We start from the raw sequence: 59,493 nt of genomic DNA, 5'->3' as shown, positions 1-59,493 counted from the left end.
TCAATTCTTATAACCTATAGTATACTTAAGCTTCAAACATCTTTGCCCATTTTTCCGAAATCCAACACCGATATCCATAAAATGCAAAAATGAACATCTAAAGCTTGATCACAAAGACCACATCTTTGGATATCCACATTACACCAACACTTTTCTTCAACCACTTTCAAGATTCAATATGAAGCTAAAACACTAACAAGAAAAATGACTTGAAACATCAAGGTCTAAGGAAAATTCTTCATCATTCGAATTAACAATGTCACTTTCACTAATACAAATGTTAGTGATGTCAATGCCTCAACTACAACCTTCTCCATCCAATAATTTACTCCAAGTGTTAACAGATAAACCAACAAGCCATAACAAATGATTGCTATAACCCTTATCAGCACCTTATGGACAAATTCAAAGAACTAAAAAACCAACTTAAGCTTAATATAATGGATCACCATCGAGAATTCAGTCAAAGCTACTACAATGCTACTACGTGCAAGTAGACTAGCTTCACTATCAACCACTTTGGGGTTGATTATCGTTTGACTAAACAACTTCATAAACACATTGCTCATTATCACATGGATATGATATAAATATCACAATGACTTGATTATTAATTGAGCAACACCATGATGTCACTACTACAAAAGTTTATGTGAATATTAAGTGCCAACTCAATTCAACAAAATACAGCATAAATACCACACTCCACTGATAGAGATTTACAACACCCAACACCACCAACTTTTGTTCACAACACAGATAAACTCATGCCACTCTCTTTCCAACCAAACTCAAAACTAATCCAACACCAAGCTACTCAAGGAGCAATAATAAGATCCCAAAAAAGAATTGAGCATTGCAACCTAAGTTTTCCAATAACAAGCTTAGACAAAATAGTTTAGCGCTTCACTACTATCCATCCCACAACTCACATTTGTAAGACTATCATCTTTAACATGCATCAAGGTAGGGACTCTTGATTGCATAATGTGTACATGAACAATGAGTTAACACCTCATTGCAAATCATCTCTCCAAGAAGAGAAAAATGATTTACATGTTTGATCCTCCATCCCTAATGACTCTCTTTTCGGTTTCTACTTTAACTAAACCTCAAGCTTACTTTTACACTACCTTCAGTTTAATTCAAGAAAAGTTTATAAGAGAGTACGGCAGTGATTATTTGAATCAATAGACTCATCTCTATAGTCTTGATTGATCCACTTGTAATCATGCCTAAGAAGAATCCACTAGTGCCATGTTTAATAGCTACGGACTAACCTATTTGCCATTCATAGCAAACCCAGGAAAGTTTGCCTTTACCTATGATACATGGAATAACTTATGGAACCACTGGAACAACTCATGGAACCACTAATAGGCTAACATTAATCCTGCCAACTCAAAGTGTAACTTTGAGTTGCTAATGTGCTTCACTCATGAGCCCAAGCTCAAACTCGTGCGAACGGAACAATTCAATCCTTCTTGTGAGCCCAAGCTCAAGCTTGCAGAATATGGTACAACAAGGTAACTAAATCCATATCCAAGGAACGAACGCAAAGTCTTAACACCCAAATGTGTACCCACTCGGATCATTGTTTTCATCTCTGCATATACAATGAGATTAGTTGCCCAATCTCATTGGATAATACTCGCTAAGACATATTTCTCTAATACCAAATGTAGCACATGTGGTTTTTACCCTTTATCCTATAAGGATTCCTTTTAAAAGTCTAAATGAGCCATTTTATTAAACCATCTGTATGTGATGATAAACACTCATAAAAATGAAGATACACTCATGAAAACATAGCATATCCTTAATCAAAACATTAAGACATGAAATACTATCTGAAACAATCTAATGCTTGATAGAGAAGAGGAAGGACTTTTAAGTTTACAATCCAGCTTAAAACCATCCAACCTTGAAAATAATAGCAAATACTGGAAAATAAAACAACCTTTGTTGTTGAATAATAAAATGCAACCTTATTTCACAAGTTGATCATAAAAAAGTAAGGTGTGGTAAGTAATAGCAATGTTTTCAAAAGCTATTTGTGTTCTAATAGTTTAAATCATCTTATCATGATGATTTCTCAAAGAAAATAAAGTTGACAATAGCTGTGATGTAACATAGTGTAACATAGTTAAGCCAAAGAATTGACTTCCCTTGGTAGTTACCAATCTCCATCATAAATGCAATCTCTTTACTTTTTTGTTTAGCTTTTACTTTGAGAGTAGCCTTCTTTTTGTGACAATCTTTTGCAAAATATCCAAGCTTCTGACAATAATTGCATTTGAATTTCTTATTGTTATTGGGTCCTTTAGTACATTGCTTGGACTATTACTCTTGATGTGCATCATTAAATTGATGATCACAATCAATTTCTTTAAACACACACTTTCCAAGATGAGACCACACAAAACCTTTTGTAACTAGAGTGGATATTTTCTCCCAAGAAAGTGATAAACTATCTCTTTAGAAGTCTTATCAAATCCCATTTGAACAACAACTACTTTAAAGTGATTAGCAATACTATTGTTGTCATCAATCTTGGTACCTTTAATTGCAATAATTTGATTGACAGCATCTTCCTTAGAGTGCTCGTCTAATAATTCCTGATGCTTTGTAATCTTGTTGCTTCCATTCATTAATGAGAGATGGATCAAAAGTTAGCTTGAGTAATGTTTCTTTTACATAATTTATAACTAAATTCTATCATTCGGGGTAGGAGAATGAGACATGATTAAAACTGAAACCTTAATCATGCCCCTAGCTAACTAGAATCCAAAGCCTAGAAGGGGATGGAGATTCATGCTGCGAAGTCTTGAGCACAGATATGTCTGGGGAGCAGCTTGGTGGACATGTATGCCAAGTATGGAGATGTGGTGAACGCTCGAGCAGTTTTCAAATGTGGGAACATTGGGTCCAGTGAAGCTGGAAGGATCCAGGCTGAGCTTTACAAGCATGGGCTGGAAGACGACCAAGTTGTTGGGACGTGCCTAGTAAACTTCTAAGGGAAGAGCGGAGTTATGAGTGATATCATGCACTCTATAACGCGTGTTCGAAGCCTTTCGCTAGATGTGGGAAGATGGCGTGTGAGCAAACGCGATCACGTTTGTCTCGGTCATCACTGCTTGCAGCCACGGCTGTCTGGTTGAACGAGGCAGGGAGTTTTTCCAGGCAATAGACCCGGACTCTGGCATTGTTCGAGGGAGTCTTCACTACAGCATCTCTTCGGCCGTGCAGACCGACTGGAAGAGGCCGTAAAAGTCCTCGAGAGCATGCCTTTGAGAGCGGCCAGGAGAGCGAACGCTGTGGTTTGTAGGAGCGTCTGTCGCAAGTGGAAGAACGTGGAAGTGGGGAGGATTGCGTTCGATGTATGGACGAAGTTCAACGAGAAAGACTTGGCTGAGATGTTGTGAGAAAGACGAGTAGAAACAAACCCAACAAGAGAGACATGGCCGCTACTTCTTATTCAAACCAACTTATTCTTTCATGTTCCAGTGATACATCCATCTATAGTGCAGCCGTCCATGAAAGATCAGGAAGCTATCATCAAAGATGAACGCTCCAATTTAGAATGACTCCTACCATGACTTCACGATGCTCAAAGAAAACGAAGTCAACGGCTGCACTTTCAAGCGCGTTGAAACATCAAAGCTGGAAGAAAACTTATCCTTGGTCGCGTATGCCGCAGCGGAGCTCGTCTTCCACACCATGCCGGACAGGAAGTGGAATGCGATGCAGGCGCCCGCTCGCGGCGGCGCTGGAGATCGCCCAACGGATGGATGTCGGGCAAGATCAATTAATTCATCCTCCACGCTTGCAGCTGGTGGAGGAGAGCTTGTGCGTCGATCGTGATGCCAGCCAGAGCCACGCCACACGGCTCCCATTGTCATCTCTGCAAGAAGTAAATGCACTGGCGACCACCTTTACTACCAGGACCTACTTTTGAAATTGCACTCCCGCCGCTGGGGCAATGGCAATGGCTGCTTCCGTCGTCTCCCCCAGCATAGGGAGCTCCAAAGTGAGCGTTCGTGAGATCTTTGTGGTTCGCCCAAGCCAACCCCTGAATCGCAGTACCATCTTCCTCAGCAACATCGACCGGACGCATGGTTACTTCAGCAGGAACCTCTTCTTCTTTCGTGACAATCCAGGTACTCAAGCAGTCGTGGAGCACCTCCACAAAGCTCTGAGCAAGCTGCTGGTCGCCTATCCCGGCCACGCTGGCCGCCTCGTCGTCAACCCCGTGACCAACAGACTGGAGATTGACTGCAACTCAGCCGGGAGTCTCCTTGCATTCGCTACCTCCCACCTCTCCATCCACGACGCCTCGGTAGATGACTTCGACGACCTTTTCCTCTCGCCTGCTGAAGCTCGCTCCTTGGAAGATCTCCCGCTACTCACCGTACAGGTGACTCACCTCGGCGGGGACAACGGTTTCGCGATTGCCATCCTCAACCATCATTTGCTCGACGATGCAACCTCTGGGATTTTCTTCCTGCTCAACCTCGCGTCCATCAGCCGGGGAGATTGTCTCTACCTAGCACCCAACTTTGACCGGACCCAACTCCGGGCCAGGGATCCTCCCAAGGTAGACTTCGAGCACCGGGAGTTCACCAACGTTGGGGGCAGTCGTTTCGCCATCACCCCTGACTCCATCCTCGCAGCGGAGAAGTCCCAGCGTGAGGCCCCCAGGAAGACGCGCAAGACGTATCACTTCAGCTTCCATCGCCTCAACGAGCTCAAGAAGGTCGTCACCCACGACGGCCTCGTCTCTCGCTGCTCCTCGTTCGAGGCCCTAGCAGCGCTTGTGTGGCGAGCTCATGCCAGGGCCCTCGAGAGCTCTTCATCAGCCGAGACGCTGCTCAAACTCCACTTTGTCATGGACACCAGGAACATCTTGCAGCCACCCCTGGGGAGCAACTTCAGTGGAAATGGACAATTCGGTGTAGTCGCAGAGATGACATGGGAAGATATGTGCAAGCTCCCACTTTCCCACATCGTGCTCTGTATTCAGGAGGCCCGAAAGATGCTGACGGACGAGTACATGAGGTCGGCCATCGACTACCTGGAGCTTCATCCTGATCACTGGCATGTAGCGGGCAATTCCCAGACTAAGATTAATACCTGGCCCCGTCTCATGTCCAAAGCAGTGGAACTGGACCTGGGATGGGGTAAGCCAGCCAGGGTGGAGTTCCCGCTCGACAACAGGAACAGTGCCATCACCTTCTTTCCCTTCGATGCCAATGGTAACGTTGATGGCTTCTACGTTTCAGTCAAACTGGATCCTGCTCCAGTAGCTGCCTTCGAGGAACACATTGCTGCTCTGGAGAAAGAATGCGAGAATGTGATTTCTCCGCTTTCCACTCACCCGCACAACCAATAAGTGCCCATTTTCTTGTTCCAGCAAAAACTTCAATGAAATCCTTGCTAGTACGTAGCGCTGTCAACTCTGAACAAGATACTGGAAGCGTTTAGGGAACGTTCTCACAAGGTTGAGAGGAACAATGCTTACTGACCACCTTGTATTTCCAAGATCAGCATTTGTTCCTAGTTCTGACTGACATAGTGGTGTGGAATCATTTAAAAACTGTATTGATGAATGGTCTTTTATGGTTGGGAGGACTGTGAGAGGCTCAAAATTATGAAGGATTTATGAGCAGATTGATCTTCATCAGGCGGTTACACTCCAATACTGTTGAAAGCCCACCCTTAACTTATAGTCATGAGAAAGAGCTTTTTCTTCTTTTGGAAGCATTTTCGTGGTGGAGGGAGGCATGGAAAGGGAGAGTATGGTAGCTCAGCTATTTAGTTGAGAAAATAGCCACATGCCCCAATCGCGATAGAGAGGACGAATGAAGGCGACGTACACGACTTTTATTTCTTGGTTTACAGGCAGGCAGGCAGGCATTCCTAGAATTAGTGCGCGGCCGCTCGGCCATTGCCAGCGCCGCCAGGACAGGGCCCGAATGGTGGAGTTGGTCTGGAATATTGAGAATATTTGGGAAACCATGGTTTTCTTCATAGGCAAATATTCTCTTGTAATCCAACATGAAGGGTGGCATGTTTGCTAATGCATAATAGGTGGCTCTAGCTTCACAGAGGAGTCACCCAAAAAGTAGAAGGACCGTTACAACAATGCCTCATCTTTTTCCACTTTTGGACCATTTCTTTGATGATCTAGCATCTAACCATCTGAGCATGTGAGAGTGTATGTATTTAAGCATGCATGGAATAGAATATAAAAATGAGAAGTAAATGGCACAAGTTTGAATTTAAAATCTAATATACCCTTGAGTAAGGTATATTTTTACTCTTAAAATTGAAATTGAACAAACCAAACACAGTTATGCTCTTTTGCATTAACACCCTCAAAATTGAAAAAAAAAACATTCACATACAAAATGAAAAGTAAAATATAATTAGGATATATTAAATGAGTTATTAACAACTCTTTGATGCACACACTTTAGAAGAGGAACTTCAAAATAACCATAAGTTTATTAAAATTAACTATTAAACCTTTATGAGAAATGCAATACCTAAGATAAGTTATGTTTTTTATGCACTTCAATTGTTTTAAGTTTAAACCAACTTCCTTCAGCCGATCCAACACTTTGTTCGTGAAATATAGTACCAAAGATAAGTTATATCCTTGGATCTAAACACGCATGATAAAGTCAATAGTCACCTCAAGCATATCACAAAAAAAATCATCTATCAACCACTAAAAAATTATTGAAGTATTGTTCAAACTAAATAGCATTAACAAAAATTTATATAAATCACATAATCAATATTGGGAATATCTTTCTCGGCCATCAATATTTATTAGTATCTAGAAGCAAGATTTAACTTAGTGATTCAATAATTTCTTTTCAAATGATTCAAAAGATTAGTTATGTAGGGAAGAAGATACATATGTAGAATAGTCACTTTGTTTAATAAATGATAGTTAAAGCAAAATCAAATACTCCCATGCTTTGTCATATCATGAGGTTAATATGTTTAAGGACTCTGAGAATTTTTGATAACACTTTTCTTTAGCATCTCTTTGATGTAACTATATGAAATTTTAATCTCCTTTGGTGACTAATGTTAAATAAAAACTTTGATTGGATACATTTGAAATAGGATGATGCAATGTAATTTTGGCCCCAAATGACAAGTCACAATTGAAGAGATTAGCATACACCTTCTTGAGTTAGTCAATTACTCCAATATAAAAACTGTTAGAAGAATTTTAAAAGGGAATAGAGGAGTAAAATAAGAATATAATAGAAATTAATGGGTAGACAAAAGTGATAGAAGTAGAGAGACAAAGTAAAATAGAAGTAAGAAGAATGGAAAAAAAATGAAAAAATATAAGATAAAGGGGAAAAACTTTAAAGTAATACTTAGCATGATTAATTTATACTAAAGATAAAGTTTATATGGTTTCAACAATTGCTAGCTATGCCAAATTTGACTTATCATTACCCACAATAATTGAAACTTAAGCTCAACATCACCAATACTCATAAATAAGTCTGTTTCATCTTGTATATATGCATATGTATAACCATTGCTATAAAGAACCGTAGAATATAACTATAAAAATTAATAAGTATAAAATAAACTCTAATTTAACATGAAGAAAATAATAAGAGACTTTTTATTATAAAAACAAGTATGAAAAGTAAATACTAAATGAACTGATGCCAAATAAACCCTTTGAGAGTACTCCCAAAAAAAGATAAAAAGGTCACTAATATATTTATATAAGGACCCTTCACTACTTGTGTAACTTTTTGTTTCCCAAAAATATCTCAGTGTTAAAACCTTCCATTACATCAACACTAACAAGATGTTGTTGATGCCAAAGTTTCCACCAAAACAATTAAGGATATCAATTTGGAAAATGCCAATAATGTTGATATATATAAATAACTACTTAACATCATCATTACCATGATTATGTTTTCACTATTATTCTTGAACATGGGCAATAATAATAATATCAATCTCCATTAGAATAGAATTATTTCCCATAAGAAGTAGAAGTAAAGTATGAATATTGATAATTGGGAGAAGTGATGTCTCATAGCATTGTGCCAATTAAAAAGTGTTATTAAGGGTGGTTATAGCAAGTGTATATAGAAATCTTACAAGATATTAATGGAGTATTAGCTATAAAATTTTATCTACTTTGATATATTTAGCTCTATACAAGCTTCAAAAGTGAATGCTAAATTGCATAATAAACTCAAATGCCCTTGATGAAGATTATGCAATTTTTGGAAGATATTATCACGATATGTGGCAATTACCATAAAAGTGATTGAACCAATAGTATCTAAGATTCCTAAGGAAGAACTCTAGCTGGATATGAAAGTTGATAGCAAAAGCAAAAAAAGTTGCACCATATGCTGTGAATAATATTATTAATTAAGGTTAACTATTTAGTTGCAATAGTATTGAGAAATTGCACCAATTGTTGCTCCAAGTCAAAAAAAGAGGCTATTGTTTTACTATGAAGATGAACGAAAAAAAGAAAATCAAAAGAGAAGAAATTAAAAATGCTATAAGAATAAGAAAGACTTACATGATGCAAAAGCTAGATCTAAACTAAAAAAATAAATCCAAGCACTCCTCAAAGACAATTAAACTTGAACCATGGAATATAAAAATAAAATACAAAAGTATATATATTTGACTAGCCTAAAAACTATAATTTATATAAAAGAGTGAATGGTTTGGATTAAAATTAATCTAATGGCTATCAAAATCCTTTTACATTAATATTATAATATAGTATCATACCATATATTTAGGCCTCATATACTATTATAAATATTAGTCTCTTCATTAATATAAATAATTGTAAATTTTTTTAAAAAGAAATTTATTTAATTTATATTTTTAATTTAATATTTATTTTTTAAGTATGCTAGACATTTAGAATTTTAAATCTACAATGAAATAAATATTTCAAAAAATCATTTAAAGGAGATATTCAAATAAGTTTATTATAAAATATGTTTAAAAAAATAAGTATACAAAATTAATTATATATAAATTACTAAGAGCATAGTGGGAAGAATAAATTAAAAGCTTGACTAAAATTGTTACTACCTAAAATGGGTAAGCTCAATGTAAACGCAATGAATGCATTCTAAAGATAATAGTTATGTAAATTGTTTTGAATAGCCTTTATGGGGTAATCCAAGACCTTGAAAAGAGTGATATATAGTATATTTAGTTAAATAATTTAATAAGTGTTTAACACATTCATATTTTTCAAAATATATATTGTTTTGATGAATAGTACCGTTATGTAGGAAACCTTTAAATTTTATCGATATGATATTTTTTAATTATATGACCCTTAATAGTTTGATTTAGTTAACAGATAATTATCAATCTTTAAAGGTTAATATAAATGAAAGTTGAAAAGGTTTGAAGAATACTACAATAATGTTTAAATAATATAAATATAGCTGTGAGGGCCAAGTGTACGGCTACGATGCCGTATACTAATATTAGCGTAGTGGATTTTGGTAGCCGTTGGATTGGTTTCAATCCGGACCACTCGCTCCTGTATATAAGCTAGGGTTTTTGGGCTAATTGATATGCACATTTCTGTATTCCCTTTCCATATTCCATGCACTCACATTGGTGGAGGTGAGGGGCACCTTTGATTGTCCCTAGGGAGTGCTTGGATTTGGGATTTCGGTTTAGATCTAGCTTTTGCATTGTCTAGATCTAGCTTTTTCCATTTCCTTTCTTTTGTTCTTTCCTTTCAGAATTTTGGTTTAGATTTAGCTTTTTGCATTGTCTAGATCTACCATTTCTTTCCAGCTTTTTGTCATTTCTCTTCTTTTGCTCTTTCTTTTTCATTCATTTTCATGGCCGATCCGCAATCTCCTCCTTTGACTCTAGAGCAGCAGTTGGTTCAATTGCTTGATGCTATGCGCTTGCAATTGAACAACCAAACTCAGTTGATGGCGGCGTTCACGGCACATGGTACAACTCCTTCTGCTTTTGGTGCCAATCCTCGCATTCGGCCAGAGTTCTTTCGTGGGAATCCTGGGGATGATGTGTACCATTGGTTCGATCACTTCACGGTGATTGCCACATATAATTCTTGGGATGATGCTCGACGTTTGCGTGAGTTCCCCACATGTCTCCAAGGGACGGCATTGCAGTGGTACAATGGATTGAGCGCAGCTACTCGTGGCGATTGGAGTGTTCTTCCGGACGTCTTCAAGCGCGCCTTCGGACATGCCGACGATTGTGATGATGCCTTCCAACAATTGCATCGTCTTCGCCAAGGGCCATCTGAGTCGGTGATGCAATTTGGCATTCGTTTCCGAAGTCTTTTGCTTCGTGCGGAGCCAAATATGTCGGAGCGGATCAAGCTAGGAATGCTGTGGCCAGCACTTCGTCAAGATCTTGTCGGACTTGTGCATGCACTTGCTCCTGCCACTCTTGACGATGCTCTTCGCTTGGCACAACGTTATGAGACGTCGCCTCTTCCACTTCTTGCTACACGTCCTTCAGCTCCACTTCCTATGAGTGATGGTCTTGTTCCCATGGAGGTTGATGCTGCTGCTACTCGAGTCCAAGGACAAGGGCGAGGACGTGGTCGTGGCTGTGACGTTCGTTGCTGGGCGTGTGATGAAGTTGGTCATACTTATCGGCGTTGTCGGCGCTTTCCGGATTGGCGACCTCCATTTCCTGGGTGGAGACCTTGGCGTCAGCAACATCCCGTTGGTGCTGCTGCGGTGGAAGGTTTGGATACCGAGGTGCATTCGGGAAACGAGGAGTCGCACGAGTAATGGAGGGACCTTGCGCGAATAAGTTAGTGACCCCTCCATCTTTCTTTCGGGAGTATCATCAAGGGGTTCACTCGGCACCGGTTCATCCAGTGTTTACTTTCCAAGCTCGTTTTTATAACAAGAGGTCTCCTATTCTTCTCTCCGTGTTGGTTGATACAGGTTCGAGTTTATCTTCTATTGCTCGACCTGTTGCCACACGTTGTCGTTTACACTTGCGTCGTGTGGCGGATCCAGTTTTCATTCTTTATGGCAACGGCCGTACACATGCATGTGCACGAGATGAGGCGGACCTGGTTGTGCGTGTGGGCGATCTCGAGCTTGAGTTGCAGTCGTTGCGGGTGGTGCCGAGTCAAGCTTTTGACCTCATTCTTGGTATGGATTGGTTGCAGCACAATCATGCCAAGTGTGACTTTGAAGCTTCTCCCCCTTGTCTCATACTTCCTTATGTTTCATCCATTCCTCTCACTTCCGTACCTCTTCGTCCCTTTACTTCTACCTCTGCTTCCATTACTTTTGTTCCCCCACTATTTCCTCTTGTGTTTCCATCTTGTTCTGCTCTTCCCTTTTCCGATCCCTCCGATGATCTTTGTGTTGCAGCTATTGACCAGCTCATGAAGGAGTATTCTGATCTCTTTGAATTTGACCTATCGTTTGGGGCCAAGATTGCCACACGTCATCCCATTCCAACCGGGGATGCTCGTCCAATCAAGGTTCTTGTTCGTCGTCGGTCACCCAAGGAGATCAAGATTTTACGTGCAAACGTCAAGGAGATGTGGAGAAGGGTGTTATTCGGAAGTCGCGGAGTCCTTGGGCATGTGAACCTCATCTTGTGACGAAGCCTGATGGGAGTATTCGTTTCTGCATCGACTATCGTCCGTTAAATGAAGTGACAATCCCGGACGTGTACCCTCTTCCTCACACTGCTGATCTCTTGGATCATCTGGGGCGAAGTCGTTGGTTCACCAAGCTAGATCTTGCTTTTGGGTATTGGCAAGTACCGATGGCTGAAGAAGATATTCCTAAGACTGCTTTTCGTACACCATTTGGTTTGTACGAGTTTTTGGTGATGCCGTTTGGTTTGAACAATGCTCCAGCAACTTTACAACGGATGATGGACGAGGTTCTTTGCGATATGCCGGAGGTGACGGCTGACTTCATTGATGATGTTTTGATCCACTCGGAGGGGACGTGGGAGGAGCATGTTCGTGATGTTTGTAAAGTGTTGGATCGGCTACGCGACGTTGGTTTAAAGCTAAAGCGGTCGAAGTGCGTGTTTGGGTCCAAGGACACAACTTATCTTAAGTACCGTATTTCTTGTGAGGGTTTGCAAGTTGATCCTGACAAACTTGTGGCTGTTCTAAAGTTCCCTACTCCAAAGTGTGTGAATGATGTGCAGCGCTTTTTGGGTAAGGTGCAGTATCTCGGTCGTTTTGTGGATCATCTTTTCGATCGCACTACACCATTGCGAGCGTTGCTGAAGTCATCAACGTCATCTTTCATCTGGTCTCCCAATTGTGAGCGGGCGTTCGTGAATCTCAAAGAGCTATTGACGACTCCTCCGGTTTTGGCATATCCTGACTACACTCGACCTTTTATTTTGCGCGTGGATGCTTCTGACATTGGTCTTGGAGGTGTGTTGATGCAAGAGAGCTCGAGTGTGCCTGGTCAGCGCCATCCCATTGCATACATCAGCCGTACATTACAACCAGTGGAGATGAACTACTCCACGACGGAGAAGGAGTGTTTAGCAGCAGTCTGGGGTTTCGAGAAACTTCATGCATATCTACATGGTTCTCGGACGTTACTTGAAGGTGACCATGCTGCTGTTACTTCATTATTGAAGCGGAAGAACCTGGTTGGTCGTACGGCTCGATGGGCTTTGAAGCTTCAGATATATGATTTCGATGTTGTTTATCGCCCAGGGAGTTCTATGGCTGATGCTGATGCCCTTTCTCGAGCTCCTCTTCCTTCTCCACTCACTTCTCATGTTTCTGACGAACCTGTTGTTCCAGCATCTGTGGATTTTCTAGATGAGGATTCTGTGCCGTCGGCGGTTGCTGTCCTTGACGTTCAGTGTCCACAGGGCGTAGAGCAAGATCTACCTTCTCTTGATGAGGTTCGCGAGGCTCAAAAGATTGAGCCGTGGATTCGAAGGCTTCGAGATGGGTTTGAGAATCCTGCATCATTTGCTGATGACTTGCCTTTTCGGCATTTACATTCTCAATATCGCCTTGAAGATGGCCTTCTTTATTTTGTGGGGACGGATCCTGCTGATCATTTACGGCTGGTGGTGCCTTCGGTGTTTATTCCGCAGTTTCTCCATGCCTACCATGATTCTCCTATTCTAGGTGGGCATATGGGACACCGTCGTGTCACCGAGAAGCTGCGCAGATATTTCTATTGGCCAGAGATGCGACGTGATATTATCTGGTATGTGCGTAGCTGCGTTTGGTGCCAAGCTCGTAATACTCCCCCTTGTGCTGCGGAAGGACGGTTGGAGTCAATTGCAGTTTCTCGTCCGTTTGAGTTGGTGGCGTTTGATCTTATGGGACCTTTTCCGCGATCGACTGCTGGCAATGAGTATGTTATTATTGCTTCTGACTATTTGACTCGTTAGGTGGAAGTTGGTGCTCTTGCTAGTGCCTTTGCAACTGCTGTTGGATACTTCCTTCTCAATCGAGTGATGTTCCAACATTCTTGTCCAGAGCAGATTCTTTCGGATAATGGTCCTGCATTTATGGCTGAGGTATTTCATGTTTTGACATCTCGGTTGGGGATACGCCACACTTTTACGAGTGCTTATCATCCACAATCAGACGGTCTGGTGGAACGGCTCATTCGGACATTCAAAGGGATGATTGCGAAGTATGTGAACTTTCAACATTCGGATTGGGATGGTTATTTGCCGTCTCTTCGGTATGCCTATGTCACAGGGGTGCAGAGTTCTGTTGGTGCTTCACCATATAAACTTCTATATGGTCATGATCCAATATTACCAACAGAGCTGGGTTTACCTTCGCGATTGCCACGAACTCCTGATGCTAGGTCATGGGATCAATATTTGACAAGCATTCTTCCACTTGTCCGAGCAGAGTCTGCTGAACACTTAGGCCGTGTACAAGTGGGACAACAACGGCGCTACAATTCCCATCATCGTCCCCCTGCAGAGTACAAAGTGGATGATTTGGTGTTAGTCCGTTTTCCCCATCTTACGGTATGTGGTTTATCTAAGGGGCTCCTTGCGCAGTGGAAAGGACCGTATCGGGTGTTGCGGCAAGTTGGACCACAAGTTTATGAGGTTCGGCATGACGTTCAGCAGGCCAATCCTCCGGAGATTGTGCATGTGCAGCGGTTAAAACGCTTCATACAAAGGGATCAGGAGCAGTTAATACTGTCTACAGATTCACCAATGCCTCCTCCTGACGTTCCTCCAGATCCCGGCCCATCTACAAGAGAACCTTGACGGCCTTCCATTATTCCGAGGGGAGGGGATGATGTGAGGGCCAAGTGTATGGCTACGATGCCGTATACTAATATTAGCGTAATGGATTTTGGTAGCCGTCGGATTGGTTTTAATCCGGACCACTCGCTCCTGTATATAAGCTAGGGTTTTTGGGCTAATTGATATGCACATTTCTGTATTCCCTTTCCATATTCCATGCACTCACATAGCTATTATTATCATTAAATTTATTAATGAATTCTAGATTTAGGTGGTATAATTATATAATTTTCATTTGAAATTTGGTCAAAATTATCATCAAACTTAAGTCATCTTTTGAAAGATAATTTTATTTAAAATTATATCTATTGATTATTTTTAAATAGGTATTGATGAATAATTGATTAGCTTTTGAATATTCTAGCTATTTTTTCTTTAAGTTATTAAAGAATATTTTGTAACTATTTAATTAAATGTAAAAGATAATATTATAATCTTTTTATTTTTTAAAAAAGGTTAAGATTAAATAGAGAGATTAACTTATAATGTAATTTCTTTTGAAAATATATAATAATATAAAATAAAAATTATAAAACTATATATTTATTAAATAATAAAAAATGTTATCGCACTACTACATTACTCTGCCAAATTTATGTGTTAAAAAGTAATTTTAAATCTAATCTTTATGTTTGTTATTTGGAAAATTAAGTTTAAAGTTGGAGTAATTTGTAAGAATATAATATTACATTATTCAAAATAATTTTTTTACATATGAAATAAATACCTATATATTCAATAACAATCAATAATCTAGTTTTTATGCCATCCTTCTTTGAGGAATTTCTAATAAATTTATAAAAATATTTTTTAAAAATTTAAGTAGAAAATATTTAAAGTATTCAAAAGAAAATTGATATTTATTCATCTTAAGACTACAAAAAAAATTTATGTCATAAAAAAAATTAATAGTGCATTAGGTTTTCTCAAACATGCTTTCTCAAACATACAATAAAAATACTAGAGAAATTGAAAAACTTAGTCCACCTTTATATATAATTATTACAAACTAAATTAGTACCTAAGAAAGTTAATGTAGGCCACGTGGCTTACGGTGATTGAGTGCATGGAACAGGAAAGGTGTCGGCCAAGTAGCATCTTATATATGCTTACAAGAACAAAAGCTTTCTCAAGGAAATTTGGGTTTTGGAGTTTGTTTTGTTGGCTTGATAATCGCGAGAGAGCAGCATAAGCTAGAGACAAGATGCCAGGCATTTCGATTGGAGATGAGATTCCGGACATCCACGCCGACTCTACTCACGGCCCCATAAATCTTCACGAGTTTTGCAAGAACAACTGGACGCTCGTCTTCTCTCATCCCGGTAAGAACGTTCTTGTTCCAAGAAGGCAAAAAAAGAGGCATTTTGCTTCCCCTTCTTTCAGCTGACTTCACTCCGGTTTGCACCACCGAGCTCGGGAGCGTCGCCAAGTACCAGCCCGAGATCGAGAAGCGAGGAGCCAAGCTGCTGGGCCTCTCCTGTGATACCGTCGAGGAGCACAAGGCCTGGACCAAGGATGTCGAAGCTTACACGGTGCGCGTCTTCCATCTCTCGCTGCAGTGCAGTGATCTTATACCTATACCTTCCATCTGTTTTCTCTGTGAATCCGGGAACTAGACTGGAGCATGCGTCAAGTACCCCATCATGGCCGATCCGACCCGGGAGATCTCCAGGAAGCTCAATATGCTCGATCCGGACGAGAAAGATTCGTCGGGGCAGCCGGTTGCTTCGAGGGCTCTTCACATCGTCGGTCCTGACTGTCGGGTAGGATCCTTTGCATGCTTTCGCTTCTCATCCTCTTCGTTTCATGCGTTGTCTCTTCTCTCTCTTGCAGATCAGGGTGAGCTTCATGTATCCTGCCTCGGTCGGACGCAACTTTGACGAGGTGATCCGCGTGCTGGATGCGCTGCAGCTCTCCTCCAAGCACAAGATTGCCTGCCCCGTTAACTGGAAGCCCGGCGATCACGTCGTCATCTCCCCCTCGGTATCCGACGAGGAGGCCAAGAAGATGTTCCCCCAGGGATACAAGACGGTCGATCTTCCTTCCGGGAAGAAGTACATGCGTCTTGTCAAGGTGGATTAGATGTGTGAAGTCCTGAGTCTTATATGACTTATCTGCGTGGAAGTAATAATATTAGTAGAGCTTGTTAAGAACTAGCTTCTGCATGCTTGAAGAACCAGCTAACATGATTGAAGAACCAGCTAACGTGCTTGAAGGTAGTAGAGAACCACTTCGCTTCATCTTATTCTTGAGTAGCGTCATAGTTGTCATAGGAACGAGAGGAACAGTTCCATCTTGATCTAGAAAACCCAAAACAAAACGGGAAAAATTCGACTTGGAAGTCTTGGAAAAAGAAACTTTCTTACGACTTTTATCCTGCTCGGAGCTTGTTGATTCGTGGCAGCTGCTGCTGCTGCTGGAGGTTCTGGTTTTGCTGGAGATCGAGAGGCCTCTTGAAGAGCATGATGTGAGGCTCGGGCCTGTGGATGGCGTAATGTACCCATCCCCGGGATTGCTGGACGCCAAGAGCACGCCACTGCTCCTGGAAAAGCAACGAAAAGCTTGAATAAGGAATGGATCGATCACGGTGGTTGCACACCTCTGTCAGGAGTTTGTTTTTCGGGAGATTCTTTGCGATGTCTGGAGGGAGCACTACGTGCCTGGAAAGAGAGCATGGCGCGATCCTGGAATGGAAGAAGCGCTAGGGTTACCTGTACTCGTAGACATCGTCGTTGTAGCGCTCGGAGTAGTAGATTTCGGTCGTCTGGCCCCCCATTCTCTCGATCCTGGCACCGACGCAAGGGATTTACAAAACCGCGAGAAGAATCGATCGAGCGAGAGAGAGAAGAGAGAGAGGACCCTGGAAGACGATTGCCGCTCGAAGAAAACCCTGATCGATAGACGCCCGAATTCTAAGCGGGAAACGGTCGTCTAGCGAATGCCACAATGCCACGTGTTAGGGCACTTTCCAACGGGTAGTTCCATCTCGTCCGTCGGTGTAATCGACGATCGACAGCTCCAGCTTGCCCTAATGCTGGAGAACGCGAATCTCTGCGATGACCAAAGGATTTTCTTGGCGCGGCTCCAAAATCCACGGAAGCACGATCGCTCGCGGCGATCAAATGTACAGATCAAGTGCAGGGGTAAGCGCTCATACTTCCAGTGTGTGTGCAAATTTGTGTAAAAAGATTTGGTCCTCGCAAGTGCGCTGCCGGTGATGCCGCCCTCGTTTTCCAGCGCCAAATTTGTGTGCGCGATGCGATGCCATGGACTTTGGACTTACAGTTGAGCTAATCCATCGTTTCTTTCTCTCGTGTTTCTTTCTCCAGGCCCTTTGGCTTTTGCCATTAGCTTTAAGTCAGCGCCATGGGCATAATGCGACACGCTCTTGCGGCCCAGTCACACTCTTTTCGCCGTCCTCCGTCCAGCAGCTAAGTCTTTCAATGCTTATAAATTTCCCAGGCAGTCAGTTCGTTGGAAATCAATTGCTGCTATTAATCGCGGTTCCAGCTTGCAGGGAAGCTCCATCCTCATGGTGGAGGATCGAGGCTAGAATTTTTCGGGCATTACGTACTCGAGTCATCGAGCGAACAAGGAGGTAACTTCGGTTTTTTTGAGTTTTCAAGTCAGTCATGAGCACGGTGGTGGATTTCCTGAGCTCGGCACAGGGATGGAACGCTGCGTGCATGGTTGCGGCAGCGCTGGTCTGTGTTGTATCGGTGATGCTGGGAAGAAAAGAGAACAGGAATTTGCCGCCAGGTCCTCCCGGCTGGCCGATCATCGGGAACTTAATGCAGCTCGGTCCCCTTCCACACAGGACAATGGCTGGCTGGTGCCAAAAGTATGGACCTCTCGTCTACTGCAGGCTTGGCTCCACTCCGACCATCACCGCTAGCTCGCCTCAGATGATCCGGGAGCTGCTGTGGACTCAGGACGAAACTTTCGCGTCTCGGCCGAGAACTACTGCCGGAAAGCTCATGGCTTACCACGACCAGAACGTCGGGCTGGCTCCTTATGATGCTCACTGGAAGCTGATGAGGAGGATTTGCGTGGAGCACTTGCTGACAACGCGAAGGATGGAAGGCTTCCAGAAGAGCAGGGCGGAGGAAGCTCGCGACCTGGTACAGATTATGTTCAAGGAGGCCAAGGCTGGGAACACCATCAACATGAGGGAGCACTTGGGAGGCTACACCATGAACGTGGTGACCAGGATGCTGATTGGAAAGAGGTACTTTGGAACCGAGTCCATGGGTGAGAAGGAGGCCACCGATTTTCGGGAGCTCATACACGCGGCGATTGTCCTGCATGGAGTTTTCTACATTCCGGATCACGTACCTCTCCTCAAGTGGATTGATCCCAACGGTTACAGGCGCCTGTTTAAGAAGATGGGGAAGCGAATGGACGACTACTATAGCTACATTGTCGAGGAGCACCGGAAGAGGCAGCGAAATGGTGAAGTGGTCGACGGTCCTAAGGACTTTGTGGACGTTCTTCTCGGCCTGGCTGGTGAGAACAGCGAGCTGCATCTCAACGACGTGGAGATCAAAGCACTGATACAGGTAAAAAAGAGTTTTTTCTTTGTTCTTTCGTATTACAAGGCAGTAAAGCTTTCTCTCAGGATATGGTCGTGGGGGGCACCGATACCGCGTCCTTCACTATGGAGTGGTTTATGCTCGAGATGATCCGGAACCCGAAAGTCATGCGGAAAGTGCAGGCGGAGCTAGACTCGGTGCTGCAAAAGAAGGCCACCAACAAGCACCTGCTGGAAGAGTCGGACCTGGCGAGCCTCGACTACCTGAGAGCAGCGGTCAAGGAAACTTTCAGGATTCACCCGGTTGGCGGCTTCCTCATACCTCACGAGTCGATCCGGGACACCAAAGTTGCCGGCTACCACGTCCCCAAAGGCTCGCTCATCCTCATCAACACTCACGGTCTGGGAAGAAACGCCGCGGTGTGGGACAACGTCGACGAGTTCCGGCCCGAGAGGTTCCTCAGGCCCGAGGACAAAGTCCACCTCCGCGACTCCGAGTACCGCGTCATTCCATTTGGCTCCGGCAAGCGCGCGTGCCCCGGTGCGCAGCTCGGGCAGTCGATGCTCCTCCTCGGCCTGGGACGACTTCTTCACGGCTTCGACTGGTTTCCACCGCCGGGAACGAGCAGGGAAGACATCGACGTTATGGAAGCTTACGGCCTCACAACGCCGCCGAGAACTCCGTTGCGAGCAGTGGCGAAAGCTCGTCTGGATCAGAGCTTCTACTCTTTCCATTGATCGAGAGAAGTTCCTCCCTCACTCTCTGGCGGAGCTCGGCTGGATCACGTAAAAGTTCGATCGTAGTGGAATAAAAATCCAGGGAGGTCGCTCGCTACTTTTGGAGCGATCTAGCCAGGAAAAGAGAAGGAAGAGAAGAAAAAGCGATGTTAAAAAGCTTGCTTTTCTTTCGATCGAGAATCTATAGAGCTAACTAATGTGTGTGTCGCCTTCAATACTTCTCTTTCACAAGGATTTCAAAGATCTCTCATGACTAACGGGAGTGTCGATCGTGGCCGTCGATGAAAGGTCCAAAAAATAGGTTGAAAGTAGTAGTAGCTTCACTCCGCCCATGGCGAGCAGGAACAATGCCGCCGCTGGTGGCGGCGGCACGGCATCTCCCGGCGGCGCTGCTGGCGGCGGCGGCGTGAGCAGGCGCGCGGGCGCGCTGTGGCGGCTGCTGGTGGCGATTGCGATCCTCCTCGTGGTCGGCGAGACTGTGATGCTCCTCCGCGTCGATCTGCTGGGGAATGCGAGGAGCGCGCTGCGCTTCACGGAGAGGAGGATTTCCGGCTCCAGGGATCGCTGCGAGGATTGGCTCGAGGATCAGGACCGGGTGAGTACTTTGCGCGATTTCGACAAGGAACCAGTGCGCGTCGATTTCTCCGAGACACAGGTAAGTGATATTTCGGGCTCTACTCGAGTTACTGGCGATGATCTCTGGGGGTCGTATTCTTCCAGGGGACCGACAATTGCGCGGTGAGATGCCAATTTGGGGTGATCACCATGGCCACGAGGAAGCGCGTGGATGCGGTCTTTGGTCTCAGTGCCGACGAGGGCGTTGCTCGTGTTGCACGGACGATGGAGTCTAGTCAATACTACTCCGAGTTTGAGTTAAACACTGCTCGAAGGTTTGTGTGTCTTTGATTCCAAGTTATCGCGAGTAATGTTTTGAGTGTTCTTGCAGTCACGGGTACACAGTCATTATGACGACGAGTCTGAAATCAGATGTTCCAGTCGGGTATTTTTCGTGGGCAGAGTACGATCTGATGGCTCCAGTCCAAGAGAAGACGGAGAAATCCTTGGCTGCCGCTTTCATCTCCAATTGTGGCGGCCATAACTTTCGGCTGGAAGCGATCACCAAACTCCAAGGCTATGGTGTTGCTGTGGATTCTTATGGATCGTGTCTGACAAACGTCCATCGTTGTAAGTAGCTCGTTCTGCCGTTGTATTTGGGATGCTGTTTTTAATCCGACACTTTTATTGTGTAGAGCAGCGGTGGAAAAAGTGGATGCATTGCGCCACTACAAGTTTAGCTTGGCGTTTGAAAACTCCAACGAGGAAGATTATGTGACTGAGAAGTTCTGGCAATCGCTCGAGGCTGGTATGTTTATCCGTGTTTTGCACTGATTGCTCATGGACAGTTCTGCAGGCTCCGTTCCGGTCGTTATTGGTGCACCAAACATTCAAAACTTTGCGCCTTCGCCAAACTCCATACTCTATCTTAAGTCGATAAAGGACGTGCAAGCAGTGGCCAAGCAAATGAAGTATCTTGCAAGAAATGCTACAGCATACAATGAAACTCTCCGGTACGCAGGCACGCTCGCTTAAAAACAGAGAATAGAGGACTAACCTGGTTGTTGGTTGGCCTTGCAGCTGGAAGTTTGAGGGACCAACGGATTCATTCAAAGCATTGATTGACATGGCTGCTGTTCACTCTTCATGCCGTCTCTGCATTCATGTAGCCACCGCTATCCACCAGAAGCAGGAACAAGAAGCGTTTCGTAGTCGCAATGCGTCCCGACCTTGTAAATGCAGCGTCGGCTCCACGACGACGTTCCATCTTTATGTCCGAGAGAGAGGAAGATTTCACCTGGAATCCATCTTCTTAAGGTACACTTGGTCGCGACTTCGACTTCTTTACATTCCAAGCACTTACTCGCTTTCATTACAACAGGTCTGACAACCTCTCGGTGGCTGCTCTCGAGGCAGCTATCATATCCAAGTTCAGCTCCAAAAACCACGTCCCAATCTGGAATGCTGCGCGTCCGGAGATGCTCAAGGCAAAAGGCCCGCTCAAAGTCCACACAGTTTATCCAGTCGGGCTCACGCAAAGGGAAGCGCTATTCTCCTGGCAGTTCACAGACGAAGACCTCGTGAATCACATCGACGCGAATCCCTGCGCCAAACTGGAGGTGATCTTCGTGTAGAAGCTCCCAGAAGCGACGAATCAACGTTGCGGCTCCGGTTTCTCTTCGTCGTCTAACAGGTAGAAGCAGCAGTTAACTTTTTTGGACACCCGTCACCGTGACAGGCCGAGGATTCCCGTTTACTTTTTTTTGGTAGCAGCGAGGGAAGAGCTCTCTCTCGCGGCGTGGACGAAAGGCGAAAAAGAGAAAAAGAAGCTTGATTGATCCGGTCGGAGGGAAGTTCTTGGTGCGCCGCTCACTCAAATCAATCGCGCAAAGAGGCTTTTGCGAGGGATTAATCAAAGAAAATGGGACTTTGACGAGTAGTGGTGCCACCATCTTTTCGGGGGCAGTAGTACAAAATCAAAGGAAAACAGCACAAAGCAAAGCACTGATGGATCGAAGGATCACCACATGGAACTTTATAACCGACTCTCAACAATGATATATTCCACAAGCCATAGAGATAATAGTTTATACGTATGTTGTGTGTGTGTGTGTGAGAGAGAGAGAGAGAGAAGATCCTAGGGAATAGAAGAACATTCTGATTGATTGATGTTAAATGTCTTGTACATTGGTCGGGGAGATTAAAAAATTTGTAGGAACAAAGATCAAGGCTATGGTTGGATGATCGCGATTATGTTAAACTGCCAGTGGCTGGAAAGAAAGGCTTTATGGTGGCGGCGAATCGTAATGTGGCGTTTGGACAGCTGAGATTCGTCGTGGATTCTCTGCCGGAATGGCCAGCTGGTGGAATGTGTGTGTGTGTGTGTGTGTGTGTGTGTGAGAACTTTGCCATGATTTTGGCTCGAGGATTTTCTTGTGGAACTTCTTGCTTTTATTTCCTCGGCCAAGAGCGCCAACGCCTCTGCGCAGCGCTCTAGGGTTTTCTCTCTCGATCGAGACGCCGACGACATCGCGGGAGCGAGTGATCTCTTTCTTCTTTCTTGGACCGATTTTTGTTGCTGTAGAGCACAGGTAGCTCGCGATCTTGTTGTGACTCGGTCTCGGTCTCGCGCAAGATCTATGAGGAAGGCGGCCGAAATGCCGCCTTTGGATTGCGGCAGCAGCGAGCTCCTGTCCGTGGAATCCAGCAGGAGCACGCCGGCGCCCTTCTTGACCAAGACGTTCCAGCTCGTCGACGATCCCGGCTCGGACGATATCGTGTCGTGGGGCAGCGATGGCACCACATTCGTCGTGTGGAAGCCGCCCGAGTTCGCCACCGATTTGCTCCCCAGCTACTTCAAGCACAACAACTTCTCGAGCTTCGTCCGGCAGCTCAACACATATGTGAGTTCCATTCCAAGCTCTTGTTTGTTCGTTCGCTCGCTTTGCCTTCCTATCTTTCTCTCGTTCTTCCACCGAGCGTTTGCTTCGATCCTTGCAAGAGTCTCTCTGGCAACTCACTCACATTGCAACAATGCTGTGTGCAGGGATTCCGCAAGGTGGTTCCCGATCGCTGGGAATTCGCGAACGAGTTCTTCCGCAAGGGGGAGCGCCAGCTACTGTCGGAGATCCACCGGAGGAAGACGCCGCACTTGGTTTCGAATGGGATGCCGCTCATGGCGTGGAGCGACGATCACCTGGCCTCCTCGTACATGCCGGTGCTGCCTTACATGGACACCGCGTCGCTGCTGAGCGAGGACAACGAGAGGCTCCGCCGCGAGAATTTGCTGCTCACCAACGAGCTCCTGCGCCTCCAGAAGCTCTACGAGCACGCCGTGACTTTCATCCAGCAGCAGCAGCAGCAGCAGCAGCACGGCAAGCTCGGAAGCACGGGATCGTTTCTTCGCAGCAGCAAAGAGTACTACGAATTCACGAGCTCCAAGAGGATGGTCATGACGACCACCGACGCGATGATCCTCGACAGCGGCTTGGCGAGGGTGGCCTCCGCGGGAGATCGAGTGGCAGCGCTCGCCGCCAAGGACGAGAAGCCCAGCTACAACAATTCCTCGTCCTCGGGCTGCACGGACGAGTCGAGCGTCTCGGCGGCGGCGGCGGTGGTGGATTGCAGCACCACTCCCACCGCGTCCACGATCGCGTTCGTGGACGTGAAGCTCCGGGAGATGGCCGCGCACGCCGCCAGTGAAGAACACCGCCACCACCACCGTCCTTGTCCTGGCGATCGTCGAGACGACGATCAGGAAGACGATGGTCTGGGAGGAGCAGGAGGAGGAGGTCCAAAGCTGTTTGGAGTGTCGCTGGGCAGGAAAAGGCCTCGCGGCCCAACACCCGACTGGACAGAAACCAGCCATCAACAATCTTAGAGAGAATCTCAAGGTGCTCGGGCTCGGGTCAGTTTTCTTATTTTTCTCTTTTTTCGTTTTCTTATGCTTTTCTCGTTAGTGTTCTTCCTGTTCCTCGAGATCGAGCTAACATCCGCAGCGATTCTTACAGTTAAAAAAGAGGCTCCTTTCCTTCTCCCTAGAATAGATCACTGGAGGACTACCGGACTGGAGGACGCACTCTCACTGCTTCTAAGCTAAGCTCACAGGCTCTACACTAACAAACACACACTTGTAACGCAGATGGATCTAGCTTCTAGGCCACAGCGAGATCTCTCTCTCTCTCTCTCTCGGGTTACGTATCATCCCAGATCGATTGAGGAGAAAAAGAGAGAGAATCCAAATCAATCTTTTGATCCAAGAAGTGGTTTTTTGTGTCTTTGTGGAGTTTCTCGCCCCGGATTTTGATTAGTTCCTTGGGCTGCAAGGGACGTCCGTACGCTGGCAGCGTGCTGTTTTATCGTATCAACGTCCCTTTCGGAGGATTAAGAGGAGAAATCCATCTCCGCGCCCCACGCTCTTGGCACTGGGCTGACCCGCCGACGAAGCAAAGAAGAGCGAGAGAAGGGAGACGAACATCGCAATCGTGGTGTTTAGAACAAAGGCATTTACAAAGCCATTGACCTTGGGCGGGCATTTGTGGCGTGGATGGTGGCATTCTTGCGTTGGAGTGGCGACTCGGCATTGAATCGCATCAATGCCCCTGCTTGGGCGAAAATGGGAATTTCTTTTCTCTCTCTCTCTCTTGTTCCTCGCTCCATCCATCCAGTTTCCATCCATCCAGTCAATGCAATCCAATCGACCCAATCCAATCAAGCCCATCCAATCAAGCCACCATCACATTCTGCGAATTGTTTAGGGCTGGAGAGGGGTTTAAGTAAGGTTTATACAGTGAATTAACCCAACCTATAGTAAATTCTCAATAGCTTCTTCTCTTTGGATGTTAGATTCTTTTCTACTACTTCTATGATATGGCATGGCAGTCAATCCATTATGCTCGTTTAAATTCCGTGACAAGTGACAAGGTGATGATCATCGAGATCAAGCTTTGGCAAGCTGCTGATAAGCTCGATTGCGAAAGAGCGAGCATTTGACACCCAGACTGACCGGGCCTTGTAACTTACTGACTGGAAGGTGGAAGAGACAAAGTGTGTACTTTGGATCCTGCGTCTCCAAGCAAAGCTCCCGTGAGAAAACGCGCTCTCCCTGCCAAACATCCCAGCGGTTCATGTCCGATCTACACATTAAAAACAAAAAAAAAATCTCACCTTTTTTTACCATTTCTTTTTCTTTTTCACCTCTACTTCTCGTGACAAAGGACGAGGGCTAAATCGCCGCCGGACAAGGAAGAAGAGATTTTGCGTACGGCACGAGCGTACTTGGAACACAGTAAAGAAGGCTGTGTGTGTGTTCCAAATGCCGGCTGTGTAAGCTATGGGCCAGGGCTAGAGCTCAGCTAGCTATACTCTAGCGATATGGAGGCTCTAGAAGAATGCGATGAATCCATAGTTTCATATGCCAATCCATCATCCATTATCCATCCATGATCCATCCATCCTGGACAAATAGAGTGTGGAGGAGAACATATAGGCTAAGGTAGTTATTGACACACACATACCATGGCACGCAAAAAATTCTCACTGCCTGGTTAGGGGTTCGATTCCTGTTGCGTCACTTTAACTTAACCCTCTTAGGTCAAAATTTCATCTCTTTACGTAACTTTTTTAAATGTAAAAAAGTAACACCATGCGCTTTTAAATTTGAAACGAACGTTAGTGGAGAGCCAGGAGCCCTAATTAGGGCTTGTGGAGCTGGGGCAGGGATGGGCGGTGGCAGCAGCGGCGGCAGCAGCAGCCGGGACGAGTTTGGGCGCATCGTGGCCAAGATGGCGGTCGCGCAGATCTGCGAATCGGTAGGCTTCCACTCGATCCAGGCGTCGGCCATGGAGACGCTGGCGGACGTGGCCATCCGCTACCTCCGCGACCTCGCCCGCGCCGCGCACTTCTACTCCAACCTCGCCGCGCGCATCGAGAGCAACGCCTTCGATTTGATCATGGCCATGGAGGACGTCGGCCCCGCGCCGCCGGCCGCCGACCCCTCCCGCCCCATCGCCCGGAGCTCCGCGCTGCGCGAGGTGATGCGTTTCGTGGAGTACAGCGAGGAGATTCCATTCGCGCGGCCGCTGCCGCGATTCCCCGTGGCCAAGAAGAGGCTCGCGGCGCCCAGCTTCGCGCAGCTCGGGGAGGCCCCGCCAGGATCACACATACCGTCGTGGCTCCCGGCTCTTCCAGACCCACACACGTACCGCCACACGCCCGTGTGGCCCGATCGCAAGAGAGAGCCCGCCGCGAATCGCCTGGAGCAAGCTCGGCAGCGCCGAAAGGCCGAGAGCTCTCTCGTCGCGCTCCACTCGCGGCTCTCGTCCACGGCGAGCATGGTTTTCAAAGACAGGGAGAAGGAGAACAGTGGCAGTGAAGAGAATGTAAGTGGGAGTGGGAGTGGGAATGCTTTCCTGGCGCCGCCGCTAGCGCCCGGGGCCAAGGAGCTCATGGTGGTCCAGTTTGGAGGATTCAAGGACGGAGGTGGCGGGGAGAATGCCGGGGTGGTGCCGCAGGTGCCTTCGATCGTGGAGGCGTTTGCGTCGGTGGTGGAGTCTGCGAGCAATGGTAATGGTGACGGTGGTCTCGAGATCCAGGACGGTGGTGGTGGCAATGAGAATGGATTGGCTCTGGTGGAGCAGTCACAGCCACAGCCGCAGCCACAGCAAAAGAAAGGCGAGCTTTTGGAGAGTAACCGGAGCCAGAGAGTGGTGCTGAGCTTCGACTTTGGTGGCAAAGCGGGTTCCAAGGGGGTGTTTGCGAAGAGGATCCTAGCGGCGAGCAAGCAACAACAGCAGCAGCAGCAGCAGCTCCTCAAGCGGCAGAGGTCGTCGGTTGCAAACGCCGAGGATGATAAGGACGAGAGGAAGAAGCGAGCCGAACAGATAATCACACAGGGAATGGACACCATGGCCGCTTCGTGATCGATTCTTTGCAATGGTGGAATAAGTTCTCCTACAGCGACAATCCGCCAAGCTTTCCAAGGTACACTTCACGAGTTTTTATTTACAAGGGGACGGGGGATCACACTATTGATCGGAATAGCGACGAGAGTCTCTATACTTGTGGACTTTCTTGCAGATGTAGATCATCGCGCAGAGGAGAGCCAGCGCGAGGATGAAGCCGACGGCTATGCCCGCCTTTTGGGCCGGAGTTGCAGGGGCTGGATCCACTGGAGTGATTGGAACACTCGGGGGTGGTGGACGAGGCTTTGGAAATGGTGGCGGTGGCGGTGGCGGTGGTCTCTTTGGGGGTGGAGGGGCGAACTTAGGCGGTGGTGGTGGCGATGGTGTCCTTGGAGGTGGAGGGGCGATCTTAGGGGGTGGTGGTGGTAACCTTGGAGGTGGAGGACAGATCTTAGGAGCTGGAGGAGGCGTTGGAGGTGGTGGAGGATTGAGCTTGGGAGGTGGCGGACGAGTAGGCGGTGGTGGTGGCGGTGGAGGCGGTGGCGGAGGGGGAGATCTCCGTGGTGGTGGCGGCGGTGGTCTTCTAAATCCTGGATACGAAGGTGGCGATAAGTTTGCTCTTGGAGAGGGTGGGACGAACTTTGGATATGGTTTTGGAGGACTGTAGGGGCCTCCCGGCCTGGGATGTGAGAATGGTGGTGGACGTGGGAAGTAGTAAGGTGGAAATCCGGATCTCGGGGGTGGTGGTGCTGGAAATCCTACTTCTGGGAAGTCCCGCAAACCTGGATCATCGTCATCGTCTTCTAGTCCGTGGTGCTGGTAGTAGTAATCTGTCCAGCAAGCGGCACCTTGAAACAGGAAGAGAATGAAGACGCAGATCGCGCTCGTCGGAGATGTCATGGCCGTGCGGTTCGCTCTCGCTCTCTCCTTTTCCCGAGATCCAGTTTCGAGGAGAGCTCTTTTTCTTTATGCTTATGTAAATGCTCCACTGGATGGATGGACTGGAGTCGAAGCAACGTGAGTTATGATTGTTTGTGTACATTGCTCTTCACTCTAAAGATTGCAGTGACCGATCAAGCAAAGTTTGATGGCAGTAGACAAGTAAACTCGTTTGAAAAAACTCCCAAGCTTCTGAAGAACACAATCTTTTTGAGCGTAGTACAGATCTGTCCAGCTGCTGTAAAATTCACCGAAGCAGTAGGACGAGAAGGAAGCATCGACTTGCTCAAGTGCGAGCCGAAAGAAGGAACAAAAGGAAACGCAAGTGAGAAGAACGCTATGCATCCGTAGTCGTGACAGGAGCTCCCAGTATACGAAGATGTCTGTCAGTGCTTCCAACCGCAAGGAAGGAGGCGTCCGGGCCAAACCTGACGCACGTAACTTTGTCTGCAGCACAAAAGCCCATGAGACACGAAATCACAAAAACAAAGGGACTTACTTGATCCCGAGAGATCTGGAAAGGTCTTCACAAGATTCCACTCCTGCTTCACACTTCCCGTTTGGAACACTCTGGATGCAACGAGAAAAACGGTGTAAGACTGAGTTCTACCGAGAGAAATGAATATGGATGGTACTGTCACCTTATATCTGAGCCAGCGAGCGCGAGATAGGAGCCACTGTGATCGAATTGAACTGGCGGAGAGACGAGCACGTAAGAATCTGCAAGGCAACATGGGAAAGCAAAGTACAAACCAGTGCTGGTTGGTGTGCTAGGATCGTATGGAGAAAACGATCGAAAGTTTTTCAACTTGCGCAGATCCCAAACCTTCACGCCATCGCTGGCGGCAGTCTGCACAGGGCGTACGAGTTTAACAACGCACCAAAAACAATAACTCGGAAGCACTCACAGCCAGGAAGTAACCATTTTCAGAGAACGATAGTTCAGTCACGGGCCCAGAGTGTCCTTCAAACTTGGCAACGTTGTTCTGGATAAGGAACAAAGAAAATGTTAAGGCCCGAAACAACAGACTCCAAAAACAGAGCTTGCCTGTGACTTCACGTCCCAAATGCGAACCAACGATTCCGCAGTTCCAGTGCCAAGGATTAAGCCATCAGGATGGAAGGAAGCGGCTGTATATCCATCTTGTACTGCTGCATCGGTAACCTGAAAAACTCGCATGTTAAAACGGTCATGAGGTATTCTAAAATTTTACCTGCGTTGTACAAGTGCCAGAATTGAGGTCGTAGAAGGCCCATGTTTTGTCATCTGATGCTGTTACAAAAAATCTGTTCGTTGGATGGACGGTAATCGCCCGAATCTGATAACGAAGTTCAAGTTTACCGAGAGCTTTCATGAAGAACAAAAGCAAACATACCTCAGCACTGTGTTCCTTAAGCGTCTGTTTACAGCTATATGCCCCTTCCTCACCACCTTGCCAAATTTTTACCGTCTGTAGGAAAGTGACAATAAGAAAAATATGCACGGCTAAAGCAGCTTGTTGTACCTTATCAGCCGAAGCAGTCAAGACGAGATCATCTCGGGCAACAAATTTTACACTCGTCACCTGCACAAAACATCAAGCATGGCTAAATTGCAGCACCAAAATGAGCTGACCTTCTTGCTATGACCAACAAGAGATGCAACGATTTCACCAGAGGAGCGGTCAAAGACAATTGCATTGCCGTCATTTCCGCCTGTTAGAATGACATCCTAGAATCACACCAATGGATTAAAAACAGAAGAAGGACAAGATAAGCAAACCATATACCTTCTGATGATGGATATCTATAGATAATATACCCGGCCTGCTAGTCTTGTGCAAAGGATGGCTTGAAATCACGCTATACTGTTCTAGATTTTCGGCTTTCACCAATGTGGGTGGAATCTGCACATCAAAAGACTAGAATGAGGCACACAAAAAGACGCGACACGCCCAGACCCACCTGCCGCTTCTTTCGCAAACTAGAAAGGTCAGCATTGCACTGCGTAAGTTCTGCTATCATCTCGTCAGAGATCCCCTGCTTGAGCGTTTTAGCGGGTGGCAGTTGCTCCAGCTCTGCCTCTGTTTCCCTCGTAATTAGTGAGAGGAAAACTACAAAAGCAAGAGCTTACCCCGTTTGCCGTTGCTAGTTACTGCATCGGCCTCTGGTAGAGCCGCCGGCCTTTGTAGTTCTGCTTGAGCAAGTAGAGTTCTCGCATCGTCCCTTTCGGTTTTCAGCCTGGCAATCACGCGGCAAGCTGCATCATGCTGCAAACAAACTTGCAGTGAGCTATGAAGTTACTTGTGGCTGCGGAACCTGATAGAGGGCATGGCTGAGCTCCTGACGAGCATTGTTAAGTTGCTGCTCCAAGTGGTAGTTCGACAAGACAACCGCATCCCATTCCTGTAGAAATCACCCAAACGGTAAGGATTTTTCCAAGCTTGAAACTATAACAAACTCACATTCTGAAACATTCCAAGCATTCCAGGAATGCTCGTCGCTGTAACGGGCCTCGGCTTCACGGCCTGCAAATAAAATCTCTAAGACGAGAAGAAAGAAGAAATCCAGACGCGCTCAAAAACCTTGTTAGTCTTCACGGGTAAGAGATCTTCCTCGGTCAAGGACTCTCCAGTGACAGGGCAAGTCCCATTTTCCTGAAGCACAGCCACAATGCATCGATTGGAACAGCCACTAACACAGTAAATCCTTACCGCAAGATGCTTCTCGATCAGCCTCCTCTCGAAAAGAAGCCCAGAGCGCTTGGAAATCACGGGCTCTTCCGGCGTCAATCCAGAGACTGCGAGAAAAACACACAATACGAGCTCGTAACGACGGCTGGAGCTAGAGAAGGAGCATTCACTCACTGGCGCAGAACATCGTGACGAGCCGAGCCGCTCCCGCTCCTTCCAAGCCCTAGAAATATAAACCCTAATAGGTCACTATGGCGCTTTAGTGCTGCTGCTTGGAATTCTAGAGCTAGCTCAGAAACGCTCGCTTGGATTTGGAGCGCCAGAAGAAGAAGGCCAGAAGAAGAAGTAGGAGGGAGGAGGAAGAAGAGAGACAGTAAATTCTCTTTGGAGGGTTTAGGGTTTATGATGGCCGTGATAGCGCTCAGGTCTTCGATGCGAGCAGCGATGCGTTCCCGGCTATCGGCGCCATCGCCGGCTCCATCTCCAGGTTCTCAGGGTCTTTTGCCCCTTGTAAATCGTGCTTGCCTCTCAATCGATCGTTCTAGCGATGATGGCGCGCCAATGCAGCGGGATTGACAAGGTCCTTGTGCCATCCCGAAGGTGTTTGGTGCGATTTCCCTCGCTCTTCTCATGTAGTTCTTTCTCCAGGCTTGGCGAAGTCCTTTTGCATGGAGCCCGTGGAGGAAACGATGAGTAGCAAGGACAAGTTCTTGAGCCCGCCAAGCTCTGCTACTTCAAACAGCGTTGACATAGCTCCAGGAATCTACAAAGTAAGCTCTCTCTCTCTCTCTCTCTCTCTCTCTCTCTCTCTCTGTGGTTGCACTTGCAGATTGAAACTTTCATCTCTCTCTCCGTGCCGTGCTTGTTCTTGGTAGATCGAAACTTTTGTCTCTCCGTGGTAGATCGAAACTTTAGCGTTGCTCTACTTTTCTCTCTGCCGTGCTTGTCCCTGGTAGATCGAAACTTTTGTCTCTCCGTGGTAGATCGAAACTTTAGTATTGCTCTTGCTCGATCGAAACTTTCGTTTAGATCAAACTTACATTTTTTCTTCTCTTGCTAGGCTATTCTGATTGGTAAAGTCGGGCAGCCACCCACTGTGAAAACTCTCAGCAGTGGCGCGGAAGTGGTCACCTTTCCTCTGGGAACTGGAGGCCTGAGGAACCACCGACGAGCGCTCGAGGGAGAGAGCCCCCAAGCTTACGCGCAGCGTAGCTTCGTGCAATGGCACAGGATCTGCGTGTTCAAGCCCACGCTCGTCACCCTTGCCATGCAGATCAAAAAGGGGTGAGGACATTGTCTTTCTTTCTCGTTCTTCACGAGTGTGTTCTCCCAGGATGAACGTCTACGTCGAGGGAAACATCGAGACGCGAGTCTACAAGGACACGGTAAGCGGCACTTTCAAGCGCTTGCGAGAGATTTCCATCCGGCAACACGGTAAGGAGCAAATCGAAAGCAAATCGAATTAGTTTACTCACAGATGACAACGCAGGCCGCCTGTATATGATGGGAACCAAGCCTCTACTCCCGTCTGAAGTCAAAGAATGAGCTAGAACACGCTACCTTTGATTTGCTGTTTTGCTGTTTTCGTTTTGTTCTCCACTCTTGTCCATATCCACAATGAAAGTAATATGTACGAAAGTTTCTCTTCTCGAGATCTTGTCTAGTTCGTTGTAGACATCTTAAATTTGCAAACCGGGCAAGTGGCCTGCTGTCTCAGCCACTGATCGATGCAATGCGGATGAAACTGGAAGAGTCAAAGCGTCAGTGATGGAAATGGCAAGCAAGCCTAGAGTAGAACCTGGTGTAAGCACGGGAGAGTTCTAACAATCTCCCCTTCCATAACTTGCTCCAGGCAGACGCTACAAGTGAGCTCCTCTAGCTTCTCGCCCAACGAAGAAGAAGGAGATCCCTTGTTTGGATCAGAAGATGCCTGTGGCTGATGCTGCTGAGAGCTTCCTTGTTGGCTTCAAACACACAACGTGAACATGTTATGGGAAAGGAAGAAACAGAGAAACAAAGAAGTCACCTCTTTTGTGGTTTGTACTTGTGAACGGGGAGCGAGTTTATCTCTGCCTCGCTCAACGCCGGCACGCCGGGAGGATTATCTGGATCCAGAGCCCGCAAGGCATCGTAATCTGTTGGAACGAACGAGGTGAGAGAAGAGCGGAAGCAAAGTTACAAACCAAGTTCGTCAAACTCCCGATCGAGGAGCGCAAGCTGCAAGCGTAGGCCGTGAAGCCGGCCCCTGGTTGCAAAGGCGATGGGCGGCATCCTCAGACGAAGCTCGGTGTGACCAATCAGCCCGTTTGCCGTCGCTGCCACAGCCGCGGCGTTTGCATGGGCTTGGATTTGCTGGCACATTGCGTACATCCGGATGCTTGTGGTTATGAGAAAAACGGCCATGCCAAACCATAACTGCAGAGAAGAATCGTGATCGTATAGCTTCGCTTCCAAAAGAAAGAATCCATTTTTCTAGCCATACCAGGAAGTTTGGAGACACCGGCTGGGAATTGAGAACCATGAACAGCAAGAACACTGGAGAAAGCCACCGTCAACACGAAAGCTTCAAGTATGGAATCTCTTACTTGTGATGAAAATAATGACAGGATTCGTGTTGAGCGGCCTTCCCCCGCCATGGAACCTCTGGAGCAGGCAAAACAATTTAGTGTAACTGTAACTTTGGGAGAATTGGCGCTTACCACCGCTCGCCGCTCGGGTATGAAATCGTGGAACCCGCTCTCGATGTCGGCTCTCGTCCCCCGGAAGACGAAGCTCATCGTCGCAGCTGGGAAGAAAATGGAGACCTAAAAAACCTAAAAACCCTCTCCCTTGAGGATCGAACACGCAACCTTCGCGGAGCTTTACCGTGTCAAAGTTAGGCGATCCTGGATGCTGAAGAACATTAAAAGAAGAGAAAGTGATGGCTCCACGAAAAGAAAAAATCAAGAGAAACAAAACAGGAGAATGGGGCTTACGAGCATGCAAACAAGCACGCAACGCCGTAGTCGAGCTGGGAGTTTTCAGAGCTCCCCCGCAAGATACGCTTCCAAATCTTTGAAAATAAAGGAAGCGATTGTCAGTCGCAGTCGAGTTAGCATGAACGAATACAATGTTTCAATCAGTCAGGTAAGGCACTGGATTGGAACGCAAATTCAAGCAACTTGCAGGGAGCGATCAACACGACTTTGCCATCCTCAGCTCACCTTGTGTACTGACTTACCTCCTCTTTCTCTCTCCCCAATCTCTTTCTCTTTTTCAACACCTTCGCAGTCTTGGCGGTGCTGCGAGCTATCCATTTCCACAGGATAAGTTAAAGGCGGTCGCACTTCAGCCTGTTTGAAAAGAGAAAGAGATAGTGTGAGAGAGGAAGATTAGCCAGTAAACGCAGCTTCTTGCCTGAACAGACGACTTACTATAACTCGCCATATGTCCGGTACTCCTACGTGCATCCTCGTCGTCGCATCCTTGCCTCAAGCCACTAGCAACTTTGATAGACACGCTCGAAGTAACAGCAGCAAACTAACCGCGTGGGCGAGATGCCGATGGACCTTACAGCACCACCATGCTTAGCAATCACGATAGAATTAAACGGAGCTTTCCTGTACCTGGATGGGAACAGGAACCAGCTGAGCCGAGAGTCAAGCCGCGCTCTTAACACGGTCAAGGAAGTACTTCGCTGGAGAGATCCATATCCATATCGTATAACTTGGTGACAAGTACATATCCGACGTTCACAGCTCTCTCGTTCATATTCCTTGCTTGCTGCCACAGAGTCTCAAAAACGTAAGAAAGTTTCAAAGGAGCTAAAGTGTAGATAAGAGTACCTTTTCACTAAGCTCCCAAAATTTTCGAGCAAAGCTCATTCAATGCGAATCTCAAACGAACCAGAGCTCGGGTTCGCTCCACCATTTGAATCCGGACGAACCTCGCCTTAGCTGCGACGTCCACCATCTGTCCGGACAGCTCAACTGCGTAAAGAAGTAGTAACACTCGCCTCGGCTGGCACAACAAGGACACCCTCCGGGAATGTCAAATGATTGAAAGTTAAGTGGAACCAATTCCCAAAGCACAAGGCAAGGCATTCTCGCAAATATGCGGCTGCTGCTGCCAGAAGGCCTATACTAAAATACTCGTTAGATCTACTGCCACTCCAGCTTAGAGTCATCTAACTTAGTCTTTTTATACACTAGAAAATAAACCGAAAGTATGGTTTATAGCAGAAAATAAAGCCAAACACAAACCGACAACACACAAGACAAGACAACGCATGACAAAACGAACACGAAGCTCAACGAAGAACATGGAAAAATACCTCGGCTTGAAAAGTCTCTCCGAAGCCTTTTATAAACTCATCGTTTCGGCCACGAGAACGTAGCCTCTACTTACAATTCCCGCTTTAGAACCTGCTGGATCTGTAACAGCAGGCCTCTCATCAGTACTATGAAATCCCCAGGACCTGTTAAACTGGAGCTGGAAGCAGCTATACATATATGTATAACCCATGTAAAAAACTGTGGCCCGATCGTAAGTGATACCGAACATTTCCCCCCTCTCATCCTAGACACCGGAAGAACACGACACCGCAGACTGGACTCTCAAAGGATACTGGAAGGAATTCGCGTAGTGGAAAAAGATACTCTCACCTCCACTGATGGCTTTACCATCGTTAACGATGCAGTCGTTGTAGCCGACCCTCTTGAAGATCTTGGGATTGACGAGCTTGGCGGACGCGAACCAGCCGCAAGCAATGTGGATGTTGGACAAGGGGCAGCCCACCACGCAGAGATTGATGATCTGGACGCTGTAAGTTGGGATGCCATTGGGGAGCGGACTGGAGCGGCCTTGAAAGACACTGATGTCCGACTTGGTACACTCGTCTGAGATGCGATCTAGAGAAGGAAAGTTATTGCTGAGTGTTTTTGCCAAAGTGTGAAAGCTGAGTAGAGAACGCTTGCTTACTAGTGCCGAGATTTCTTCGTTTCCTGCTATAGAGCTGGCTTGCGAGGAGGCGTCGGCTCCAACTCACAGACTCCGCGACTGTTGAGTTCCTTAGAGATATTTCCAGCAATTCTACACAATAGAAGTTTGATCGATTGAAATGGCACCGACAAGGAAAAAAATATCCATACCTGGTGGAGATTCGTCAGCGCTGGATAGCTGAATGATCAGGAGAAACACAAGAACGGCTTGGATCCAAACGAGACGCGGCATCGATCGATCTATCACTAGATATTTCACGGATTCCAGCATGCAATAGCTCTTGCCTGGCCGCCCGCATTCACAGCATTTCCCACGGTGCAAGAGCTGAATCAAGCTCCCTCCTGGAATCAAGAACGGCCATTCTTTTCTCTCCCCTGCCAATGCTCGCCGGAGAAAGGAATGCCGGAGGGAGACGCGATCGAAAGCGCTCGGACCTCCGGATCACCGGAGAATGCAGGCCGATCGCGCGCCGGCGTGGATCGATCGCCAATCCAGTGATAGGGCAACAGCGCTATCAAAATCACTGCGCACGCTCCAGACTCAGACGCTTTCTCCAATCATTCCCCCACCACACATGCTTCTACTGCTTGTGGAAATGAGCTAGGGTTCTTGAGCACACGAGGGCGCCAGACAACATAAAAACACTTTCTCATCAGCTGTGGAGCCTTCTTGTCCGTCGATGGCCCACGAATCCATCGGCCAGACTCGCAGGCCACCTTGGCAGCCCCCCAGCCGCTGATTTTCTCGTTACCAACGGCCCGGATGAATTGAAAAGGCCAAAGCTCGTGCGGAGGGGAAAGTGACGCCAACTCGGTAACTACGGCCGGCGGCGAAGATTCTGCGGAGCTCATTTACAGTTAGTAACTACTGCCGGCGTGGTAAAAAAGTGGACGGTTAATTGCCTAGTGGATGTAGGGATATACCCCGCATCGGGCTGTCCTTCGATCAATGCAACACCGAGCGTAGCTAGCTCGTCAAATTTACTACGCTTCCATTTACTAGACCCCTTACTATAGCTTGCTCCTTCTTCCCCGCCAATTTTAAAACATAAGCGGCATATTCGTGCGGGTTTGCAAGAATATCCTCCCAGTACTTTGCTCAGATTCTCCTTCCCGGGCCTTGGGAGAAAGCATCACTCCACATTCCACCTTGGTCGCGCTCGTCCCATCTTTTAGCCTCTGCGAACGCGTCCTTGAATGGGATCGTGCAATCCACCGAGCCAGCCTCGTATTGGCGCTTCATCTTCTTCATGCCGGCGAGGTGATGGCGCAGTGCCTCCTCGTGGGCCTTTTGGAGCGCGGTTTTCTTCACGGGAGGACCCCTCCGCCCTTCTTGGAACGCTTTGATCCTCTCCTCGCTCAGGCATTGATCGCGCAGCCTCTCCTGGAGCGTCAATTCGGCCTGTTGCGACATCAAGATCGATCAAAAACTCGTGTCAAAGATGGAAATTGAGAGCTCACTTCGACAATTTCGCGAGCCAGCCGCTTGTGCCATGGATTCCTCTTCAATCCGAATGCCTTCATCACTTCCATCTGCCGGGAAGCAAAGAGAGACGCGGGGTGATCGCTAGAAGTAACGCTGGGAGGAAGAGAGTGATCGTCACAGCTAGCAAGGAAGAGAAGTCACTTACTCGAGAGCTATAAATTCCGACTCTGGATGCCGCGTGAGGAACGATTCTATAAACGCATCCTCTGGCTGCCGCTCCTTCTTCGTCTTCTTGGTCACCAGAGGCTCTTCTTGCATTCTGGATAAATCCAATCAATCCAGGATCAAAATGCCGGTCGATCATTCGATTTGATTTCTAACCTGCGCGCGGCCTTCATCCAGACCTGCTCGGGGATCCATCCCGCCTCCACGGCCTGCAGCGCCTTGGCCAGCATTTTCCCCTTCATGAACGTCGCCTTGCCCATCTCGCTCGTAAAACCCTACGCGAAGAACCCTAAAAATGCCCACTGCCCTAACTACCGGGCTTTGTTGCCCATTTGGTGCCTTTTAATTTTCTTGTGTGTGCGTTTTTTTCTCTTTGGGGGCTTATGTAGGGCGCGGCGGGCCGTCCTCGATCGCCTGGGATCGATCACCATGGATCAGATGAAGAAGAAGCTGATGCCGCTCATCAACATGCGGCCAGACATGTCGATTGATGCCTCGGCGTCCTACAAGGTGAGTGTCGATCAAGAGAATTGGAAATTTCGCCCCCCTGGATCGAATGCCCGGGGTTTCCAGAGCGGGCGCTCTGGAAATCTCTAGGGTTTCGTCTCTGTGTGATCGATCTTGGGAATTCCCTTGGTTGTCGGTGCTAATTCAGCTTGCTGGCGGCACAGGTCACGGATGGAGGGACCTTGAATCTTCTGAGCAGATCTTGTGGCGAGTATAATATCAATCAGCTGGGCCTCCAGAAGAAGAGCTCTGCCGGTGGAGACGACAAAGACGACAAGGAGAGAACTTATCAATGCGCGTCCAATGAAATGTGCGTTTTTGGAGCAATTGGATGGGGAGCTAGCAGCGTCGTTCGCAAGGCTATTCATATTCCAACGCATCGGATTCTCGCCCTCAAGAAGATCAACGTCTTTGAGAAGGTTTGCTTTCCAAGTTCCTTTTTCTTCTTCGAGATGGTGATGATCTTTTTTTCTTTGGCTTCTCTCTTTGCGTTTGATTCAGGAAAAACGTCAACAGTTGCTAAACGAGATTCGGACACTGTGCGAAGCGCCCATGGCGAAAGGCCTTGTAGAGTTTTACGGGGCGTTTTATTCGCCTGATAGCGGACAGATTAGCATAGCGTTGGAGTACATGGATGGCGGATCACTTGCGGATATCGTGCGAAACAAGAAGTTCATTCCTGAGCCGATTCTGTCGGTCATCACACGAAAAGTTTTACAGGTAAAGTCTCACCTTTACGGTAAGGTTCGCTTTTTCGCGTGCTCGCAATCAGTCACGAAAGTTGTGTGTTATTTTCCAGGGCTTGCAGTTTCTTCACGGAGTAAGACATCTAGTTCACCGAGACATTAAACCTGCAAACCTTCTAATCAATCTGATAGGTGAGCCGAAAATCACAGATTTTGGGATCAGTGCTGGCCTTGACAACTCCATTGCCATGGTATGCGTTCGCATCTTAGTGACCAAGCTCAAGCCTGCTTAATTTTCACTTTGCTTGGCAGTGTGCCACGTTTGTCGGCACGGTGACTTACATGTCTCCAGAGAGAATCAACAACGAGTGCTACTCGTACCCGGCGGATATCTGGAGTCTGGGACTTGCGTTGCTGGAGTGTGGTACTGGAGAGTTCCCTTACAACGCAAGCAAGGGCCCTGTGAATCTGATGCTTCAAGTAAGGTTTTTATCCTTGTACCCGTCACTATTCTCCTGTATGTTCTGATTCGTGTAAGTTGCTTACAGGTAATGTATGATCCGTCTCCAGCCCCGCCTGCGGACAGATTCTCCTGCGAGTTTCGGTCGTTTGTGGAAGCATGCCTACGAAAAGATGCCGATACAAGGCCAACAGCAGAACAGGTTAGAATTTATTTCGGTTCCCAGAGGTCCCCAGTTTTACATGTTCGTTTCTGCTGCAGCTTTTACAACACCCATTTATTAAGAAGTACGAGAACGCAGATGTTGACTTGGCTGGTTTTGTGCACAGTGTCTTCGATCCAACTGAGCGGTTGAAAGACCTGTCTGATGTAAGATGTTTTATTTTCTCTCTCACTTCACTTTCGCAACTCGGTACTGATCATTGAGACGCTGCAGATGCTTACGGTCCATTACTACATGCTGTTTGACGGTCCTGACTCGCTATGGCATCACATGAAGACTTTCTACCGCCAAAACTCGACTTTCTCGTGAGTTTGCTTTTCTCATCTGCCAGTCTCCTTTAATTCCCTCCTCACGCAGGTTCGCGAACCAAACCGTCTGCGGTTTGGACCAAGTGTTCACGACACTGACGGACATCCGCAACATGCTGGCCGGGGAGCGAGCCGAGGAGAGGCTCGTCCACGTCGTGGAGAACTTGCAGTGCTGCGCGTACTCCAAGCGGGGCATTGTGATCCGGGTGTCCGGGGCCTTCGTGCTGGGGAGCCACTTCATTCCGACCAGCGACGGCATCCAAGTGGAAGGACTCCTGGCCAGTCCGTCCTTGGACGTCCAGAGGCGCCAGATGGGAACGTTTAGCGAGCAGTTTGTGATGGAGCCGGCCGAGCAGCAAGGCTCCTTTTTCATCTCCAAGCAGGAGCTCTACATCCAGCAATAGTGAAGAAACTATGGCTGCTACTACAAGCGCTACACAGGCGGGACAGGAAAACAAGCGCGATCAAATGAGCTCCAATTCAATCAGCCACAGGGCATCTCACAGATTTGGGAAGAAGTTCTTAGCGAGAAGCCACAGAGACGACGGTGACGAAGAGGTTTCTTTCAAGTTATGGCAACGCGATAGGAAGGAAATAATGCCGAGTTTTTTTTTTCTGTAAACTATGTTGTAAAGTATGGTGGAATTTGTTTATATCTTAAACTTTGGATTCTACTTAATATAAACTAAAGTAGTTGTTAGGGTTTTTGGTTTTGTTGGTAGCTAGGGCTGATTGAGAGCGCGCTACGCTTGGGAATGAAGGAGCCCGTGGCTGTAAGGCAGATTTCTTCTCTCTCGCGTGATGACCGTGTGTGCGATCTCCATCAGGTGGCAAGAGCAGCGATTCCCGAGCGGCAGTCATCGAAGTCGCCGTCGTCGCATCCTCCTCCCGCTTCATTCTCGGGCGCGCACGATGAATCCGCTGGCGCTCCCTCGCGGCATCTCTGGGTGGGGAACGTTGCCGTGGAGACGCCGGAGTCCGTGGTGCGCGACATGTTTGGGAAATTTGGAGAGCTGGACAGCGTCACGGTCTATCCCCAGCGGCAATACGCGTTTGTGAATTTTCGGAAGCAAGAGGACGCCGAGCGCGCCAAGGAGGGGCTGCACGGAGCACACATCGCGGGGCAGCCTTTGCGAATAGAATTCGCCAAAGGGGTGGGTTTCTCTTTTCCAGGCAGGGATTTCTCTCGATTTCTCTCTAGACTGTTCTTTACAGGGGTGATTTTTCCTAGGCTGGTATTTCTTTTTCTTTTTTGTGTGTGTGTGTGTGTTTGAGCTTGGTGCTGCTGTGTGTGTGTTTGAGCTTGGTGCTGTGGATGATACTAAAGCTTGTGTGTTTTCTCATCTCCAGGCGAGGCCTAACAGGCATTTGGCTGTGGCTGGGATAGCTCTAAGCGTGACCAAGGAGATGCTAGAGGCGGAGTTCCAAAAGTATGGAGCCATCGAGGAGTTCAAGCTGATGAAAGATAAGAGCTCTCTCATGGTGGACTACTTTAAAACTGATGATGCCATTGCTGCCGTGGAAGCGCTCAACGGGAAACGCTTCGGTGACGACGTCCTGCGCGTAGATTATCGCTCTCTTGCTTCGAAACGGGTACTTTGATCTTGTTGTCGCGCTTCTCCGCCTTGGCTACATCTGACGGTTCCTTTCATGCAGGGTCCTGCCTCGGGACCGTCAGCTCCCAGCTCCGCTCCGCGAGGTGGCGGCGGCAACAAGGACGATACTCCCAGCGAGGTTTTGTGGATCGGCCTCCCAGCCAACGCCAAGTTCGACGAGGAGACGCTCCACAGGTTGTTTCTTCCCTACGGCGAGGTCGACCGGGTAAAACTGTTCGCGTCGCGAAGTTACTGCTTTGTAGAGTTTCGCTCAGTCAAAGAGGCGGCTCTGGCCAAGAACGCTCTTTCAGGGAAACCGATCAATGGACACCGGCTCCACATAGAGTTTTCCACCAGTGAAGTAGGCCCCGTGGATGGGAAAGACGGTGCCTCGGAGCCGAACGAGGCCATCGCCAAGAAGTCGAGAGTGTCGCCTGCCGAGCAGAGTGGACCCCGTCTTGGCTCGCCGTTTCTTCCCGTCCAAGGCCCGGACAGCTGGGGATGGCACGGAGTCATCGCAAAAGGTGGCACTGTTGTCTGCCAAGCTCGTGGATTTCTAGCCAGCGGCAAAGTCGAGACACTCCTGATGTAAGTTCTCTGGTTTCCTCTTTTCCTTTCTCCTTGCTCATGAAAGCTGGTTTTGCTTTGCTTGCAGACCCGAGGTCGTAAACTGCACGTCTCGCACGGACTTGGACAGGCTCGCGGACCACATCTATCCCACCGCCGAGTTTCCAGTCGTCTTGTTCATGCCGGCGCGGGACGTGGACCTGATGGCTTATCACGACTTCCTGCGCTACCTCCGAGAGAACCACCGGGCGGGAGTCGTCAAGCTGGGCGACGCCACGAACCTTTTCCTCGTGCCGCCGTCGCCCTTCGCGGAGAAGGTCCTCAAGGTGACGCGGAGCGACTGCATCATCGGGATGGTGTTGAACTTCCGGAGCCAGTACCACCATCACGTCCAACTCCAGCAGCAGCAGCAGCAGCAGCACCATCACCACCAACAAAAGCAGGATCACTTCCAAACTTCCCAGCCGCCGCCACCGGCAAACTTGCCTCCGGAGCTCCTGGCATGGTCGATGTTTCCCCCGGCGACTAGCACCGCTCCCAGTGCCATGGCCGCTCCTCTGAGCGTGACTGGCGCTGCTGCCCCGGCTCCTGTGGCTGCTCCTCCTGGATTCTCCTGGCCTGGACCGGGAGATCAGCAGCAGCAGCAGAACGTGGTCGTGTCACAGCAGCAGCCAAATGCTGTCGTTGCCCCTCAGCTTCCAATCGAGCAGCTTGCGCAGCTGACTTCGTTGCTCCAGCAAACATCGTCGCAGCAAGCGCAAGCGCAACCGCAGGCACCGCAACCGGCGTGGGCGCCAAGTGCCGCGATTGCGCAGTTCCACCAGGGAGACCCCGAGCAGTTCCAGAGGACCCTGGCTCTCGCGGCGCAGATGCTCGAGGCCCGGAAAAAGCAGTGAAAAGCGTAGGCAGCGGCTGTGTACAGTTAGAAAGCAATTGGAGTACAGAAGAGATTCTTGTAAAACGAGCTTTTCCAGTGAATTCCTTTTTACTTACTTTTTTTCCGTTAAACGTTGAAGCTGAGTTACGTGATTCAAAGTGTTTTGTGCTGAGTTTTTGATATATGTCATCTTTAATGGAAAGGTTAATGAGATCTTCAAGCGTTTCAATATAACAGGAGATGTTAAGACCACAGTGCTTCATGTCATGGAGAGGACTAGCAAGGATTACAAGGATTCTGTTATCATGGTTCTGGTGTGGGATGAGGCTCGACTGCCAAAAGTTGCTGGTCCAGATCATAACAAAGCAGAAATAGTGGCAACAATATTTGATGCTCGTGGCTGCGCAGCCTTGCCTGCTTGTGGGGATCAGGCTTTTCGTTTTGGAGAGCTGGATGATGATGTATTTTGTGCCAAGGTATCATTTAAATTATAAAATATATATAACCTTGAAAATGTCTTTCTTGATAGGAAATTTTAGCTACTTTTCATTCATTCCAGATGTTTTATTAAGGTGACGAGTTCAGGTATTTTTAATTGAGTTCTCACGCACTGACCAAACCAAAAAAACTCTGTTTATAAATAAACTTGATTATAAACAAGTAATGCAGGACAGATTTCGTAAAACACGGAGCTCTCCAGTCAGGATGTTTCTCAATATTGATTTCCTTGATAGAGGGATTTCACGATCGTCGTCGAGATCCTGCCCACCAATGGGTCAAGGGAGATGTAATAGAAACAAAGCGATCAAACCTTTAGAGCTTTAGAGTGTTGATCAACTTGCTGCTTAATCTGTGTGCGCACAAAAGAAACGGCCTCGGATTCCTTGCGCTCGTCACGCCTTGGTGAAAGCGCATAGAAAACGTCGTGTGTAAGCGATTCCTCGGACATCTCTTGCAAGTCTGAAATCCAGAGTTTTAGTTTCAGACAAAAGAGATTGACGTGTCATGAACCTTCGTAAGATTCCGCACATATAAGCCGAGCAAAAGCACGGAGCGGAGCCACCGCCATAGAGCCGCGCTCAGCTAGATCACTATCCCTGTTAAAAACATAAGAAAAGTAAGAAGGAACATTTCTTACTCATCACCTGAAAGTGAAACGCTTTCTTCCACTCGGAGAACCATCGTCATTCAAGTCTGTGCTCATATTATGTCGCGATAGAGTCTGAAGTTTCAAATCTCGGAGTGGATCTGTTAGTGAAACACCCATTGGTACCTCCACCTACAAATGAAAAAGAGAAGAAAAAACCAATGTCAAAGAACAAGCTTGAACAAGAGAACCTGTTCGTGGGGATTGGATGCCACAGCAAAGCCGTAATCAACAGCAAGGATGGAGTTTGGAGTGGAACCATAGCTGAGAAATATCTGCCAGCAAATTAGACAATGTAAAAGAAAGAAGCAATAAACTTTACTTCATCACCAGCTTTGTAGTCTTGATCTGCTACTGCCTGCCGATGGAACGAAAAAGAAGAATAAAAAGAGAGAAAGACCTTAGCTAGCAAACAATGCGCTTGCAGATAAGCTTACCACCGCACAATCCTTTTCCTTGTCGTAGGAGAGCCGTGTTTGACAATTATGATCGTGGTTGAAAAAATCCGCGAATGGAATCTGGTCTACCAGGTTGAGCCAAAGCAATTGCCGTTACTGCCTACCATTGACATTGTCAACTCTCCTTCTCGGCTTTCCCAGGAACGTGAAGAAACTACATTGCTGCCATCAATTCCTTTGGCATTGAATTCTCATTTTTCTCCATACCAGTTGAGTAAGCGTGCATGAAGTCTGTGAGCGAGACCTCGCCAAGCGCATCACGACACCATGGGAATACCTGTTTATTGGCCAGTGTCAGTAGCTGCCGAGAAATAAAAAGAAGCAACGACTTTTGCTTCAAGGACGTGAAATTCAGACTTGATGATTTTCAAGCACTCCATCGTCTCGCGATAAGTTGGACTGTGCTTGAGCCAGGCTAGCTCCTCAGCCTTCCAAAACATCTACTCACACGTAAGCAAAATAATTCACAAGGTATAAAGCTGGAGTGGAAGAATCTACCTTACCGTGCTTTCGATATCACCAAGTTGAGGCAAGCATCGAAGATAAGGAGCCCACTGCGATTCCTGATTGGACAGAACCAATGCTATTCATGATAAAAAGCAAGAGAAGGTACCTGAGCTTTGTGTTTTTCGGATAGAAGGAAAAGAGACAGCCGAGTCTTTGGGTTGCTTGTGCTCAGAAGGTGGCTCACTTGCGAAGGTACGTTCTCTGGAGTGATAATCTACAGTGACATCTACAAGCTTGTTACAAAGAAGAGAGAAGAAAAAAAAAAAAGAGGCCAAGATACTCACGGCAATGCGGGGTATTTCGAGAAAACGTGATCCAGCAGGAACTCTACGAGTGGCAAACAATGCCCTTGGTATCCAAAGAACGATCTTAGAAAGAAAGAAAAAAATTTATCAGTGCTAACCTTCCATACTGTGACATTCCAATTGTCACCGCGGTGTTCTTGCCTAATCCACCTCGCTTATTGAGCCACGCCAGGAAATCCTTCCATTCCGGGCACTGGAGATCTAATCTGTTGAGAAATCACAAATGCCGCTGGCATACCTGACGATCGCCTGGAGAAAAAGACGCTGTGAAGGAGCGAGCGCCAGTGATCCGCCTGGAAGAAGCTCGCATTCCCCACATAGGGTTTAGGGTTTATGATGCGAGCAGTGGCAAGGCTATGGTGTGGGCAATGCGGCAAGGGATTAGGGTTTGTCCGGCTCGCAGCCACCGCGGCGAGCTCGCAAAGCTCGGGTAATGTCGATTGCTCCACGAAATCTCCCCTCAAGAAGAAGGCGCCCGTGGCTACGAGGACGAAGAAGCCGAGCAAGAAGGTCATAGCCGAGATTTCCAGGAAGAACTGGCTGGATTCCCTGACATTACCGCTTGGTGGCGAGGGGGATGTCGATGCCGAGTGTGACGCAGAGGTTTTGGCGATCTCGGCGTCATCGGCCCCCAGCGCGGCAGTGGATAATGCGTTTGTGATTGGCATCGACCCGGATTTCAAAGGCGCATTGGCTGTTCTACGCTTGGAAGATGATCGATTCATACCCGAGGTATGATCCTTTCCTTGTTCCTTCCTTGTAATGGCTACTGGCGCAGTGAAGGTGTTTGATGTTCCAACGCTCAAAGTCGCCATTGGAGGAACTATGCGGCTTCGTCCAGACGCCAAAGCCATTGTCAACCTCTTGAAGACGATCAACGCTCCTCACGGTAGAAACGATGGGCTTTTCGTGAAAGTTTCTCACGAACTATTGCGTTGGGTGTTCTAGGCTCGGTGGCTTACGTCGAGAATTCGTTGCCACATAGCACGGATGGAAAACAGGTAAGAAGATCGCACCACTTGTTCTTTTGTTCTATGCTCACGAAAGCTCTTCCAGTCATGGTGGAGTTCCGGCTTTGGCTTTGGAATGTGGACCGGTACTTTACTTGCGTCTGGCATCTCTGTGGTGCCCGTGTCTCCCAGAGCCTGGAAAACTGCCATGGGCCTCTCCTCCAGCAAGGTACTCTAGAGCTTTTGTTTTGTGGAAGAAGGATCTCTCTTCCCATTTCCGACTTGGAAAAACTTTTGCCACACGCCAGGACGAGAGCCGCCTAGTTGCGTCGAGCTGTTTCCCATCCATCGCCTCACAACTCACGAGGAAAAAAGACCATGGTTTGTTCCCGCGAAAGTACGGCTTGGCTTACAGTTTTTGACTCGTGCACAGGCCGAGCCGAGGCGCTTTTGCTTGCAGCGTTTGGAAGGGGCCTGACACCGCAATCCGAGTGGGGGCAAACAGTGGCAAAGTCAGTCTAGAACACTCGCAACAGGACACACGACTCGCACACGCACGCAAACACTGGTAAAAGAGATAGAAAACTATTTCTCCTTGGTTCTATTCAACGTTTGAGTTTGACAAAGCCTCCTTCCAGGTTGGTTTGACAAAGACGCCTGTTCCGGAAAACAAATGCCTCGCACAGCTCCTCCGGGGCCAGCCAAGAAAAGTATAAACTAAAACGCTTCTCGCACTGGTCACCACTATTGTACTTTCAGGTGACGCATTCGCCATCGCCATAGCAGTGGATCGAAGAGCATCGCTGGCTGGATTCCTGCTTTGATCCCCGGCGATTGAGAAGCAAATCGCGACGAGAGAGAACTGGGGACCGAGACAACGAACTTGTTCGAAGCTTCCAGTCCCGGCAAGCAAGTGTCTCTTACTTATCTCTCACTCATCGCTTTCATTGTTTAAGCGCTTCCAGACAAAGGCGACGACCACGACCATGACTAGCTATTCCATCGATTGGTCCATCGCCCCGCCGCTCTCGAGATTTTTTGGAGCTAGATTGGACTGGTGACTGATCGATCTTAAAAAGTAAAACCCATAACCACGATTCCATGGTCTTGGTTTAAATTTCAGCCGTTGGATCGCGTCCAAATGGGGCTACAATGGCCGTTGGATGTGGAGCGGCGATGGATTGAATGGTGGGTGTAGTGGAGAATTAGGGCAGCCGCGAAGGATCAAGGCAGCGCAATTGGCGACAATGCGGCCAGGGATTCCGTGGTAATGATTCGCTTTTGGACAACAAAGTGGTGTATGACCAGATCGATTGTCTCCGCTCCCTCCTCTTTATGCTAGTGGAGTCTGAATTTTTGGAGCGTCCACTCAATCCATTCCTTCTCTCCTTCTTCCTCTTTGTCTCCTCTTTTACTTTCCTCTCGATCGATGATCCATTCGCTTCCGTGTGAGAGAGAGAGGATGATCCTTCTTCCACCAGCGATCTAGGGCCCGGATCGCACGGGTCGTCGCCGTGAAGGGCTAGTGACGGGCAGCGTGACGGGCACCGACGACTTGCGCTCTTCCACCTCTCTCTCTCTCTCTCTCTCTCTCTCTCTCTTCCTCTCTTTTATAATTCTCATTCTTCCAGAGTAACTATTCCTGCGAGGCCAGCGGTCGACGGAACAGGCGCCGCGAAAGCGTGTTGATATTGCGAGTGAGCTCCTAGATCATGCGCTTCTTCTCTTCCCGGTTGGCCAGAGCTTGCTTGCGGTAAGCATTCCAGTAGGTGATCTCTCTTCTCTTCTCTGAGATGGGTATTTCGTTCTAAGGCCAGTGATCCAGCGATTCCTTTGATGATGCTAAGAAGAAGAAGTAGCGGCCATGTCTCTCTCCAATTTGCTGCTGGGTTTGTTTCTACTCGTCTTTCTCGCAACATCTCGGTCGCAGTGCCCCACGAATCCATCCGGGATCGCCAACGACACACAGACTCTGCTCTCTCTCGGTGACAGGCTTGGCATCAAAGCGTGGAACGAGACCGCCAATCCAAGAGCATGGCGCGGTGTGGAGTGGAGCTCGGACAACCGAGTGGAGGGCCTCAATATGTCCAGGTTACATCTCTCGGGAGTTCTTCCTTCCATCTGGGCCGAGCTTCCATCGCTGGCTCGCTTGGACCTCTCGCAAAACAACATCGTCTCGCTGGAGGTGGCTGGTTGCAAGAACACGCAGCTCAAGCTCCTCAACTTGAGCTCCAATTCTCTGCGAGAGGTCCCGGCAAACCTCTCCAGCCTCGAGAGCTTGGAAAGCCTGGACCTCAGTGGGAACTTCTTGAGAGTGGCTGGAGTTCCAAAGTTTAGCTCCACGCTGCGATCGCTCAACCTGTCCATCAACAACTTGACTGGGAGCGTTTCCATCGGTGGTAACCTGGGACTGGAGGCACTGGAGCTCTCGCACAACGGATTCAGCGGCTCCATTCCAGAGACTTTCGGGGAGATGACGAACTTGACGCGCCTGGACATATCGTATAACAGGTTTACCGGAGATCTACCCGATATCTGGAGCAAGAACTTGGAGCTCAGGTACTTGGATATCTCCAACAATTCGCTCAAGGGTGGTTTGCCACCGAGCTTGCGAAGGCTACGCAAGCTCTCGGTTTTAAGCGCTGGAAACAACTTTCTCTCCGGGCCACTGGAGCTGGAAGATGGCGACTTTGCAAGCATCGAGACTTTGCACCTCTTGCGAAACATGTTTAACGGGACGGTACCAGCGAGGGTGGGAAGCTTGACGAACTTGAGGCTGCTGGTTCTCACGCGGAATCGTTTCAGTGGCGCTATACCTCCGGAGCTAGGAAACTGCTCGAACATCAGAGAGATATGGCTCAACGGCAATGACTTGACTGGAACCATCCCAGGCGAGCTCTCGAAGCTGTCGCATCTCCAGCAGCTAGTTCTCAATGGCAACGACATCGGTGGAGAGCTCCCTTCTGGACTCTCCAACTGCACGGAGCTGCTCGTTCTCTGGCTGGAGCAGAACAAGTTTTCTGGAAATCTCCCGGACAGCTTCGCGAACTTGAGCCGCCTGCTCATTCTCTCGCTCTCCGGCAATGATCTCGTCGGTTCCATCCCGGCCTCGTACGGCAAGATGAGCTCGCTGATCGGCCTCGACGTTGGATCGAACAGCCTCTCTGGAGAAGTCCCGGCCATGCTGCAAAACGTCTCGACTTTGCAGTTCCTCTTCCTCTCAAACAACAGCTTCAGCGGCTCCATCCCGGACTGGCTTCCCCGACTCAGGAACTTACGAGCCATGGACTTCTCGCTTAACAGGTTCTCAGGCGAGATACCGGCAAGCATCGGCCGACTGTTCGCCAACGTCCAGCTCTACAACATGACCAACACCACCCCGCTGGTTCACGCGCAAAGCCTCGTCTACAACGGCTTCGCCTTCCCGACGACCATAGACTTCTCCTCCAACCAGCTGAGTGGAAGCATTCCAGCGACCATCGGCGACCTCCACAACCTCCAGGTGCTGGACTTGAGCCACAACCAGCTAACCGGTCCCATTCCCGACTCCCTGGGAAACGCGAAGAACCTCTCCAGGGTGGCGCTCGCGAACAATCGTCTCAATGGCTCCATACCATCGTCCATGGCGGACCTCTCGTTTCTCACCGTCTTCGACGTCTCCAACAACAACCTGGTGGGCCAGATACCTTACAGCCCGCAACTCTCGTCCATGGACGCGGCTCTCTTCGCTGGAAACCATCTCTGTGGCGCGCCTGTGTCAAACTGCTCGAGCAGTGCTGCGCCGCCGGGTGGAATCCAGTCCAGAGGTGGCGAGCCAGAATCTCAAGAGGCGACGAGGAGAGGGACGCTCATACCGATCGTCATCGCCATCTTTGCGGCGGCCTTCTTCTGCGTCTTCCTGGCCATGTACTTCGCGCTCGCTCGTCGGCGGCACAAGCTCTATTCCAACACCGACCGGGACAACGCCGGCTTCTCCCTCGCCTTCTGCGAGAAGCTCCCCGAACAGATCTCCGCGCGCAAGCTGGCGGCCGCCACGGACAACTTCAGCTGGGACAACGTCGTCGGGGACGGCGGCTTCGGCGTCGTGTACCGCGCGGTGCTGGAAAACGGCCAGGTGGTGGCCGTGAAGAAGCTCTCGTCGTGCGGCCTCCAGGGGGACCGCGAGTTCCGCGCCGAGCTCCAGACGCTGGGCGAGCTCAAGCACAAGAACCTGGTGCCGCTGCTGGGCTACTGCTCCGACAACAACGATCGCCTCCTCATCTACAAGTACCTCAAGAACGGCAGCGTCGACACTTGGCTCCACTGCCGCGAGCCCGGGATGAAGCCGCTCGACTGGCCGACGAGGCTGAGGATCGCCCGCGGCGCGGCGCAGGGGATCGCGTACTTGCATCAAGGTTGCGAGCAGCGGCACGCGATCATCCACCGGGATATCAAAGTGAGCAACATACTCCTGGACGAAGAGTTTGAGGCTCACGTCGCGGACTTCGGGCTGGCGAGGCTGGTGAACGCTGGAGATACGCATGTAAGCACGGACGTGGCGGGAACCATCGGCTACATCCCACCGGAGTACAGCCACAAGTGCTTCGCGACGCCCAAGGGGGACGTGTACAGCTTTGGGGTGGTGTGCCTGGAGATGCTCACGGCGAAGAGGCCGACGGACCAATTCTTCCGGAAGAACACCGGGCTGGTGGCGTGGGTCTTGGAGTTGAGGAGTGGGGAGGAGCGGAGGATGGCGCTGGACGAGTGCTTGCGGGAGCGGTGTGAGCATGGCACGGAGTTTGATCAGATGGTGGAGATGATGAGGATCGCTTGCTGGTGCTGTAGAGACGCTCCATCGAAGCGTCCTAGCATGCAGGAGGTGGCGAGCTTGTTGGAGCGGCTAGAGAAGCGCGTGGTTCTTGGTGGTGGTGGTGGTGGTGGTGGATCGCCGACGGCGCTGCTCGAGAGAGATCGAGATGGGAGGAGCAGCAGCACCAGCAGTAGCAGCAGCGCTCCAGTCGATGATCCTTGCGTGGTTGAGCTCACAACCACGGTATAGTGTAAACTTTTACTCGAGAAAGGAAAGCTTACAACAAACATGCCAATGGTGGCCGGGCGATGCAATCGAGCAATGGGCTCTTGGGTCTTGTGAGGTTTCGCTACGGCGGAGGCGATCATTGCGTCGCTGGATCCAATCGCGAAGGATGTTTACCTTCGCCAACAATCTGATTGAGATGTATGGGAAATGTATAGTTAAATCCCTTAACTTGTCGAGAAGCTCGCCGCTAGAGGGTATAATTTATGATCAAGTCCATAACTATCAATCCTTTAAGAATTTTGGTGATGTACAAATTTCTCTCAAACTCTCTTCTTTGGATTCTCTTGTTTTGCTCATGAGTGTCAGAAGCTTGAAACTCTCTTCGCTGTGTTTGCATGCTTGGAGCGACATGAGCATACAGCCAACTACAATCTTTTCATCACTGGTTTCCTTCCTCCGAAGAAGGCAGCCTTGAAATTCATCAAAAGCTTCATCACAAATGTTCTAGAACTGAAGAGCATTGCAGTTCAAGCTGCGTCTGATGCATGAAGGCCAGCTGGTGTATTTACCGCTAGTCAGATTGAATCCAGACTCAGCCTATAAGGAGGGGCAAAAAAACGCCTTGGAAATCTGAGCCATGCTGCTTTTCAGGAAAGGTAAATCTCAGCTTCTTTCGTGCAGTTCACATATGCTTTGTGCTTATTATCATCAGACTCCAAACTTGCATTTGAGGGTCAACAACGAGGACGAACGAGAAGAATTGATCAAGAAATGCTCGTCCAAATGCTCGCTTCATTTGTTCCGAAACATCAACTCTCATCATTGCAATGGCAACAAGCTCAAAGGTGAAAACAGTGTTTCCAATCGATCAAGCCCCATGCTACAATGGATACGCAGCTGTTATCAATGTGAAACTCGCAGACACAGACGATTACTTCTCCAACGAAGTGGGAAGAGCGATAGGATTTGTGACTGCTCACGAAGTGCCTTCATAATCGGGACCCACATTTTATGTGAGTGGAGGGTCCTTGGGATGCTAAACCAAACTTTTTCTTGTAGTGTTATGGAGTTGGGAAACTGTGTTGTGTGTTGAGAGTGGCCTACAATCAAGAAGGTAATCAAGAGAGTGGACAACAAATTTTACGACTCTGAGAGGTTGAGCTCATGAGGGAGTGCAAGCACGAGAACGTCGTGAAAGTTCTTGACATGGGCAAGGAAGAAGATGGAGGTTACATGGTTCTCGAGCACTTTTGGCATATTAGAATTCAATAAGGATGGGCGACTACGTTACAAGCTCTCTAAGGTGGGCTGGATTAAGGAAACCATGTGGTAGCTTCTAATGGGTTTAGCAGGCTTGCAAGCGAGAAGTTGTGATCCTGCCCGAGTCAACTCTACCAACACTAAATTGGATCACTAGGATTCAGGGCTCCTGAAGCTATCTCCACAGAAGTTTGGAAAAGGTGTGGACATGTGGTTAAGAAGCCTTTCAAGTGGTTATAGAAATTATGATTTAGGAGGATGAGGCAAAGGTGATAGATAAAATGAAGAAATTATACAAGAAAGATTGGTCTAAGAAGATTGAAGCCAAGGATGTAGTGGATTTGTTATGGCGTTCGCTCGTTTGAGATCAGTTTACGCTCACAAGCTTTAGGTGATAATAGAAAATACCCAAGAAAAGAAAGTAGTAGTAGTATCTGTTGTCAAAGAAGAAAAGGTAATGGCAAATACCCTTTCCAAACGTTATGTCTGTTCTTAAAAGAATTTTCTTAAATTGCATAGTGTAATTTCTTTCTAGGTAAAGAGGCCGCCAGATTTTCTCACTCAGTTCTTGAGCGCCAGAATTCTGCTGCTCTCCTTGTGCTCAGCTTCGCTCCTCTTCTCGAGATCTTGGACACCAAGGAGCTGCTCGATCACCAAAGCCATATCATCCCAGCTTCTCCAGAGTTCACATTTAACTTCCTTGCGAATTCCACCACGGCGTCCTTGAGAGCTATTGCTGCCGAGTTCGACAACTCCTCCACGAAAAAGAACGAAAACTTCGTTCGAGTGTGGGATTCCCGGCTCGCAGACGTTGTGTTCGTGCCTTCTTCGCAGCTCTCTGCACGCGGCGGCGCTGGAATGCTGAGGCGGCATATCGAATCGCTGCAAGACAAGAATATCTGACGGTTGAAATGAATGACTTCGAAGGCCGCCCGGAAAAATTTCCCTGTACAATCCACCGCAGCCTTGGGTGCGAACAACGTGCCTCTGCGCGCTTGCAATCCCGGGCTTGTAAAGCGGCGTCCACCTCCTCGCGTTGCATCTGAAAGATGGGATCAAATGCAATCGATCGGCAGCAATTCATGCTACTCCGGAGATCAAGCTCGTCACCATCTTCAACGACGCGGGCCTCAAGTCTATGAGAGAAACAAAAGCGTCTACCAGAGTCCCTTGTAAAAGCTATCCTGTTGATGGATTGTAGAGGCAAGTGGTAGATGGCGGCTTAGGCGGCCACCATCCCCGTCCACGACACCACGTCTCGCTCTTGTTGTGCCATTGTGATGTTCCAGGAGAGACGTTTAGCTGCCGGATTCTGGGTGCGCTTGATCTCAGCCCTTGGTGGGCTTGATTTCAGGCGCTTGGCTGCCGCTTGAATCTGCAGGAACCACAAGCTCGTCGGGGGTCGCTGGTGGGTGGGACGTGATAGCTTGATCCAAGTTGAATGGCGCCACGATGCATTGTTGCGTGCGATTCACTCCAACTGGCTTGACTTGGAAGACTACACTGGACGCTTGAAGTCAGATAGTTATTTCGTCTTTCTTCCAGCTTTGATGGTTCAACGCGCTTCAAAGTCATCTACCGTTGACTTGGTTTTCCTTAAACATCAGTCAAAGCTGGTTGACTAGATTATTCTGTTAGACAGATAAACACATATTTTGGATTAAATATTATTTATTTTGTGCTCTTTAAAGGTTATATTGGCATTATTATTTTAGTGACTAAGTAACAAAAAATTAATAATATCGTGCACCCTGGCATTAAGATGGTGTGGTCAGAATGAAGATGAAGATCAAGACGGACCAGAGTAAAGTGAACATTCATGTCAATTGGGCAGAAATAGGGAGAAACACCAAAAAGCTCTGGAAGAACGTACCAAAAGCGTCGGCCAGAGTCCCTTATAAAGGAATCCTGTTGATGGATTGTGCAAAGCGCGTGATCGATGCGGCCACCGTCCCGTCCACGACACCTCATCTCGCTCCGCCATCTTGTTGTGCCGTTGTGTGATGTTCCAGAGAAGACGTTTGGATGCCGGATGCTGGATCTCTTGGTGGCACTCGGACATCCGGCATGATTTCAGGCGCTTGGCCGCCATTTCAATCGACAAACTGGTGGAGCGTGATCGTTTGATCCAAGCTGACTGCATTGTTGCTTGCGATTCAATCGGAAGACTACGCTGGAGCATCGACACGAGGTTCCTGAACTCCGCCGCGGCCAGATCCCCTGCCTGGGCATACGCGACGAGCATCGCGGTCCACGCCACGATATCCCTCTCGGCCATGCTCTCGAACGCCCACCTCGCCTCAAGAAGATGCCCGGATTGGGCATATACCACAAAATGCGTCCAGGATTCGAGTTTGTTTTTTTTAAGGTCAATCGGTACAGTCCACCAAGTCGAACTGTCCAAGTCCACATTCTATCCCAATACATATCGTGTAAACTCTGGCGAAAAGAGCCTCATCTTTCACGATAGCTTCCACTCTTCGATGTTCTTGTCGAGATGTCAGTCTTGATCAGCTGACGTGGCATGTCCACGTGGTCATGAGTCATGTCCCTTGAGTTATGTAAAAAGAGTCGGAACACAATGAACGCTCATGAGTGTTATGTCCATCCCTTTTCACACCACAACATGGTATCGGATTTCGGGGACGATCCTGGTTGGTTGATTTGACGTTGCTGTCATGGCCGCTTCAACCCCACCACCACCTCCGCCGCCCCCTGCTGCCGCCGCCGCCGCCGCCACCGGTTGCTGCTCAAGTTCTCGTGGCTTCCACAGAGAAGGTGGAGAAATTCAGTGGCACGAATTTCTTCACATGGGCGACAAGAATCAGGCTGATCCTCTCTGCAAAACGAGCGTGGAACATCGTTGATGGGACTGAGCCTCGTGCCGCTGAGCAGACGCTACAATCAGATTGGGATTTTCGCAATCAGCAAGCCATCACCGTCATTGGCTTGGGATTAAGCGATGAATTCTTGCCGCTCATTGATCTCACCAAGACCGCTGCTGAAATCTGGACGTCGCTTCGCACGATCTTCGTGGCCCAAGCCGCAAATTCTTCCATGTTGCTGAATCAACAATTCTTGGCGCTTCACATGGAAACGGGTGAAACCATTGCTGTCTACGTGGGACGGATTCAAGGGCTAATGGCTGAATTGACTGGTGCTGGGTCTCCTGTCACGGACGATCGCGCCAGGGCGTTGCTGCTTGCAACCATCACGCCTGCGTTTAGCACACTCGCATCTGTTCTATCTCACATGGCAATGAACTTTGATCAAGTAATTGAAGAGGAACGCAAGATAAAGGGGAAGAAAGAAGCGATGCCCTCAGCCAAATCTTCCTTGCTTTATGCTGGCGCTGCGGGAGGATCATCCTCGTCCTCTCAAGCTCAGCCGAACGACACTGGTTTTCGTGGCATGTGTCACTATTGCCACAAACCTGGACACTTGGCGAGGGATTGCAAGAAGAAGAAAGCTGATCGTGCTAAAGCTGCCAAGAACAAAGACAAAGGAAACAAAGACAAGGGCTCTGGGACTCCTCGTAAGCTCTTGATGGCTCGCTCTGCAAGCAGCAGCCACCAGCCCGTGCTTGGACCAGAGCTGTGGCTGGATTCTGGAGCGTCATTCCATATGACGCCCATGGCTTCCTTGTTTTTTGACTACCAAGAACCGTGTGAGAGTGACGCTGTGGGACTCGGTGACTCCTCTGCTCACGACGTACTAGGCAAAGGAACAATCAGGGTTTAGCTCTCTTCTGGAGAAATCCAGGAGATCTATCCTGTGTCTTATGTTCTAGACCTTCAACCATCTGCTCGCGTGCAAGTTGCTTGATTCTACTAAACCCTAAACCTTAAACCCTAAAACCCTAAACCCTAAAGCCTAAATCCTTTTGGCTTTTGGGGTCCAATTTCTTGTGCATTCCATCAGGGATGTGTGCCCACACTTCACACCCGAATATTCTCAGATGCGTAACTGTAGGTTTCTTGCCACTCCATGCTTCTTCAGGAGTGATGCTCATCAGTGGAGAAAGTCCCAGCCCTTCGCGATGGACTTGAAATCGATCTCGGGGTAGTGCTTTTGTGAAGATATCTGCAACCTGAGTGGTCGTGTCGCAGTAGATCAGCTCAATTGTGCCATCTTCCACTTTCTCACGAACAAAATGATGATGAATCCCAAAGTGTTTGGTGCGTGAATGAAAGCGAGGATTGGCCGCTAACGCAATGCAGCTTTGATTGTCACAGAAGAGGCGAGTGGGAGTCTTCACACTCACACCAAGGTTAGAAAGTAGTGAGCGTAACCACACACCTTCTTTGGTAGCTTGTGAGGCTGCCCAATATTCTGCTTCAGTACTAGAGGTTGCTACTGTACTTTGCTTCCTGCTGCACCACGAGACTGTCGCACTGCCCAGGGAAAACGAATAGCCAGAGGTGGACTTGCGTGTGTCACAGTCTCCCCCAAAATCAGCATCACAGTAGCCCGTGAGGGTAAGCTCTTTTCCCTGGTAGCACAATCCAAGGTAAGTAGTACCTCGAAGGTACCTGAAGATGCGTTTCACCGCTGCCCAATGTTGAGATCCAGGATTAGCCAGGAATTGGCTAACTTTGCTCACGGCAAAAGAAATATCTGGGCACGTACAAACAGCTGGATACATGAGACTGCCAACAGCTTGTCTGTAAGGGATGGAGTCCATGGCTCTCTTGTCGTCCTCTGTCTCAGGAGACATGGCTCGTGAAAGCTGGCAGCCTGGTTCCATTGGTGTCGCCACTGGATTAGAGCTCGTCATAGAAAACCTGGCCAGCATCTCTTCTATATACTTGGCTTGGTGAAGATAGATAGTGCGTTGAGAGCGATCACGCACAAGTTCCATGCCAAGAAAGTAGGAAGCCGTGCCAAGAGTTTTCATCTCAAATTGGATGACAAGAGTATCATCAACATAAAGAGCGATGATCACAAATGATTCACCCTCCACCCGAATATAAAGATTCGGGTCTGCCTCGCTACGGGAAAAGCCCACACTTAGTATAAAATCGTCAAAGTGTTTGTACCAAGATCTGGGTGCTTGTTTCAAGCCGTAGACAGCTTTCTTGAGAAGCCAGAGATGATCCTCTTTTCCAGCGGCTAGAAATCCTTCTGGCTGTGCCATATAGATTTCTTCTTCAAGTGCGCCATAAAGAAACGCCGTGGTCACATCCATCTGTTCCAGATCAAAGTCTCCCACCGCAGCAAAATTAATCAAGGAACGAAGAGTAGAATGCTTAACCACTGGAGCAAAGGTGTCGTTGTAGTCAAGTCCAGGAACTTGCGAGCATCCTTTCGCCACCAATCGTGCCTTGTAGCGAACCGAGCCATCAGGATTAAGCTTCAGAGCATACACCCACATGCTCTTGATAATCTGGCAATTGGAAGGCACAGTTGGAACAAGAACATGTGTCTCGTTCTTTTGCTGTGAAGCAATCTCGGCTTCCATTGCTACATGCCAGTAAGACGCTTCCTGTGAGGCCATGGCTTCTCCATAGGTCCTCGGAACAGTAGGAGTCCAGCTGCACGAGATGAGACCATTGTCTCGATGAGACGCTCAGTAGGCCGCCTTGTGCGGATCGATCTGCGTAGAGGATCTGAAGGAGGCGGCGGGGTTGGTGGTGTTGGAGTAGAAGCGGGCATAGATTGTTGCGTAGGGACTGTTTGAAGCGGCACAGTGATCGTGCCGACAGTCAACTGATCTTGTTCCGCTTCAACGTCATTTTCTTCGGTCAAGGTAGCTTTGGAAGTAGAACCTTGACTAGAAGGAAGAAACGAATTCTCGTTGAAAACCACATCTCTGCTCAGGATCTCCTGCTTCGTGATTGGATTCCAGAGACGATAGGCTTGTGATCGAGGCTGTAGCCCACAAACACAGCCTTCTGGCTCTTGGGATCCAATTTCTTGCGCATTCCATCAGGGATGTGTGCCCACGCTTCACACCCGAATATTCTCAGATGCGTAACTGTAGGTTTCTTGCCACTCCATGCTTCTTCAGGAGTGATGTCAGCAAGGGCAGAGGTGGGGAGCCGGTTCTGGAGATAGTTCGCCGTCAAGACAGCGTGAAACCAGAAGCTGCGAGGCAAACCACTGGAAAGTAGCATTGCCCGAGCACTCTCCACTAGTGTGCGATTCTTGCGCTCAGCTACGCCATTCTGTTGTGGAGTCTCTCGCGTTGTAAGTTCTCGCACAATCCCTCCTTGCTCACACAGCTGGTTGAAAGCATTGGAAGTGAATTCGCCTCCACCATCACTTCTCAATCGCTTGAGCATTTTCCCAGTTTGTGTTTCTCCCATATCCTTGAAAGTCTAGAAGTAGTGTAACGATTGGGATTTGCGAGCCATAGGGTAGATCATAGTGCGACGACTGTAGTCATCAATGAAACTGATAAAGTATTGGATACCTCCCACTGCTGTGGTGGCCATCGGGCCACACACATCAGTGTGTACAAGTTCCATGAGCTCTGTAGCTCGAGATGTTCCAGTCTTGGGGAAAGGTTGGCGAGTAGATTTTCCGAGCTGACAGCCCTGGCAAAATGGAAGAACGGCTCTTGGGTCCAGGTCTAGACCTTCAACCATCTGCTCGCGTGCTAGCTGCTTGATTCTATCAGCACTAGGATGCCCCAGGCGTGCGTGCCAAAGCTCCAGTGAATGACTGGTCGTTGTCTTTTGTGCGTGTAGGCCCAGACTCCGTCCAGCAAGATCTGGCAGCATGGTAAGGCGGTAGAGGTCACGCCGTCCAGGCCGGGACGCTGTGAGGATGGCTCCTGTGGTCGAGATCAGCTGGAATTGGCGAGGTGTAATGGCGAACTGATACCCATCCTCAGCAAATTGTCCCACAGAGAACAAATTAGCACATAAACCAGGAATATAAAGAACCTCGTGGATCTTTACGACTATTCCTTGTGGTAAAGTGAACTTGATGGTTCCAATTCCTTTCACAGCAAGCTGCTGGGTATTGCCAACGATGACATACTCCTCTGTGGCTGTAGGACATATGGTCTGTAGCAGCAGAATCCAGGTAGTGCCACTGCCACTGCCATAGCTCGTGACAAGATGAAGGCGTGTACCACCTTTTTCTTTGCATTGTTCCTTACAGGCTTGAGAGATGGATTTTTCACCCAGCATTGAGCTTCGTCATGGCCTTTCTTGTTGCAATGAGAACACTTGGGCTTCTTGGATGAAGAGGCTCCTTGTTTCCCTTTGTTCACTGGTTCTTTCCTGAGAGAAGAGTAGAATGCAACGGCCTCTGATCCTGTTGTTGCTCTTCGTCTCAGATCATCGTCCTGGAGGCTACTGATCACGCCATTCAGGGTTAGA

The 59,493-nt window shown here is 48.3% G+C and overlaps 18 protein-coding genes and 1 long non-coding RNA gene across 27 annotated transcripts; 12 read left to right on the top strand and 7 right to left on the bottom strand.

The window, feature by feature from the left end:
- Window positions 1-3,982: 3,982 nt before the first annotated feature.
- LOC9631715 (omega-hydroxypalmitate O-feruloyl transferase) lies at window positions 3,983-5,392 on the top strand. Its single transcript, XM_002967215.2, has one exon. The coding sequence runs from the start codon at window positions 3,983-3,985 to the stop codon at window positions 5,390-5,392; it is 1,410 nt and encodes a 469-aa protein (XP_002967261.2).
- A 10,016-nt stretch (window positions 5,393-15,408) lies between these two features.
- LOC9634981 (1-Cys peroxiredoxin) lies at window positions 15,409-16,481 on the top strand. The gene is made up of 4 exons (XM_002967214.2): window positions 15,409-15,650; window positions 15,712-15,860; window positions 15,945-16,091; window positions 16,162-16,481. The coding sequence occupies exons 1-4, from the start codon at window positions 15,533-15,535 to the stop codon at window positions 16,408-16,410; spliced, it is 663 nt and encodes a 220-aa protein (XP_002967260.1). The 5' UTR covers window positions 15,409-15,532; the 3' UTR covers window positions 16,411-16,481.
- On the bottom strand, window positions 16,433-17,265 carry LOC9631714 (cyclin-dependent kinases regulatory subunit 1). The gene is made up of 5 exons (XM_002966851.2): window positions 17,188-17,265; window positions 17,040-17,113; window positions 16,928-16,988; window positions 16,695-16,870; window positions 16,433-16,628 (listed from the first exon to the last, which is right to left on the bottom strand). Exons 2-4 carry the CDS (start codon window positions 17,102-17,104, stop codon window positions 16,700-16,702), a joined length of 297 nt encoding a protein of 98 aa, XP_002966897.2. The 5' UTR covers window positions 17,105-17,113; window positions 17,188-17,265; the 3' UTR covers window positions 16,433-16,628; window positions 16,695-16,699.
- Window positions 17,266-17,370: 105 nt separating this feature from the next.
- LOC9631713 (cytochrome P450 703A2) lies at window positions 17,371-19,838 on the top strand. 2 transcript variants are annotated; one of them, XM_002967213.2, is made up of 4 exons: window positions 17,371-17,471; window positions 17,658-17,926; window positions 17,997-18,887; window positions 18,947-19,838. In XM_002967213.2, exons 3-4 carry the CDS (start codon window positions 18,015-18,017, stop codon window positions 19,595-19,597), a joined length of 1,524 nt encoding a protein of 507 aa, XP_002967259.2. In that variant the 5' UTR covers window positions 17,371-17,471; window positions 17,658-17,926; window positions 17,997-18,014; the 3' UTR covers window positions 19,598-19,838. The 2 variants fall into 2 exon arrangements, with proteins under 2 accessions (XP_002967259.2, XP_024527466.1); XM_024671698.1 differs by having other exon boundaries at window positions 17,658-18,887.
- Window positions 19,839-19,928: 90 nt separating this feature from the next.
- LOC112345323 (glycoprotein 3-alpha-L-fucosyltransferase A-like) lies at window positions 19,929-22,226 on the top strand. Its single transcript, XM_024671773.1, has 7 exons — window positions 19,929-20,252; window positions 20,318-20,487; window positions 20,544-20,782; window positions 20,853-20,960; window positions 21,009-21,165; window positions 21,233-21,469; window positions 21,534-22,226. The coding sequence occupies exons 1-7, from the start codon at window positions 19,929-19,931 to the stop codon at window positions 21,784-21,786; spliced, it is 1,488 nt and encodes a 495-aa protein (XP_024527541.1). The 3' UTR covers window positions 21,787-22,226.
- A 581-nt stretch (window positions 22,227-22,807) lies between these two features.
- Window positions 22,808-24,429, top strand: LOC9631712 (heat stress transcription factor B-4). Of its 3 annotated transcripts, none has more exons than XM_024671700.1 (3): window positions 22,808-23,055; window positions 23,199-24,059; window positions 24,163-24,429. In XM_024671700.1, the coding sequence occupies exons 1-2, from the start codon at window positions 22,810-22,812 to the stop codon at window positions 24,030-24,032; spliced, it is 1,080 nt and encodes a 359-aa protein (XP_024527468.1). In that variant the 5' UTR covers window positions 22,808-22,809; the 3' UTR covers window positions 24,033-24,059; window positions 24,163-24,429. The 3 variants fall into 3 exon arrangements, with proteins under 3 accessions (XP_024527468.1, XP_024527467.1, XP_002967258.2); XM_024671699.1 differs by having other exon boundaries at window positions 24,112-24,429; XM_002967212.2 differs by having other exon boundaries at window positions 23,199-24,429.
- Window positions 24,430-25,848: 1,419 nt separating this feature from the next.
- LOC9634980 (transcription initiation factor TFIID subunit 8) lies at window positions 25,849-28,131 on the top strand. The gene is made up of 2 exons (XM_024671745.1): window positions 25,849-27,133; window positions 27,194-28,131. Exon 1 carries the CDS (start codon window positions 25,873-25,875, stop codon window positions 27,070-27,072), a length of 1,200 nt encoding a protein of 399 aa, XP_024527513.1. The 5' UTR covers window positions 25,849-25,872; the 3' UTR covers window positions 27,073-27,133; window positions 27,194-28,131.
- LOC112345322 (glycine-rich protein 23-like) lies at window positions 27,266-27,721 on the top strand. Its single transcript, XM_024671772.1, has one exon. The coding sequence runs from the start codon at window positions 27,266-27,268 to the stop codon at window positions 27,719-27,721; it is 456 nt and encodes a 151-aa protein (XP_024527540.1).
- Window positions 28,132-28,164: 33 nt separating the features above from the next.
- LOC9634978 (pre-mRNA-processing factor 19) lies at window positions 28,165-30,946 on the bottom strand. The gene is made up of 18 exons (XM_024671744.1): window positions 30,840-30,946; window positions 30,687-30,772; window positions 30,558-30,629; window positions 30,438-30,500; window positions 30,292-30,378; window positions 30,107-30,242; window positions 29,938-30,056; window positions 29,763-29,879; window positions 29,609-29,704; window positions 29,499-29,558; window positions 29,370-29,444; window positions 29,208-29,312; window positions 29,042-29,158; window positions 28,902-28,979; window positions 28,747-28,843; window positions 28,635-28,686; window positions 28,493-28,563; window positions 28,165-28,440 (listed from the first exon to the last, which is right to left on the bottom strand). Exons 1-18 carry the CDS (start codon window positions 30,850-30,852, stop codon window positions 28,331-28,333), a joined length of 1,554 nt encoding a protein of 517 aa, XP_024527512.1. The 5' UTR covers window positions 30,853-30,946; the 3' UTR covers window positions 28,165-28,330.
- A 66-nt stretch (window positions 30,947-31,012) lies between these two features.
- LOC112345313 (single-stranded DNA-binding protein, mitochondrial-like) lies at window positions 31,013-32,317 on the top strand. Of its 3 annotated transcripts, XM_024671747.1 has the most exons (6): window positions 31,013-31,152; window positions 31,233-31,265; window positions 31,314-31,435; window positions 31,726-31,949; window positions 31,999-32,099; window positions 32,155-32,317. In XM_024671747.1, exons 1-6 carry the CDS (start codon window positions 31,068-31,070, stop codon window positions 32,208-32,210), a joined length of 621 nt encoding a protein of 206 aa, XP_024527515.1. In that variant the 5' UTR covers window positions 31,013-31,067; the 3' UTR covers window positions 32,211-32,317. The 3 variants fall into 3 exon arrangements, with proteins under 3 accessions (XP_024527515.1, XP_024527517.1, XP_024527516.1); XM_024671749.1 differs by lacking the exon at window positions 31,233-31,265; XM_024671748.1 differs by lacking the exon at window positions 31,233-31,265 and having other exon boundaries at window positions 31,302-31,435.
- Window positions 32,104-33,505, bottom strand: LOC9634977 (E3 ubiquitin-protein ligase SDIR1). The gene is made up of 7 exons (XM_002966848.2): window positions 33,365-33,505; window positions 33,251-33,308; window positions 33,148-33,200; window positions 32,849-33,080; window positions 32,692-32,800; window positions 32,464-32,629; window positions 32,104-32,409 (listed from the first exon to the last, which is right to left on the bottom strand). The coding sequence occupies exons 1-7, from the start codon at window positions 33,440-33,442 to the stop codon at window positions 32,326-32,328; spliced, it is 780 nt and encodes a 259-aa protein (XP_002966894.1). The 5' UTR covers window positions 33,443-33,505; the 3' UTR covers window positions 32,104-32,325.
- A 272-nt stretch (window positions 33,506-33,777) lies between these two features.
- On the bottom strand, window positions 33,778-34,122 carry LOC112345455. Its single transcript, XR_002992054.1, has 2 exons — window positions 34,079-34,122; window positions 33,778-33,997 (listed from the first exon to the last, which is right to left on the bottom strand). It is a non-coding gene; the product is annotated as an uncharacterized LOC112345455 (long non-coding RNA).
- Window positions 34,123-34,962: 840 nt separating this feature from the next.
- LOC9634976 (TPD1 protein homolog 1) lies at window positions 34,963-36,235 on the bottom strand. The gene is made up of 3 exons (XM_002966847.2): window positions 35,795-36,235; window positions 35,625-35,735; window positions 34,963-35,554 (listed from the first exon to the last, which is right to left on the bottom strand). The coding sequence occupies exons 1-3, from the start codon at window positions 35,913-35,915 to the stop codon at window positions 35,223-35,225; spliced, it is 564 nt and encodes a 187-aa protein (XP_002966893.2). The 5' UTR covers window positions 35,916-36,235; the 3' UTR covers window positions 34,963-35,222.
- A 260-nt stretch (window positions 36,236-36,495) lies between these two features.
- Window positions 36,496-37,589, bottom strand: LOC9631711. The gene is made up of 4 exons (XM_024671903.1): window positions 37,452-37,589; window positions 37,276-37,389; window positions 37,106-37,223; window positions 36,496-37,046 (listed from the first exon to the last, which is right to left on the bottom strand). The coding sequence occupies exons 1-4, from the start codon at window positions 37,553-37,555 to the stop codon at window positions 36,744-36,746; spliced, it is 639 nt and encodes a 212-aa protein (XP_024527671.1). The 5' UTR covers window positions 37,556-37,589; the 3' UTR covers window positions 36,496-36,743.
- On the top strand, window positions 37,530-40,186 carry LOC9634751 (mitogen-activated protein kinase kinase 3). Its single transcript, XM_002967210.2, has 9 exons — window positions 37,530-37,805; window positions 37,967-38,221; window positions 38,304-38,522; window positions 38,602-38,739; window positions 38,801-38,968; window positions 39,037-39,150; window positions 39,210-39,317; window positions 39,385-39,476; window positions 39,529-40,186. Exons 1-9 carry the CDS (start codon window positions 37,536-37,538, stop codon window positions 39,881-39,883), a joined length of 1,719 nt encoding a protein of 572 aa, XP_002967256.2. The 5' UTR covers window positions 37,530-37,535; the 3' UTR covers window positions 39,884-40,186.
- A 1-nt stretch (window position 40,187) lies between these two features.
- Window positions 40,188-42,670, top strand: LOC112345362 (flowering time control protein FPA-like). Its single transcript, XM_024671902.1, has 5 exons — window positions 40,188-40,252; window positions 40,307-40,633; window positions 40,830-41,072; window positions 41,136-41,662; window positions 41,730-42,670. Exons 1-5 carry the CDS (start codon window positions 40,235-40,237, stop codon window positions 42,535-42,537), a joined length of 1,923 nt encoding a protein of 640 aa, XP_024527670.1. The 5' UTR covers window positions 40,188-40,234; the 3' UTR covers window positions 42,538-42,670.
- Window positions 42,671-43,129: 459 nt separating this feature from the next.
- Window positions 43,130-45,264, bottom strand: LOC9631710 (ribulose-1,5 bisphosphate carboxylase/oxygenase large subunit N-methyltransferase, chloroplastic). 2 transcript variants are annotated; one of them, XM_024671841.1, is made up of 15 exons: window positions 45,174-45,264; window positions 45,034-45,128; window positions 44,915-44,978; window positions 44,737-44,844; window positions 44,627-44,686; window positions 44,453-44,563; window positions 44,331-44,400; window positions 44,228-44,277; window positions 44,103-44,183; window positions 43,988-44,023; window positions 43,857-43,940; window positions 43,664-43,797; window positions 43,530-43,615; window positions 43,330-43,478; window positions 43,130-43,279 (listed from the first exon to the last, which is right to left on the bottom strand). In XM_024671841.1, the coding sequence occupies exons 1-15, from the start codon at window positions 45,252-45,254 to the stop codon at window positions 43,169-43,171; spliced, it is 1,320 nt and encodes a 439-aa protein (XP_024527609.1). In that variant the 5' UTR covers window positions 45,255-45,264; the 3' UTR covers window positions 43,130-43,168. The 2 variants fall into 2 exon arrangements, with proteins under 2 accessions (XP_024527609.1, XP_024527610.1); XM_024671842.1 differs by having other exon boundaries at window positions 44,453-44,551.
- On the top strand, window positions 45,253-47,204 carry LOC9631709 (Holliday junction resolvase MOC1, chloroplastic). Of its 2 annotated transcripts, XR_002992014.1 has the most exons (8): window positions 45,253-45,667; window positions 45,719-45,824; window positions 45,884-45,936; window positions 45,992-46,114; window positions 46,194-46,266; window positions 46,319-46,453; window positions 46,524-46,595; window positions 46,645-47,204. XR_002992014.1 is itself a non-coding variant. In XM_024671843.1 (7 exons), exons 1-6 carry the CDS (start codon window positions 45,269-45,271, stop codon window positions 46,405-46,407), a joined length of 843 nt encoding a protein of 280 aa, XP_024527611.1. In that variant the 5' UTR covers window positions 45,253-45,268; the 3' UTR covers window positions 46,408-46,453; window positions 46,524-47,204. The 2 variants fall into 2 exon arrangements, 1 of the variants encoding a protein (XP_024527611.1); XM_024671843.1 differs by having other exon boundaries at window positions 46,524-47,204.
- Window positions 47,205-47,394: 190 nt separating this feature from the next.
- LOC112345350 (receptor-like protein kinase 2) lies at window positions 47,395-50,969 on the top strand. Of its 2 annotated transcripts, none has more exons than XM_024671840.1 (2): window positions 47,395-47,638; window positions 47,703-50,969. In XM_024671840.1, exon 2 carries the CDS (start codon window positions 47,750-47,752, stop codon window positions 50,921-50,923), a length of 3,174 nt encoding a protein of 1,057 aa, XP_024527608.1. In that variant the 5' UTR covers window positions 47,395-47,638; window positions 47,703-47,749; the 3' UTR covers window positions 50,924-50,969. The 2 variants fall into 2 exon arrangements, with proteins under 2 accessions (XP_024527608.1, XP_024527607.1); XM_024671839.1 differs by having other exon boundaries at window positions 47,698-50,969.
- The last annotated feature ends 8,524 nt before the right edge of the window (window positions 50,970-59,493 follow it).

This window comes from Selaginella moellendorffii, unplaced genomic scaffold (genome assembly GCF_000143415.4).
Source record: "Selaginella moellendorffii unplaced genomic scaffold, v1.0 SELMOscaffold_8, whole genome shotgun sequence".
Classification (NCBI taxonomy): domain Eukaryota; kingdom Viridiplantae; phylum Streptophyta; class Lycopodiopsida; order Selaginellales; family Selaginellaceae; genus Selaginella; species Selaginella moellendorffii.
This window is presented reverse-complemented; position numbering and strand designations above follow the sequence as displayed.

Excerpts from the sequence above, each read along its gene's own strand:
- LOC9634980 (XM_024671745.1), top strand. The coding sequence starts at position 25,873 with ATGGGCGGTGGCAGCAGCGGCGGCAGCAGCAGCCGGGACGAGTTTGGG.
- LOC9631709 (XM_024671843.1), top strand. The coding sequence starts at position 45,269 with ATGATGCGAGCAGTGGCAAGGCTATGGTGTGGGCAATGCGGCAAGGGA. Across the intron at positions 45,937-45,991 it reads ATAGCACGGATGGAAAACAG|TCATGGTGGAGTTCCGGCTT; the intron begins GTAAGAAGATCG and ends AAGCTCTTCCAG. Across the intron at positions 46,115-46,193 it reads TGGGCCTCTCCTCCAGCAAG|GACGAGAGCCGCCTAGTTGC; the intron begins GTACTCTAGAGC and ends GCCACACGCCAG.
- LOC9631711 (XM_024671903.1), bottom strand. The coding sequence starts at position 37,555 with ATGGGCAAGGCGACGTTCATGAAGGGGAAAATGCTGGCCAAGGCGCTG. Across the intron at positions 37,390-37,451 it reads TGGATGAAGGCCGCGCGCAG|AATGCAAGAAGAGCCTCTGG; the intron begins GTTAGAAATCAA and ends GGATTTATCCAG. Across the intron at positions 37,224-37,275 it reads TCGGAATTTATAGCTCTCGA|CGTTACTTCTAGCGATCACC; the intron begins GTAAGTGACTTC and ends TCTTCCTCCCAG.
- LOC9634976 (XM_002966847.2), bottom strand. The coding sequence starts at position 35,915 with ATGCTGGAATCCGTGAAATATCTAGTGATAGATCGATCGATGCCGCGT. Across the intron at positions 35,736-35,794 it reads CGCTGACGAATCTCCACCAG|AATTGCTGGAAATATCTCTA; the intron begins GTATGGATATTT and ends TCTATTGTGTAG. Across the intron at positions 35,555-35,624 it reads ACGAAGAAATCTCGGCACTA|ATCGCATCTCAGACGAGTGT; the intron begins GTAAGCAAGCGT and ends TTCCTTCTCTAG.
- LOC9634751 (XM_002967210.2), top strand. The coding sequence starts at position 37,536 with ATGAACGTCGCCTTGCCCATCTCGCTCGTAAAACCCTACGCGAAGAAC. Across the intron at positions 38,969-39,036 it reads CTGTGAATCTGATGCTTCAA|GTAATGTATGATCCGTCTCC; the intron begins GTAAGGTTTTTA and ends AGTTGCTTACAG. Across the intron at positions 39,477-39,528 it reads CGCCAAAACTCGACTTTCTC|GTTCGCGAACCAAACCGTCT; the intron begins GTGAGTTTGCTT and ends CTCCTCACGCAG.
- LOC9631713 (XM_024671698.1), top strand. The coding sequence starts at position 17,961 with ATGAGCACGGTGGTGGATTTCCTGAGCTCGGCACAGGGATGGAACGCT. Across the intron at positions 18,888-18,946 it reads AGATCAAAGCACTGATACAG|GATATGGTCGTGGGGGGCAC; the intron begins GTAAAAAAGAGT and ends GCTTTCTCTCAG.
- LOC112345323 (XM_024671773.1), top strand. The coding sequence starts at position 19,929 with ATGGCGAGCAGGAACAATGCCGCCGCTGGTGGCGGCGGCACGGCATCT. Across the intron at positions 20,488-20,543 it reads GAGTTAAACACTGCTCGAAG|TCACGGGTACACAGTCATTA; the intron begins GTTTGTGTGTCT and ends GTGTTCTTGCAG. Across the intron at positions 21,166-21,232 it reads GCATACAATGAAACTCTCCG|CTGGAAGTTTGAGGGACCAA; the intron begins GTACGCAGGCAC and ends TTGGCCTTGCAG.
- LOC112345322 (XM_024671772.1), top strand. The coding sequence starts at position 27,266 with ATGAAGCCGACGGCTATGCCCGCCTTTTGGGCCGGAGTTGCAGGGGCT.
- LOC112345350 (XM_024671840.1), top strand. The coding sequence starts at position 47,750 with ATGTCTCTCTCCAATTTGCTGCTGGGTTTGTTTCTACTCGTCTTTCTC.
- LOC9631712 (XM_024671700.1), top strand. The coding sequence starts at position 22,810 with ATGCCGCCTTTGGATTGCGGCAGCAGCGAGCTCCTGTCCGTGGAATCC. Across the intron at positions 23,056-23,198 it reads TCCGGCAGCTCAACACATAT|GGATTCCGCAAGGTGGTTCC; the intron begins GTGAGTTCCATT and ends TGCTGTGTGCAG.
- LOC9631710 (XM_024671841.1), bottom strand. The coding sequence starts at position 45,254 with ATGTGGGGAATGCGAGCTTCTTCCAGGCGGATCACTGGCGCTCGCTCC. Across the intron at positions 44,401-44,452 it reads TTCACGTCCTTGAAGCAAAA|GTATTCCCATGGTGTCGTGA; the intron begins GTCGTTGCTTCT and ends GCCAATAAACAG. Across the intron at positions 44,184-44,227 it reads GAGAGTTGACAATGTCAATG|ATTCCATTCGCGGATTTTTT; the intron begins GTAGGCAGTAAC and ends CTGGTAGACCAG.
- LOC112345313 (XM_024671747.1), top strand. The coding sequence starts at position 31,068 with ATGATGGCCGTGATAGCGCTCAGGTCTTCGATGCGAGCAGCGATGCGT. Across the intron at positions 31,950-31,998 it reads GCCATGCAGATCAAAAAGGG|GATGAACGTCTACGTCGAGG; the intron begins GTGAGGACATTG and ends GTGTTCTCCCAG. Across the intron at positions 32,100-32,154 it reads GATTTCCATCCGGCAACACG|GCCGCCTGTATATGATGGGA; the intron begins GTAAGGAGCAAA and ends ATGACAACGCAG.
- LOC9634978 (XM_024671744.1), bottom strand. Across the intron at positions 29,445-29,498 it reads TGACTGCTTCGGCTGATAAG|ACGGTAAAAATTTGGCAAGG; the intron begins GTACAACAAGCT and ends ACTTTCCTACAG. Across the intron at positions 29,313-29,369 it reads TTAAGGAACACAGTGCTGAG|ATTCGGGCGATTACCGTCCA; the intron begins GTATGTTTGCTT and ends CTTCGTTATCAG.
- LOC9631714 (XM_002966851.2), bottom strand. The coding sequence starts at position 17,104 with ATGGGGGGCCAGACGACCGAAATCTACTACTCCGAGCGCTACAACGAC. Across the intron at positions 16,989-17,039 it reads GACGATGTCTACGAGTACAG|GCACGTAGTGCTCCCTCCAG; the intron begins GTAACCCTAGCG and ends CTCTCTTTCCAG. Across the intron at positions 16,871-16,927 it reads AAAACAAACTCCTGACAGAG|GAGCAGTGGCGTGCTCTTGG; the intron begins GTGTGCAACCAC and ends TTGCTTTTCCAG.
- LOC9631715 (XM_002967215.2), top strand. The coding sequence starts at position 3,983 with ATGGCAATGGCTGCTTCCGTCGTCTCCCCCAGCATAGGGAGCTCCAAA.
- LOC112345362 (XM_024671902.1), top strand. Across the intron at positions 40,634-40,829 it reads GAATAGAATTCGCCAAAGGG|GCGAGGCCTAACAGGCATTT; the intron begins GTGGGTTTCTCT and ends TCTCATCTCCAG. Across the intron at positions 41,663-41,729 it reads AAAGTCGAGACACTCCTGAT|ACCCGAGGTCGTAAACTGCA; the intron begins GTAAGTTCTCTG and ends CTTTGCTTGCAG.
- LOC9634977 (XM_002966848.2), bottom strand. The coding sequence starts at position 33,442 with ATGAGCTTCGTCTTCCGGGGGACGAGAGCCGACATCGAGAGCGGGTTC. Across the intron at positions 33,201-33,250 it reads TGTCATTATTTTCATCACAA|TGTTCTTGCTGTTCATGGTT; the intron begins GTAAGAGATTCC and ends GGCTTTCTCCAG. Across the intron at positions 33,081-33,147 it reads CGGTGTCTCCAAACTTCCTG|TTATGGTTTGGCATGGCCGT; the intron begins GTATGGCTAGAA and ends TCTTCTCTGCAG.
- LOC9634981 (XM_002967214.2), top strand. The coding sequence starts at position 15,533 with ATGCCAGGCATTTCGATTGGAGATGAGATTCCGGACATCCACGCCGAC. Across the intron at positions 15,651-15,711 it reads GCTCGTCTTCTCTCATCCCG|CTGACTTCACTCCGGTTTGC; the intron begins GTAAGAACGTTC and ends CCCTTCTTTCAG. Across the intron at positions 15,861-15,944 it reads AGGATGTCGAAGCTTACACG|ACTGGAGCATGCGTCAAGTA; the intron begins GTGCGCGTCTTC and ends TCCGGGAACTAG.